The sequence below is a fragment of the Ixodes scapularis genome, unplaced genomic scaffold (genome assembly GCF_016920785.2).
Source record: "Ixodes scapularis isolate PalLabHiFi unplaced genomic scaffold, ASM1692078v2 PGA_scaffold8__174_contigs__length_109621045, whole genome shotgun sequence".
NCBI classification, from domain to species: Eukaryota; Metazoa; Arthropoda; class Arachnida; order Ixodida; family Ixodidae; genus Ixodes; species Ixodes scapularis.
The window spans coordinates 23,374,816-23,446,601 of record NW_024609883.1 but is presented as its reverse complement, the minus strand read 5'-3'; the positions used below and the strand labels follow the sequence as shown (position 1 = coordinate 23,446,601).

The 71,786-nt window shown below is 45.7% G+C and overlaps 3 protein-coding genes and 1 long non-coding RNA gene across 4 annotated transcripts in view; 3 read left to right on the top strand and 1 right to left on the bottom strand.

Annotated features, from left to right (window-relative positions):
* The first annotated feature begins 14,270 nt into the window (after positions 1-14,270).
* On the top strand, positions 14,271-15,272 carry LOC121833534. The gene has a single exon (XM_042286933.1). The coding sequence runs from the start codon at positions 14,271-14,273 to the stop codon at positions 15,270-15,272; it is 1,002 nt and encodes a 333-aa protein (XP_042142867.1).
* An 11,516-nt stretch (positions 15,273-26,788) lies between these two features.
* On the bottom strand, positions 26,789-49,170 carry LOC121833533. The gene is made up of 7 exons (XM_042286932.1): positions 49,137-49,170; positions 48,610-48,693; positions 46,159-46,206; positions 35,322-35,438; positions 33,777-33,779; positions 30,848-30,915; positions 26,789-26,938 (listed from the first exon to the last, which is right to left on the bottom strand). The coding sequence occupies exons 1-7, from the start codon at positions 49,168-49,170 to the stop codon at positions 26,789-26,791; spliced, it is 504 nt and encodes a 167-aa protein (XP_042142866.1).
* Positions 49,171-68,506: 19,336 nt separating this feature from the next.
* LOC121833457 lies at positions 68,507-68,895 on the top strand. The gene is made up of 3 exons (XR_006076721.1): positions 68,507-68,605; positions 68,692-68,811; positions 68,880-68,895. It is a non-coding gene; the product is annotated as an uncharacterized LOC121833457 (long non-coding RNA).
* Positions 68,896-69,010: 115 nt separating this feature from the next.
* The window catches only part of LOC115310797, a 3,967-nt gene continuing 1,191 nt past the window's right edge, over positions 69,011-71,786 (top strand). The window contains exons 1-3 of the mRNA XM_042286931.1: positions 69,011-69,168; positions 70,415-70,787; positions 70,871-71,035. Of these exons, the coding sequence (XP_042142865.1) occupies positions 69,011-69,168; positions 70,415-70,787; positions 70,871-71,035 (696 nt within the window). The remainder of the gene's footprint in view (positions 69,169-70,414; positions 70,788-70,870; positions 71,036-71,786) is intronic.

The following is a 71,786-nucleotide window of genomic DNA, read 5'->3' as shown; positions in this document are numbered from 1 at the left end:
TATATATATATATATATATATATATATATATGGGTGATTTCATCTCAAATTGGGCAGGCTAAAAGGGTCTAATTTTTCATTTTCACAAAAAAAAATATATGTATTTGGGGTATTTCTCAAATGAAGGAGGGCGCAAACCGCATGTTCTCCCGATTTTTTGTTATCGAGTTACGAGCCGTAGAAGCCGCAGTGGCAGAAACTAGTGTTTTTGCCTGCCGTCGCAGGTCGGGTGTTTGACACCCTCTGCTGATGTTATTATATTCTCTACACCCTTTAACTTTTCCCCATCATTTAAAAGGTACTATAAAAATACCTTGATGTATTCAAATATTTTTAGGAATTTGATTGTTTTCTAAAACACAGGTCAAACTCGTCACTCCGGTCGCTTTTCGGTTAAATTTAACAGGTCATTACTTTGTCTGTACTTAAAGTACATTTTCTTTCTTTGGCTCTACAGAAAGCCCAAAGCAAGCCCATTATAGATATAATAATATCATTATGATCTGTCGACTAGCCTCTCCGCTACCTTCACGTAAACGTTGTAAGAAATAACAAATGTTGAAAGTTTGAAGTCGATTTTCTCAAAAACCCCATTTTTGTAAATTTTTATTGTTTAAATTCTTTTAGACATATTAGTCGACTACAAGAAAAAATAGTCTAGAGATATAATATTTTGGTTGTATATCCTCTGTTTGAGCTGCAATCGCGTGAAATGTGTGAACATATGTTATTTTTCACAACGTTTACGTAAAAGTAGCGGAGGGGCTACTTGGCAGAAAATAATAATATTATTATATCTATAATTGGCTTTCTTTGGGCTTTCTGTAGAGCCAAATAAAGAAAATTTACCTTAAGTACAGACAAAGTAATGACCTGTCAAATTTGACCAAAGAGCGACCGGAGTGACGAGTTTGACATGTTTTTTTAGAAAACAATCAAATTCCTAAAACTATTTGAATACATCAAGGTATCTTTATAATAACTATTAAATGAGGTGGGAAAGTTAAATGTGTAGAGAAAACGATGGCGCCAGCAGAGAGAGAGAGAGAAAAAACTTTATTTATACGCCAAGGTCCGGCGCTCAGTTGTATTTAGTCACCTACCAGTCCTCACCCAACACGTTTTTCACGTGCTGAATGAGCGCCGGCAGGAGAATATGGGCATTGGTTGGTGGACTAAGCCAGTCCGTCCATGAGTGAGGTTGGAGACTGTGCGATAGGGAGGAAAGAAAGGATAGGAGGGTAGGTTGAATGTAGGAGCATTGCCAGCGCCAGCAGAGGGTGTCAAACACGCGACCTCCGACGGCAGGCAAAAACTCTAGTTTCTGCCACTGCGGCTTCTACGCTTCGTAACTGAAGAACAAGAAATCTGGAGAACATGCGGTTTGCGCCCTCATTTATTTGATAAATGATCCCAAAACATATATTTTTTTCGTGAAAATTAAAATTCATACTTTTTTATTCTGCCCGGTTTGAGATGAAATTTCCTATACGTCGAATTGAAGTTCTGGGGTGTATTATATGGGACAAAGGGTGTAAGAATACACCTTTTGACACCCTTTTTTCTTTAAAGTGTTGGTATCGCCGAAGCGTGGCTCACATTTGCAGGCCCTACAGTGCGCGGCCAAATGCGCCCCGTCATTTGTCTTTAAATTTTGCGCGTGCTCTCTAAAACGGTCATTCGTGCATCTTCCCGCTTGTCCAACGTAAAATTTTCCACACGTTAGGGGGATTTCACACACGACCCCTGTGACGCATTCGATGTATTGCCTGGCGTGCTTCGTGCCACATCCTCGCTCGTTCCTGACTTCTTTAGTAATTTGAGGGCAAAGTTAGCTGAGTTTCTTTTGCGCTGAAAACACGAGAGGTACTCCGTACCTGTTCGCAACCTTCTTGAGGTTGTGCGCCATTTTGTGTACATATTTTACAACCTCTGGCCTAATATTGCTCAGTGCCGACTGCGCCAATTTCCTGGTTGTGTGACCTTTTACTTTCTGTAGGGTGGCCTCTGCCACATTCATCAAGACCGTTTGACGGAAGCCCGCTGACAATAGTCTAGTCAATTGGTTGTGGAAACTGGCCTGCATGCGGTGAGCACACGACTTCTTGATCACTGAACACGACTTCTTGATAACTGACTCTAGGCAGAGCGTTGCAATTCCTCTCTTTACCACCTTAGAATGCGCGGAGTCATATTGCAGGAGCGCTTTTTGGTATCGTGGGGAATACATCCAACACACGTGTCCCTCCTGCAATTTCAAGCTCAGGTCTAAAAAGTGTAAGTGATCCTGGTTAGGGTTTTTTCGATAAATACATGTAAACGGGTTTATGCTCTTGTATCTCGCGCATGAGTAGCCTGGGTGACGATAAGTGTATCAGATATATATATATATATATATGTACTTCCATCTTCCTTTCCCAATATAGTTGTGAGTATAGAGCCCGTGTTTGTCTTCTATCTTGTGTACGTCTTTTTTTAGCGTTTTTAACCATGGTTCAGTACTGTGCAGGAATGCCGGCGCTATGGGGATGATCACGCAACTCTAGCTCCCGTAGGCAGCCCACACAGGTAATCTAGGGCAGCACAGAGTCATGTATTTGAGAGTTTGGCCGTTCGTTAGTTTGGATAGGCAAGCCTGTTGTTGTGTTTTTAGCGGAATACGTCGGTCAAGACCGTTCGACGGTAACATACCACTTATTTACTGAGCGAGATATTTACATATGTACAATACAGTCAAGGAAAGCACTGATCATGCAGCTCAACAGCCGAGCTCCGTCTCGCGCCACCGACCCGTTCCTCTCGTCTCTCTGCCGATCTCGGATCTTCCTTTTTTTCTTCCTTGCACTACCAGTGGTCTTTTGCAATTCACAACACTCTCTCCCCGAAATGAGCGGATTCAGAAACGCTCATTCATCTTACGAGTTCTATGGGGTATAAAAGTTGCACAGGTCGCTTGGGCATTGTCCATTCGGTAAATTCACAAAGCATGATCTTACGATTTTATCCGTGCCGTAAAAGAGTTCTTTCACAGTTCCAGTTCGCCACATGAGTAGCGGAGTCTTGCATTCTTCAACAAGCACCAAGTCTCCTCCTCGTAGTGTGCTCAGCTGGCGGCTTAGATACTCGTGCGCCCATCGCAACTCGAATAGGCATTCGTGACGCCACCTTTTTAAATGTGTTCAAGATGCAATTGATGATGTTTCCACAGGCACGTGACATCCTCTTTGGTACGGACCTGTGAACTCGATTCATGTGACATATGAAGTGAAGTGAGGCTGTTCCTTTTCAGCAAGTGTGTATGAGCGGCCTTCCAGACGAGCAGCTGTAGGAAGTGGTCTGTGAAGGGACAGGCGCGGAGTCCGGGGTCAGTCTGAAGCTCTGCCAGCGTGTCCCCGCAATGTTCTACAATCGCATCTTTCTGAATACTTTCCTTGTAGAATTTCCGCGCCGTAATCAGCTCCGGCCCCCGGGTATCTTTCTTCTGATTTGATGACAGAAACGAGCCCTTCTATCAGGTCGTCTTGAAATTTAGTCGCCCGGCAGACCGGTAACTTGAGATGCTTGCCGACAAACTTGTAGAAATTGCGGCACGCGCGACGGAAGTAGTTCCGTCCGAGAATTTTTAGAAACATTCGCCCTCTGATCAAGCAACGTGCGTCCCTGCATCTCGTGGGTGTAGCATGCCGAAAGCTGGGGTCTTCTTTCATAGCCTTCAGGTTAGAATGGTTGAAGACGAGATGGTGTTCCATTCCTGACCCATGTATCTCTCGACTGCTCAGGGCGACGACCAGCATAAGTGAGACGACGGCAACTACCACCACCACGGAGTAAGCGAAGATCTCTTTGTCGGTCATTCTTTGGCTTGTTCCCTTTCTTTTGAGCAACTTCCTCGTCGACGCCTGATTGTAATGCATCATGACGGACTGCAAAATGCGCTCGTCGTTGTTTTCTGCTTCGCCGACACTCGCCTTCTCGAAATCATTGTGAGCGTACGACACAATCATGTTCGGAGCCTGCCACGCGTCGGATACTCTCGACTTTAGTTTCGAGCCGCTCCTGGACGTCTGATCCAGTCGGGTTTCAACCTCGGGCCCGACACTGTCAGATTCGCCTGCAACATCCAGCCTCTGGCCCCCATTGATTACTTCAGAGCGTTTTGACGAAGACAGCTAATACTGCCGGTCGTTCTTCTGATCGGTTAATTTCGGGGAATGCTGCGAATGCGGCGAGTGACTAAACTCGGGGCTGCCTCTTATATGCTTGTAAGTGTACTTTTTGTCGGAAGTGATGTCTCCTTGCATTTGTTCTTCGTACTCGTGTTCGTTCTCTTGCCACTGCAGGTTTACGGAGATCGGGGTTCCGACGGAACGTTTATGCTTCGCCTTTTCGGTGGTTTTCTCGGTGTCGTCGTCTTTTATAATAGAACCCCCCTTGGCTGTACTGCAGGTTAAGGAACTCTGAAGTGATGTAGGACATTGAAAAGTCCACCCAAAAGTTGTGTTGAGTGCTATCATTCTTTCGTGGTTGGGGCATCGATGTACCTGGTCTTTTGTGATCTTCCAAAGTTGGTCAGACCCGAGAAGCATACCTATGCCAGGTACTGACGGTGCACCTGGGAACCATAACTCGTCTGCTACATGCCCTCCCTTTTCTTTGACGCTAATTGGAAATTCGCTGTCGGTTGGTACTTGAGGAATATCCTTGCAAATAAAGGGAATTTCAACTGCTTCAAGTGAGCACTCTGTGCTGTCAAACTGACTGCGAAGGCGCACTTGGACCAGCCGTAGCCGCTAAGGTTGGGCATTTGCGTTCCCGAACGTGTTCAAACGGAGGTTGATCTCTCCAAGAAGTTGCAGATTGAGTAGGCGGTACATATCTGCGCGAATAAATGTCCGCTGGCTCCCTCCGTCGATGATGGCTCGGAAGTAGCAGCTTTGGTCCTGTGAGACAGCCCAGGCCCGGAAAGTTTGGAGGAGGACCTCGTTGTCAAGGCTACATCTTTCCAGACTTCCGGAGCTGGCGTTCTGTACACAGGTAATCACGGTTTCTTGACCAGGACTCTTTGAACTCGGCTTCCAGTTCGGGTCACACATTGATGCGACGTGTCTTCCTGAGCACGTTGACCATAAAACCTTTCCTCTAGTCTTTTGCTTGATGTCCTTTCCTAGCGCATCGAAAACACCGCATGTCACCCGACAGTCGCTTTCTTTTTTCCTCATGTGGTAAGTCATTAGAGCAGGTGTCAGTTGAGTGCCTACTCGATTTGCAAAAGAAGCAACCGGGTTCTGTGTTTGTCTGTAACACTGCAGCTGCAGAGTTCGCCGATCGTCGTGTGTGGTCGGTCTGATTTTTTCTAGCTTTTGTGCTCGTTGTCTCAGCAATCCCAGCTCTTTTTCTATTTTCCACCTCGGCTCGAAGGAAGCTCAGGATCCGCGAAAGTTCCCCATCAACAAGCGGATGGACGGCTTCAGTCGACGTTGTTGGGTATGTGGAGCTAGTTCGTTGGTAGTAATCGACGACTCGGTCTTTCGGTAGTGCTCTCAGTATAATGTCAGCCATCATCGTGGAATACGTGTCTGACCCAAACCCGAGAGCCTTCAGTCCGCGGATGTTTATCTGCAGGTGGTCGTACATCCGTCGTAGACCTCTGGCGTCGTTTGATGAACTGACGGAGGGCAACGTCCGCAGTTTTGCCAGATGGTCTTGTTCGATCCGTCATCTGTCTCCGAATCGACCAGAAAGAATATCTATGGCGTCATCGTAGCAGGCGTCAGTGGCTTATAGCCCTGCGATCGCTGCCGCCGCTGATCCGGTGACAAGAGTCCGCAGATAGTGAAACTTCTGGCAGCGCGGAACTCTCTCGTTATCATGGATTGCACTAGAGAACTGCTCCCAGAAGCTCTGCCACTCACCAATGTCGCCGTTGAACGTCTGTAGCTGTAGCTTTGGAAGCTTGATGCCAGTACGGTTATTTTGGGCTCTTTCTCGGTCCGATGTTGTTGACTGCGATGACACCGGTGGTGGTGGCGGTTGGACTTCGTTTCGCTGGAGGGATGACGCTTTGCTACTCAGCAAAGAGATCATTTTGTTAGCCAAGTCGTCGTACTCGACTACGGTGGTGTATTCTGCAACGAGGTCACCATCGGTAACGCATTCTTCCATCTCGGAGTTTATTTGACGTATCTCGCTCTTGCTTGTCGTCAGTCGTTCCAGCAGCGATGTTAGCGTTGCCGAATCTGCAGTTTCGAGAATTGCAGTGGCCTCGTTGATGATGCGGGTGTTCTGCGATCTTCGGACGGCTCGCTTCCCCTTCAGACGCTCCATGTATCGGTCTGGTATCCCGCAGCAGTAGTCTGGGCCTTAGGTAACGATCTGAATTCCGCTTACGTTCTGCTGTCTTCAGTTCCCGGGTTTCGGCACCATGTTGTGTTTTTAGCGGAATACGTCGTTCAAGACCGTTCGACGGTAACAAACCACCTATTTACTGAGCGAGATATTTACATATGTACAATACAGTCAAGGGAAGCACTGATCATGCAGTTCAACAGCCGAGCTCCGCCTCGCGCCACCGACACGTTCCTCTCGTGCCTCTGCCAATCTCGGATCTTCTTTTTTTTCTTCCTTGCACTACCAGTGGTTTTTGGCAATTCACAACACCCCCTCTCGTGGCCAACCACAGCCTTTAGCAGTGTTCCCGAGCTCTAAAAAGGCGACTCAACTAATTTAAAGTCATTTTAGCGTCGCTAGTGTAAAAAGGTATAACTTTTGGTGACTGAAAACTTGGCGCATGTGAGGTTTTCGTCTCGTCCATATTGAACGGTAGAATAAACGAACAATGTGGGCGCCAAACCTGAGCAAATTGCATAATTCCGATCTGCAAGGTGGAAGGCTTCTGTTCCACGTTGAGGTCTGCTGATTGGTCGATGCTGTTTCGCACTTTAAGTTTACGCTCTAACCACGGGGGGAGGGGGGGGGGGCGGATATTCAGCGCCGTCGGCGGCCTTTGCCCCGCCCATTGGCCAAACTCTCCCAATTACGGGTCTGAGGCAGCATTCACCACCTTCGATCTGTGTGGTACTCAGTTTGGCGTTACTTTGAGAGCTCTATTTGAAAACATACACAGTGGCTGTACCTGCAGACGAGCGCTTTTGAGAAGCTCGAGTTTGGCTAACCTTGGATTGTCATGTTGCTACCCTACTTGTCAGATTCTTGGGTGAAATATGTTAAAGTAGACTGCATGTTTTATTGCATATTGCATTTATGGAGCATGCACTTTGTCACACTGCAGCACCAATTAGGTGTTGAAGTGTTAAAGGTTCAAAAACGCGAAAGTGTCTCCTTGTGCTTCCATGCACGTCGTCCCACACACCTGTGAGTGTGTGACATAACATGAGATGCTTGGTTAGATCACGCGTCCTAATGACATGAATGTCTAGCGCACAGGAGAGAAGCCTTGTTTGTAGCACAGATGCAGTCATTGTCCCACTGTCTGGCAAGGTAAGCTATCAACTATCTTGATGATATTTTTTTTCATGTCAGATTGTTAAGCATATATTATTAAATTAGACTGGGTGCCTGCTTAGATCACTCGTACTAACGACTCTAATCTCTGACAGTGAGAGGCTCTGCTTGTAGCACAGACACTGCCATAGTTTCGATGTTCTGTCAGGGAAGGTAAACACCACACTATCCTGCAGGCTGTTTTTTTTTGTTGTTTTGTTTTTTCAAGTTGTTATGCATATATTGTTAAATTAGGCTTGGTTCTTTGTTATTTCACGTTTACTAATGTCTAATTTGATGCACAGTTCAGGAGCTGTGCACCTATCACTGATGCCGCGAAAGACCCGAGGCACCTTCTGGCAAGGTGAGCAATGGACTATCCCCCGGACCACGTTTTTCTTGTTTTTTTTTCCTTGTCAGGCTGCTAAGCATATATTGTGTGACTACGCTAGGTGCGTGGTTAGATCACACGTACTAATAACTCTAATCTCTAACGCACAGGTGAGAAGCTCTGCTTGTAGCACAGATGCTACCATATTTCCGAGGCTCTGTCTGGCAAGGTAAGCAATCAACTATCCTGCAGACTGTTTTTCTTTTCATAGTTTATTAAGCGTATATTTCGAAATTAGGCTTGGTGCTTAGTTAGATCATGTTTACTAATGACTAATCTCTGACGCACAGGCCAGACGTTCTGCACCTAGCACAGATGCTGCCATAGTCCTCGGCACCGTCTGGCAAGGTGAGTAATTGGCTATCCTGCGGACTCTGTTTTCTTTCCTTCCTTCCCTTTCAGACTGCAGACTGCTAAACTTATATTGTGTGATTAGGCTTTGTACTATCGGGGAAAAATGAAATGCGAACAGAGGAGCGCGTGGCTCGCGGTACAGGCTGCGCCGCCTGGAAGTGAACCTAGGTGCGAGGGTGCGTGGCCTACTTCGATGTGTTCACGCCCCTCGATTGGCGCTCCCCCAGCTTCGGCAGTGCGCCTCTTAGTGCGCTGAAGGCTGTCACCGCTATCTTTGCCTGCTCGGCGAGTGCGGCGAGCTTCTTTGCACCGCACGCGCTGAGCCAGCAAAGATAGCGGTGATAGCTTTCAGCGCACTAAGAGGCGCACTGCTGAAACTTGGGAAGCGCAGAGGGAGGGGCGTGAACACGTCGGAGTAGGCCACGCACCCTCGCTCCTAGGCTCACTTCCAGGCGGCGCAGCCTGTACCGCGAGCCACGCGCTCCTCTGTTCGCATTTCATTTTTCCCCGATAGTACTTGGTTAGATCCCAGGTACTAATGACTCTAATCTCTGACACACGGGCCAGAAGGTATGCATGTAGCACAGACACCACCGTACTCCCGAGACACCGTCTAGCAAGGTAAGCAGTCAACTATACTGCGCGCCGTGTCTTTATTTATTCATTATTTGCTTGTCAGACTGATGAGCATTTATTGTGAAATTAGACTAGCTTCTTTGTTAGATCACGGGTACTAATGACTAATCTCTGATGCAAATGCTAGAAGATCTGCAGGTTGCACAGACGTCACAGCCCTGATGCACCGTATGGCAGAGTATGTAATCAACTATCCCGCAGACACTGATTCCATTTGTTTGTTTTTTCTTGTTGTCACACTCCTAAGAATAGTTTTTTAAATTGGTCTAGGTACTTCTTTTAGTCTTTTGATAATTTGTAACGCACGGACGAGAATCACTCCGGACGTCGCACGCACATTGCCGCACAGTTGGCTCAGGTACACCCTTCTGCACTTGATGTTCCTGTGGAAGCTACTGTATTGTTATATTTGTTTGTCATGCTTGCCAGACCCTTTTGCATAACTTGTGAATATGTAAAAAAACAAAAAGAAATGCTTCAGATATTCACAATGTGAACATTTCATGTGAACCAAAACTGTATTAAAAAATTCACAACATTTAATGGCTCACGAGTTCACGTTTCTCATAGTCATGCTCAGGATATTGTTGATTTTTCAACTTGGGACAATGTAGATTCTTCAACCTTTACTGGAGCCAATTTACCTTGTGGTAGGGTTGCATTGCTGCGTGCCCATCCGGGAGGAACAACACGAAGCCGGGGTTTCCAAACAAGAAACTACATTTATTAAAGTAACGGCAAAAGGTTGTTAGTATTGAAGTATAACATGGCCGTAGAGTTCGATCAACAAGCCTCCGTGACCTCGGTCCGTCTCCTCCCTTCTGTGGGCGTGTCCCTTCTTTTGTAAGCTCCTGCGCCTGTACTACGTGCGCTGTTGCGCGCCTCGGACGTTGTCCGCCTTAGGCGGTCGGCAGCGGCACCTGAGCGTGGTGGCAGATCCTTGCTCCCACAACCTGTACCCACACATTTTGTAAAGCTCGATTCCTTCCGAGAAAAGATGTTGTCCAGGCATGTGAAGCAACATATTTCTCCTGGAATAGCTAAATTGTGTTGTTCTTAACCTTTCTCTTTATTGCCAATGTTCTAAAAAAACACTCAATAACTGTTTCCTATTCTTGTAAAGGGGTTTGGTGCAAGTTGCTTTGTAATTTATAATATGAACCCGCCCTATAACAAAATCCATCTCAGTCACCAACATTAAACACAAAAAACTGGTTTAGAAAAGCTTACGGGCAAGAATAACAAATTCAGCCCGCCTCACAAAGCCCTCCACTCTTTCCAATTTAGCAGAGAGAACGCTGTAAAGAAGTTGAGTGAAGAAAAAGTATGACCATCTTCAATCTCCCTATACTATGGGCGACTCAGAAGCTTATAATGCGACAGTTTGAGGTGCGCCCCCACGGCAAAACAGGGTTCATTTTGGGCACACGCCTTTTGTCAAGCATTGAAAGCAGTCTTTACGGTTCTGTAACTATGTGGTTCAACGGGACTGACATGTTTTCTTTAGCGGCAATAATGATAAATGAATAGTTCGAGGTACGGGGAACAGCTTAAAATGGCAGAAAATGGCACAAGCTTAAATTACCATTCATATGCACCACAAACTACACCCTCTCCATCTAGCACCATTCGGGAACAAATGTATTTCTGTAACTATCTGTATTCCTTAATACTTCTTCGTAGGTTTTGCAGAAGTATCTCGGGGATATCGCATTACATAAAAGACAAATATATCTCAGTGTCTGTATTTTGCGCCTTAAAACACGTCTATCTCAGTATTTGTAGTCCCGAGTACTATTCGGAGTATCACTGCCCAGCCCTGGTTTATAGAACGTTGATTTATTCTATCATTCTTATTATTTTCCAGGTACATCAGGCAAATCCACCCATCTGAAGGGCGAGACAAAACTGCCAGCAGTGGCATAGCACCGAAGTTGCGAACTCTTCTTTAAGTGCTTTGACGTACCTGTGAGTGTACCGTCCTTTCCTCAAATATACTCCTTGTCACTAGTTGTGTGCAGTGAAGCCGCAGGCAACGCGAGGCGAACAGAGAAAAGACGAGTACTACGGGAGAGATTGAAATCAGTATGATCGTTAAATAGGAGAGGAGGTTACTTTTCTCACCCGCCTTTCTAGTGCTCGCCCTTTCCCCTCGCCAGCCATTGCCTTCGCCTGTACTGCACGCAACTAGTAACTCGGAATATAGTCATTATTATGCAGATTATGATGCTCTGGCAGGTAATAGATAACTGTGGATAACATTAATCTCTTCAGTGCTTGGACACGCAGCCAGCGACTTGCTTAGACACGGCCCACAGGAAACCGGCTGCAAGCCCCCGTTCTCATTACGAGCATTACAAATGGCATGCATTATAATGATCTCATGTCGCCAATTCCGTTACGATCAAAATATCTTGAAAATTCTTAATGGAGATAAGTGCGAGCAACACGGAGTAGGAATGTGCGAACTGTCGATTGGGTGATTTGCTCTGGATGTGTTGTTCATCTTTAGAGAGATATAGACCAAAACCTGTTCGAGTGTTGTTCAATCGCCATATTATTGCGTACATTGAGTATATTTAAAACGGTGTCTTCGGCGGAACGTATGGATGGATGTCGACGGAACCATTGGGAAGGTGCTCCTTGATCCAGTTCTGACGGTTATAACAAACGCCGTTGACGCAAAACTGCAAATAGAGTAGCACGCGTTAAGAGCTGCACTAGAGTTCCTGTATAGGCTCCGTAAGGGAGCCAGAGTTGCGCGTTCATCTCCGTAGCGCCGTCTTTCCTGCACGCCATGTTTATTCCCACTCGTCAAGTAACTGAATTCGGCAAATAGCGGCGCCGCGCGTCCGAGGCCCGCGGCGCGCTCAAAAGCAGAGGAACGTACGTCGAGGCGCGTGCGACGTCTGCTTTCCTGCACGGCACTTCATCCGGCTGCTCACGTGATCGGATCTCGGCGAATAGCGGCGCGGCGGCACGTGGAAAACAGACGCGCAACTCTGGCTCTTGTACGGAGCATATACAGGAACTTTAGGCTGAACAAACAGGCCGCGCTTTCTGGCGTGCACGGCAAAAAGAGCGTGCAGGCTTCCCAAGAAACGAGAACGTTGCGGAGCGCGCGTTCGTTTTGAGTAAGGACATCAACCGTGCAAACAGAACGGCTTCCTCCTCGCCTCGTCGCTGTCGTTCTCTCCCCTTGCTTCTTTTCGGGATGCTGGCGACAGACAAGAACAGCTGAGGCCTTGATGACGGCATGCAGAGCTTCAGAGTGGCTACGTCCTAGTTCTTAAGAAGCTGACCTCCCAAAAATATTGTAAGAGCCCCCCCCCCCCCCCCCCGAATAAATGACCCCGTTCAATTTTTATACCCCCGTAAACAATTACATAACTTAATTACTAAATGACGACTTACGAAAGTGAAGCGTTCAACTTCTCCAAACTGAATTGATCCTATTCAGTTTATTTCTTACGCATTTCCCAAGCAAACCGTCCTCCCAATTTGGGGCCATTCTGAAAAGTTTCAGAACACCATTTTCATTTATATATCGTATACTAGACGTCGGAAATAATGAACGTGATTTAGCACCGTCTCTGAAACTTCACTAAAATAGATGAATGTCCAGGAGTATATATATATATATATATATATATATATATATATATATATATATATATAATTCTTAACACTGTTTACTGCAGGTAAGCGTAGTTAGATATTTGATTTGATTTTCTTATTTGCATTTGGGCACTTGAAATGATCCTTTTGATATTTATTCCTTCTTTGTGCGTTGTTAAGTAGTGGAACCACTGACCTGCACTGCAGACCACAAGACCCAGGCACTTACCATCCGCAAGCATGCCACGGCGCGAGACTACTTCTTCATAAACTACCATCGAGAGACTCGCGCCATCCTGAACAACTGGCTGCAGCCAAATTGCTGTCGCTACCACCTCCCGCTCTACCAATCAACCGGAGCGAAGGCGGCGCAAGCCGTGACGTACATCAACGGACCGCATATAAAAAGGGGAGCGCGGGACCAGGCGCGGCGCGCGACCAGAGGAACACTCGGTCTGGTTGAGCCGAGAGCTACCATTCATCTTCTCATCTTTTTAATTATATCATCTAAAACCCTACCCTGGCTTGACGTTCCTGCGTTCTCGTCCCTCCCTCCGGAACCTAACAACTGGTGGCAGCGGTGGGATCTTCTCGGCGGCACTTTTCCGGCCAGATATAGGACTTCGAGCTCCTGCTGGGGACATCGAGGCTGAGCAGCAACCCAGAGGCTGCTAGCGCGGCTTGCCACACGACTGGTCCTCGCGTGTTCAGCCGAAGAGTCAGTTCCACGGACACAAGCGTCACAGGCAGTGGAGGTGCTTGGCCCAGGCTGGACTCTAGATCGCCGTGGAGATCAAGGTGGGCTGGGGCGGACGGCGGTAGATCGGTCAGCGGGGTGAGCGGAGGATTGATTATTTTGGGCGTCAACGTCTCTTTGTGTGCGAATTAATGTTAGTTTTAAAACCCTACTACTACTCAGGTTTTATGAGCATTCACAGGGCTATGTCCGACGGGCTTATCTAGGTTATTGTGGCGCCCTGGACTTTTTCGAGTCCTTTGTAAGAGAAGCTCAGGGTTGTTGTAAAGGAAGGGTACCTTGATTCAGCAGCCTGATTATTGCGGAACTTATTTCTTTTCCTATACGATTCCTTTGAGCAAAGTTTGCGCTCAATATTGTAAAAGGTTTCTGGGAAAAGAAAGTGGTCGTGTTATATGGTAAACGCATTAACCAGAAAAGTCAAATTTTTTCAAGCACGAATTCCGTGTAGTTAGAAATCTTGTAATAACTTTGAGTCCGGTAAACTATCCTCACACTGTCATGGATCTGCTGAAACTAAGAAAGGAAGAGCTATTGGACTTGAGCAGAGCACTAGAAATTGATATTCCCAAAGCAGTCAGAAAAGCTGATCTAATCGCGGAGATAGCGAAAACGACCCCTGACGATGAAATCCAGGATGTCTGGAATAGCATTGTGGAGAAAAAAGAGAAGGAAGCGGCTTGAGAGGCTGACGAGCAAGAACAACGAAGACAAAACGAACGGCAGGCGGCTCGTGAGGCCGCCGAGCAGGAAAGGCAGGCTGATCTTAAACGGGAGGAACTGGCTCTCAGAAGGCTAGGACTAGAGCGCGGAGCGGCTGGCTTTAACGTTACTGGCTATGGTGAAGGAAGGGAATCCTTTAAGATGAGCAAATATATGCAACCATTTAAGGTAGAAGATGAAATTGGGCTATATTTAGTTAATTTCGAAAGAACGTGCGAGAGAATGTCGTTTCATCGCAACACGTGGCCGCAGAGACTATTGACATTACTTCCAGGGGAGGCGGCGGAAGTAATGGCTCGCCTCAGTACCAGTGAAGCTGCTAATTATGATGTAGTTAAGATTAGTTTGCTCCGCAAGTACCGGTTGTCTGCCGAGGCGTTTCGTTTAAAATTTAGAAATGCCACAAAGAAGCCCGGAGAGGCTTTCACGGAGTTTGAGTACTCTTTAAGAGCGAACTTAGAAGAATGGCTAAAGAGCGAAGGGGTGTTCGGGGATCACGATAAGGTGATTGAGCGGTTCTGTCTAGAGCAGTTTCTGCGAAGTATTCCACCATTCGTTCGGAACTGGTTTTTGGACCGCGAGAAACTGACCTCGGTTAGGAAAGCGGCAGAGTTAGCGGAAGAGTTCGTGACGCGCCGAGAACTCAGTCGCGAGGACAGATTTGTAACTGGTCGAAAAGACAACGAAGTTCCAAATTATGGATATCGTAAATCCGCCTTTGAAAAAGATCGACAAGGCGACCAAAGTTCAACCTCAAGGAAAGAGAAGGATATATGTGGTGACGGAGATAACGTAAAAGATAAAGAAAAGAGAGCCTTCGAAAAACGCAAGGAAATAATTTGTTTCGATTGCCAAAAACCAGGTCACATTGCATCAATGTGCAGAAAAGAGAAGGTTGCATTCTCATACGTCGTTGACACAGACGAAAACCTGGAGTTGCTCAGACCTTACTTGTACGATCTAAAGGTGAATGGCAGGGAATGTAAGGTACTAAGGGACAGTGCTGCTACCATGGACGTAGTGCACCCGTCATTCGTGAACCAGGGAGATTACACCGGTGAGTGCGCTTGGATAAAGCAAGTCGTCGAAGAGCAAAGTGTATGTCTGCCTATGGCCAAAATTAAAATTCAAGGGGCGTTTGGCGAGCTGACCACAGAGGCAGCTGTCTCACGAAATCTACCAGAACAATATCCGTACCTGTTCTCCAACAAATCAGCGAAACTTCTAGCGGATCAAGGTATAGTATTTGGTGAAGGTGTCGTTCAAGCTCTGACAAGAGCGCAAGCTCGTTAGCTTTCGCGTCACTTAACTTACGGTAAAACAGACAGGGAAGACACAACGGCAATGCCTAGCGTTTGTAGCAATGACTCGAATAAAGAAATCAATAGAACAGAGCCGGTAGAGAGTAATGGCGACGAAGTGAGCGAAGTAGAAGGTGATCGAGTCTCCCCGCAAAGAGACGGACAAGTTTTATTAGAAGCTAATCGAAAAGAGGGAGTCTTAACGTCCAAGGCTGATAGTCTGGAAGTTCTGTTGACCATAAACCGCGCAGAGCTAATTCGAGAGCAGGAAACAGACGACTCGCTGAGCCATTGCCGGGACGCTGTTTCCCTGGGAATCGCTCGAAAGAAGATAGCCTTCTTAAAAAAGAATGGGATTTTGTATCGACGGTACAGTGATCGTGGCGGGGTCACATTGGAACAAGTCGTACTGCCACATAAGTTCCGTGCAGACTTATTGGCTGTATGTCATGGCAACACTTGGACAGGACATTTAGGTATCACTAAGACAAAAAAAAGGCTTCTCCAGGACTACTACTGGCCAAATTGTTTTAAAGATGCTGAAAACTTTGTAAGATATTGTGATATTTGCCAAAGAGTCGGCAAGCCAAATGAGAGGTGGAAGGCTCCTTTGAAACTGGTTCCGATAATCACAGAACCATTTCGAAGGCTTGTCGTCGATATTGTGGGGCCATTACCCCCCACAAAAAGAGGGTTTAAATATGTTCTAACAATGCTCTGCCCAGCAACAAAGTTTCCAGAGGCTGTTCCACTGAGGGAGGTTTCCTCAGCGGCAGTTGGGGATGCTTTGCTGTCCGTTTTTGCTCGGGTAGGATTTCCAAACGAGCTTCAGACAGATCAAGGTAGTGTGTTCGTGAGCGCGTTAACGACCTTTCTAGAAAAGCTCGGCATTAAGGTGATTCACAGCTCAGTGTACCACCCACAAACAAACAGTGTAAAGAAGTGCCATTCTGTGTTCAAGCGAATGCTACGCGCTGCTTGTCTCGAGCATGCTGAAGACTGGGATAGCTGTTTGCCTGGAACAATGTTCGCTTTAAGAACAGTGCCACAAGAAGCGACAGGGTTCAGTCCCGCGGAACTAGTTTACGGGAGAACGTTGAGATCGCCATTAAGAATGATCAAAGAAGTATGGGAGGGTTCAGAGCAGGACATCATAGTAGTTGAGTACGTGTTCCGCCTTATTAATAAGCTACATCAGATGCAGGGCATCGCGGCAGAAAACATGAAGACAGCGCAAATATCTGCTAAGAAATATTATGACTGCCACACCAGGCATCGGGAATTCCAGGTTGGACAGAAGGTGATGGTCCTAAAAACATCTAGGAAAAACAAGTTAGAAGTTCACTGGGAAGGACCTGCAACAGTTAAGGAGAAACTGTCGGACACAAATTATGTAATTTCAAGACAAGGAAAGAAAACTAATATCTATCATTGCAATTTGCTGAAACCCTATATCATGAGGGAGAGTACGGTCAACTTCTCTCTTGGGGAAGTGGAGGAAATACACTTACAAGAAATTCCGAAGCTTGAAGTGCCCTCTCAAGCACTTACTACAGAGGAAGTAATTGGGGTCTCTGTAAAACTGTCAGAACTAGACGGGAGCCAAGTTGCAGATCTAAGAAAGGTCTTAGGAGAATTTCAGGATTTATTTATAAACCGGCCGGGTCACACTACACTCGTCACTCATGATATAGAACTAACATCGGATGTGCCGGTTCGTTCAAGGCCATACAGAGTGTCACCGCGTCAGAAAGAGATCCTCAGATCTGAGATCCAGACAATGCTAGATTTGGGAGTCATTGAGCCCTGCGAAAGTGATTATATGTCACCTATGATCTTAGTAGAGGCACCGGGGAAAGATCCCAGACCATGCGTTGATTACCGTAGATTAAACCTCATAACAAGAGATCAAACTTATCCGATCCCGAATATCGAAGACCGAATTGAGCGGGTCAGTTCAGCCAAGTACATTTCGACTATAGACTTAGAGAGAAGCTATTGGCAGGTTCCGATGACGGAGCGTGCCAGTAGATATGCGGCATTTATTTCTCCGATCGGGACATTTCGTCCCCTCATGCTGAGTTTCGGACTGAAAAACACACCGTTTTGTTTTTCAAGATTAATGGATGTGGTTCTAAGGGGCACGGAAGAGTTTGCTTTGCCTTACTTAGATGATATAGCCATTTTCTCGGAATCTTGGGAAGAACATTTGGTCCACTTGCATACTGTCTTGGAGCGCATTCGCAATGCCGGTCTTACCATTAAGGCAAAAAAATGTCACTTCGCGATGGCAGAAGTGACCTACTTGGGACACATTGTCGGTCAGGGACTTCGCCGGCCCACAGAAATTAAGATGTTGGCCGTGAAGGAATTTCCTCGACCCAAGACACAGTCGGATATAAGAACGTTCCTGGGGTTAACAGGATACTATCAAAGATTTATCAAAAATTACTTACAAATGGCGAGTCCGCTCACGGATGCACTCCGAAAGACAGAACCAAAAGTGATTGTTTGGACGGATCAAATGGAGCAGTCATTTAGTGGCCTTAAAGAATCACTGACGACTAAACCAGTGTTAAGAGCCCCTGATTACACAAAACCCTTCATTGTTCAATGCGACACCAGCAACCGAGGTATTGGCGTGGTGCTGTGCCAAAAGGATGAGAACGGCAATGAGCACCCAATTTTATACGCCAGCCTAAAACTGACTTGTCGTGAGGAGGCCTACAGTGCCTCCGAGAAGGAATGCGCGTGTTTAGTATGGGCAGCTCAAAAACGTAGTTGTCATTTAGATGGAACTAGATTTGTATTTCAAACAGATCACTGCCCTTTAACTTGGCTTCAGCAGATGTCATCGAAAAGTGGAAGGTTGCTGAGGTGGAGTTTAGCTCTACAGCAATACAACTTTACAGTTGAATACAAAAAAGGTCGGGATAATACAAACGCGGATGCGTTGAGTCGTATGTAGACTAACACGCAACCACTTTCTATTTGCTAAATGCGAGTAACGACGTAAACTAATACGGAGCACCGACTACAAGGGAATTGTATAGGGATCAAACAAAATTTGTTTTATTTGGATCTGAACACATACATCACAGCGACTAATTCCTCCATGGGATTTGCAGATGACTAGAAAGAACAGAGCGCTACCCCAATACACTCTAATTTTGCTTTGTTTACATGAACGCCTTAGCATAGTCCCCATGCAAGTTTGCGAAACAGAATAGAGAGACACACAAGGTGACCTTGAGCGTGCGGGGGTCTGTCTTCGCTCGCTCCGCTGTCTCTGTCTCTGTCTGTCTGTTGCGGCCTGCTGCGTCTCGGCGGCGTTCTGGAGGTCTCTCGACCGGCCAGTTGCAAGCTGGCAAAGTCCGACAGACCACTTTGCCGGCGCGGAAGTTGTTAAGTAGTGGAACCACTGACCTGCACTGCAGACCACAGGACCCGGGCACTTACCATCCGCAAGCATGCCACGGCGCGAGACTACTTCTTCATAAACTACCATCGAGAGACTCGCGCCATCCTGAACAACTGGCTGCAGCCAAATTGCTGTCGCTACCACCTCCCGCTCTACCAATCAACCGAAGCGAAGGCGGCGCAAGCCGTGACGTACATCAACGGACCGCATATAAAAAGGGGAGCGCGGGACCAGGCGCGGCGCGCGACCAGAGGAACACTCGGTCTGGTTGAGCCGAGAGCTACCATTCATCTTCTCATCTTTTTAATTATATCATCTAAAACCCTACCCTGGCTTGACGTTCCTGCGTTCTTGTCCCTCCCTCCGGAACCTAACGGCGTGTGGTGTTCCTCTATTTTCCAGAGAAAATCGAGGGTATACTTCCAGTAGATAAATTATAGTAGGACACACAATTTGGCGCTTGAGTGGGTCTTTATAGCTGTGTATTTTTACTGTGTTTTCGTCCTTGTGTGTTGTTATTCTCGAGTCTAAATAAAACATACATTCAATCTTAATCTGGAAAATCATTTTGGCAAAAAAAATATTCACATATTTTCCGAAGTTCGGCAGTAAGGGTTGGCGGTGATGGGAGTCGGCTGTGGTGCTGAGTACCTACTAACCTGCTACAGTAGTTGTACCCCTTTGACTAAGATTTGTTAGTCACCGAAAAAAATCGGGGTAACAAATTTAAACATGACCGGTGAATACAAAGTGCTTACTTATTTACGATTACCACCTGCCATGTGGTAATTTTAGTCAAAGGTGGTTAGTCAACAGTTAAACTGGTCACATTTGGTAAGTATGATTGATGATTTTCAATGCTGGAATCAGTGGCCCATCAAGTGCTCCATATGCCTCTTAGAAAATCAAATATTTATTTACAGTGTCTTTAAATTGGGGATGATAGGTTTCAATTTCATATCACATGATTTCCACATTTGTTTGTTCCAGGCCGGCAGCGCAACCCACCCGGTGGTTTTCAGCTCAAGCCTAATTAATCCTGAGGTGCCCAGCTATGTGGCAGTGGAGGGAGACCTCGAAGCCGCGTCGCCTGCTGAGGAAGTCCTAGTTGCATTCTGCCTCTACTTCATCTTTAACTTTGAGTAGCATCACCAGTTCAGGCGCAGATTCATTGCATTGGAGTACTTAATTGCTCTAAAACACCCAAAAGCGGAGTCACGTACACCGCATTGCTTTCAAACCTAAAAGAAATGTCAAGAAGTATTTTCTTTTTTTAATGCCTTTTTATGCAGGATTAGGCATTTTTTATGTCGACTGTTTAATACTTTTTTCTCTCTCTCACATAAGGCATGATGGTTGATTCTCGTAGTTACAGAAGGGCAATACTATTGCTTTATTGTCACATTTTCGCAACTTCCAAAATCACTGCTTTTTGCTTTGTGCAGCATTGGCATACGTAATTTATTTCGGTCTACTTCATACACGGTGCCTGAAAGCATTTGAGGGTTGTGGTTTCATGTCCACAGTGATTTGTGCTTGCAAAGTTTATTTATTTATTTATTTATTTATTTATTCCCTCAGGGCCCGAAGGCATTATAGAGGGGAGTGGACACGCACATCTAATGGCACACAAAGAGAAACAGTAATTAGGCAGGTAAGCATAAAAAACCCAAAACAGAACATTGTTAAAATAAAATACTGTCAACCGAAATCCAAACAAAAAATACTCGCAAAGTGCAGCTTTGAATCCGGCAATCCGGCACTCTCGGCTATGCTGGCAAGAGGTGCGAGAAGGCGATTCCAGTCCAGTGATGCCATGGGTACGAAAGACTGATGAAAGCTTGAGGTGCGACACTAAGGGATGCCAACTTGATTTTGATGGTCGAAACGTAATGAGACGTATGATGGTTGTGTTAAAACATGCTGACGAAGATTTGCATTATTGTGGTAAATTTTATGAATAAACAGACGAGATATTTTTCTACGGAGGCAGTTTACATAGAAGATGTTTTTTGATGGCTTGCAATGTTTACATACAAGATAGTCAAAAATGATTTTTGCAATTCATTCGAAGTGGGGTTAGATCCATTTGGCCTTCGCGGTAGTTGGTTGGATTAGCAGCAGGAGATACTAGCCCTTTCTTCTTTCGACACTTTCGACATTAGAAGAGCAAATCCCAGAGTCTGCTTTCCTCCACTCTAGCATTCATTCCACTACTGTGGATAGGACGGGCACAGTGTACGGCTGTCCTTGAGTCGCAACGCACTAGTCATTGCTAGTCATGTCTGGGTTTGTATTGCTTTTTGTAATACCTGTGATACTGAATCTATGTCATATCACAGTGCGTTTATTTCGATTCTGGTTTGTACAAGACTCAGTCATTTGAATTCACCTCGATGAAGCTTCGCTATTCCAAGCAGTGTTCCAAGCATTCACTGATATTTGCCGGGTAGATACTGATTGTTTATGCACTTTTTTGTGATAATTTTATTGACTGTCGCAAACTAGAGCCTCGAAAGTGTTGTTCCAAGTGCCTTTATTCCGCTCAGTGGCTTCATCTTAGAACTTTTATAAGATGTCTAGTCATGCCATTGATTTTTATTTCATACTGCTTGACAGCCACAATAAAACATCGTCATTTACTTTCAGGAATAGTGCCGTCTTCATATATTATAAGGCCCGCCCTTGAAGCATGTACTACCACACCCACAAACGGCCATAGTACCTTCCTTGAGGGGGTAAAAGTGATTCCATGAAGTGCACACTTAATCTGTAATAAGGCGGTGAACTGCGCTAGTTGGTTGATGTTATACATGATGAGGAAAACAGCTCATAAAGCACGGACTACGAACAAACACGACAGGACAGCACTGTTCTGTCGTGTTTGTTCTTCGTAGTCCGCGTTTTCTGAGCTGTTTTCCCCATCATGCACATTTAACCCCAAAGTGGATAATAGATCCCTCCATAAGAGAGTAAAGGTTGAAACTATGGGCGTATACTATTGCCCCCAAAATGGGGCAACTGTTTCCTTTATATAGAGCTAGAACCAGCTCCCTATAGCAGGTGCTGGTGCCTCTAAAAAGGTCGAGGTGAAAGCAGAACCCTCAGATATGTCGTCTTACCTCTCAAGGGAGTTGAAGTTTCCCCCTGAAGGAGGTAAAAGCTAACCCTGAAAGGGTGCACTTTTACCCCCAAAAGGAAGTAAGGTTCCCTTTTCTCCAAAAGGAGGAAATGTTGCACCCTAAACCGGGGGGTAAGTTTGCACCCTCGTTGCAGGGGGTAACACTACCTCCAAAAGGGGTTGCCCGATGTGCACGTCGGTTATCCCCTTAAGGAGTAACCTTTTGTAAGAGTGATGCGTACCGAGAATACCCCGACCGTGTTGTGAACTTGTGTGAACGCTCCACAAAACATTTCACACGGGCGTGGAGAAAATAATCGATGTCGAAATTCGCAAGTATTTAAATTATTTTTCGATGCAAAGCGCATTTTTCAAGCTATATGAAGTTGCACACAACATTAAAACGAGGGTCTTCACTTGCATGATGGTAACGCAGAGTAAAGAAAAACAACTTCTTTAATGTATTGTTACACGACCAAATAAAAGGCAGCAGGCGCAGTCAGCTGCCGCAACGATGAACAAAACCGCAGTGGAACCTAATGCCACTCAGTTCGTAGACGGAACCATGTACCATTTTGTGGTCACATGTGGTTCATGTTCGAAAGGGAAATTGGCGAGGAGGTTGAGGAAGAGGCGAGCGACACGAAAAAATGGCTTGGGAAGGCTACGTGGCTGACGTCATGCCCTCGCTGTGGTTCTAGAAACGTTGCTGAGTGGAGACGTCTGTAGGCAAGCTGCCTGCTTGCCGCCATGTCTCTACTCGTGCAAGCAAGTACGTGATTTTTGCGAGCCTCTCTAAGTCACCTTCATGCGCACGCTGCACGCGAGGGATTTAACTTGCGTGTTAACATGTTTTTGCACCGGTCTTAAACGAACTCTGCCATCAAGCTGCTGAATATGCCTATTGCTAAATTACACAAACATCGAGGAGAATGCAGCGGATGCAAGTCTACGCGCTGCACATGCTGATGTCTGCAGCAGTAACTGCTCTAAAGTAGTCGATTCCGGCTATAACGAAGTCACTGGGAATCGGAAATCACTTCGCTACATTCGCTATTTCGTTATAACCAACTTCGGTTATAAAGAAGTGCAAAAGGGAATAGGAAATCCTGATCGCTTCTCTGTATCCGCTATTTCGTTATAACCAACTTCGGTTATAACGAAGTGCAAAAAGGAATGGGAAATCCTGATCGCTTCACTGTAGCCGCTATTTCGTTATAATGACTGACATCGGTTATAGCGAAATGCAAAAGGGAATGGGAAATTGTGATCGCTTCGCTGTAGCCGTTATTTCGTTATAACCGACTTTGGCTATAACAAAGTGCGAAATGGCGGGAAATCGCGATCGCTTCGCGGTAGCCGCTATTTCGTTATAACCGACTTCGGTTACGCCGAAGTGCAAAAGGGAATGGGATATCCTGATCGCTTCGCTGTAGCCGCTATTTCGTTATAACCGACTTTGGTTATAACAAAGTGCGAAATCGAAAGGGAAATTGTGATCGCTTCGCTGTAGCCGCTATTTCGCTATAACCGACTTCGGTTTTGACGAAGTGCAAAAGGGAATGAGGAATCGTGATCGCTTCCCTGTAGCCGCTATTTCGTTATAATTACCGATATCGGTTATAGCGAAATGCAAAAGGGAATGGGAAATTGTGATCGCTTCGCTGTAGCCGTTATTTCGTTATAACCGACTTCGGTTACACCGAAGTCCAAAAGGGAATGGGTAATCGTGTGATCGCTTAACTGTAGCCATGTTTTTCGTTATAAGCGACTTCGGTTATAGCGAAGTGCAAAAGGGAATGGGAAATCGTGATCGCTTTGCTGTAGCCGCTATTTCGTTATAACCAAAGTCGGTTATAACGAAGTGCAAATGGGAATGGGAAATCATGATTGCTTCGCTGTAGCCGTTATTTCGTTATAACCGACTTCGGTTATAACAAAGTGCAAAAGGGAATGGGAAATCGTGATCACTTCGGTGTAGCCGCTATTTCGTCATAACCGAAGTCGGTTATAACGAAGCGCAAAAGGGAATGGGAAATCGTGATCGCTTCGCTGTAGCCGCTATTTAGTTATAACCGACATCGGTTATAACAAAGTGCGAAATAGAATGGGAAACCGTGATCGCTTCGCTCTAGCCGCTATTTCATTATAACCGACATTGGTTATAGTGAAGTGCAAAAGGGAATGGGAAATCGCGATCGTTTCGCTGTAGCCGCTATTTCGTGCAGCCTCTAAGGGAACGCGGGCAGCGGTTTGGGCAGCTCGGTTAAGGTAGAGCCAGTAAACGAGCTACGCTTAGGGTATAGGTACTCCGTTCCCCTACATTGCTGTGGGCGCCACCATTTTGGTGCTTGTGCAGAGCAGACGCCACTGCCGATCGCCATGATTCAAAAGTGTGACTTTCTCATCATGAGGTTCGGTGTGAGGAAGCTGTTGTAATATTGTTTTGCTTTGTCGCGAACTGTTTAAACATTTGCGGAGGACGGAAAAGCGTTTCTTGTGATTTCAGATAAAGCTTCAGATACCTTGCAACCATTATATAAGCCACAATATGGCCAAGTGTTTTTACTCTGATGTGTAGCTTGTTTAATGACACTAGGTTAAGGCTTGCGGATAGCGCGAAAATGTTTAAATCTCTGTATAACATGTCATGATTCCCTCACACCGAACAATACGGGTAGGAGGGGCTTCAGCACTATTTTGAGAGCGCTGTTGTGGCTACTTGGCGCATCAATCTAAAATGTAATTTCGTTATTCGCGGTCATGGACGCCAAACAGAAACAATTTAAGTTTTTTTTTTGTTTTTTTTTCGCGCCAAACCGTTTTAGCTTTCTTTTTTTTTAGAAATCAAACGGTGTAGTAGTTTCATCGCAGGTGCGGACGGAATGTTTACACCTACATTCTTAAGATGTTTCCGCCAGGTCTTCTTGACTGCGGTACATTGCGTGTGGATCGCTGATGAGTGCTACTTGACCTATACTGCAGAATTCAGTAAAGAAGGAGTAGCCTGAAAGGAATTGAAGTGTAGCAGTTCAATCACAGGGCTTTCGCTCACAGGTATATATAAACGCGCAAGCAGTCAGACACTGAGCCTAAGAAAGAAGCCCGACGTTATGAGTCGTAATACCGAAGGTTCACTTGCTGCCAGATGATGGGATATACGCTTTGTTAAGTGTTCATATACCTTTAAGAATGCGTTACAAATAAAGCATAATGGTATTCACTTCTGTTCAGCGCGAGCTGTTGATAAATAAACTTATCGTACGCATTTAACGACAGTGATGTCGGAGCGAGAGAATTCCGGCGAACGCTCGTCTTCAGTCCGCCGCCTAACAACTCCATATAGGATTCACGGTTATTGGCGAAGAAACACTGGTACTGACAGATGGCGGCGACTTTGATTGGTCCAGCTGCATTTGAGTGCCATTAAAGTACGTAGCCGGTTGCAGCTGGTATGAACAGTGGAAAACTAATCGTACAACTTTAACCTCACCCTACCGAAAAATCCGGTATAACTTTTCACTATCCGGATTACGGAGCCGGAAACTTGTTTCTGGAAACCCGATATCCAGATTTCAGACAAAGGAATAATTTCTGAAAACCATAATTCCACATAGAGTCCAGTTAGAATCTAGATAGATTTACGGTTCCATAATCCGGACAGCAAAAAGTTATACCGGATTTTTTGGTAGGGCAGGCACGCAGTACGCGTTTTGTTTTTTGTTTTTTTTTCTCCGCAATTTGCTAAATCCAGGGCGTATTATTTATGCCCATTCCGAATTAGCAAGACCTCGCCCTTCAGCTCGCTCCAAGTGTCAAACCGAAGGTATGAATTCAAGATATAAAACGAAAAAACCTTGTATCGGCAAGGCAGAGGATCTCGCTGTGGAACAGGTACCTGAGCCTTCTTTTTCGGCACACGCTCTTCGCTAGACTGAGTCGACATGAAAGTCGACCGAAACACCGATGCCTCCGAAACCAACACCGGGGAAACGCGCCTCTCGCGCATAAAAGAGTGCGCAAAAAAAAAAAATAATCTTTGAGCCTTTTCACACTGGGGAAGAAGGAAGAGCAGCGGAGCTGTATTATGTGCCGCCATCTATGAGCGACGGCAGCAACCAGACAACCAGCAAGCCGATTGTCTGGTTGCCACAGTCGCTAATAGATGGCAGTAGCTCTTCAGACGGTCGTGTCGAACGTTATTTGTCCACGGACACGAAACTGGGCAAACTAGTCCTTGACAACTCCGCTGTAAAAGTCAGGGAGATGGATCGCATGTGCTGTCAAGCTCAACCCAGCATTGCTGCGTGCTGATGTTCGATGTCACCCGCTTGAGGCCGTCGCTTAGTGCAGATTACACACGAATGCCGCCTCAGCGTTCATCTGGAACTTCCTGTCTTGTCTGCTTAAACGCGAGCTCCGGCCGCATGCTGCCGCAGCACTCGCGTTCAACCTGAGTCCCGCCACGCAGGCCTGACGTAGAAACTCAAGCAGTATAGGCCTTGTTATTCAGGAGGTGTATACCCCGCGCAACATGAAGGTTCCCAGATAGGTGATAAAGTGAGTAGGACGCGCCTCCGACTGGCGTGCTTAGCCTCCAATTCCGTTCACGCATCGAAAGAGGTTCCGAAGTGGCAACAAATGACGTCGCAAAAGCCGGAGTGTCATACCGCTGGACGTCGCGATCCCGGAGGTCGGGCGTAAAAGTTCTGGCAGATAGTACGAGTCCGTTTTCCCCCGCTCCTGGGTTACCATGTCAGTATTGGACCAACTCGCCTCTACAGTTTCTTAGTTGAAATCATTATATTTAAGACTATATATAAATACGTTAATCAGTAACTGAATTACGTCACCAGTTTTAGATCCCCCCTAAAAATAGTACCTGCAAAAAAAAAAAAAAAAAAAACGCGCGTTGCAAATTTATTTTTAGACAGACCCGCGGTGGTGACAACTATTTCTGAATTATTTACGCCGTTAGCATAGCGATGACCGTAGCATTTTCAAACTCCGTCTTGTTTTGCGATGCAAATAGCTTTAAACCCCACAGAGCAGTATTTTCATCCAACTTGCCACCTTTATCGATGCTGGTTTCATATATCCTGTCCTGCTCAAACTTCTGAAAAATGTCACATCGTCGCAAGATCACGTTTATACTTTTCATGTCAAGTTTTTCTTTTTTATTCTTTTTTAGACTCTACACGCTCTGAGTACATAGCAAGCGACAGTTATCAAGGCACGATGGGTGGAAGTTACATTCTTGGCAGAACAGAAGACGACATGTCACTTTCAAGCCGCCCTAACACTTATATACACTCTTAACACTCACATACATAAGACTTTCTGCAGACATGTTTGAAGCGCACATTTTTATGAAACAAAAATACTTCAAACATTCCTGAGTCGCGCCCGCAGATAATTATGTCATCGTGTATTTTGTATGATGTACGAGCTGTGTGAATGCGGCTTTATGGTCGTCGCCACTAAAGTTATACACTTGTGGAACCGGTTTCGTCTGTGTCTAACAATCTCGAGCTCGCCTCGGACGCGTTGTTCCATCAATAGCTACCTGAGAAGACCGTCAGCAGATACCATCGATCACGCAGAGTCAAGACGCACTGAAGTGTTCCCTTTTTTTAACGCTTTCCAAATATTCACAACTCGAAGTTTACGAAGGTATACCTCGAGGCGCCGATGTTTGCACGTTTGCGAGTACATTTATTTCACTCGCTTGCGCGATTACAGCGCTCAGATTTCGAAAGTATGCCCAAATACCGTAGAGACTAGTACAGGAAACTCCGGTGTAAAACGGGAGACGGAAGTAAAAAGCGATCCTGGCGGTATGGAGTGGATGACTCGCCACTTTCCCTGGAAATCAATCAAGTGGGTCTGACTCACTAGAGAAATTGATAGTCTACGAAATATTTCCTTTTCTTGATGGAGCATAAGGAGCGTAAGCTCGTGATATTGGACCTCTTGGTATTTTGATGTCAAAATGCAGAGTGTTGTATAGACCAGTCAGGATTTGTATAGCGATTTTGTACAATCTAAATGATTACTAACCTTTTCTGAGCTTGTTGATTTATTTGTTTTATTCCTACCGAAACATGTCTTATTAAATGCCCTGGGCTCCAAATGACCATAATTGGCTATAGGCATCAATTTTTATGAGACCGACGTGAAATGACTCCAAGTGGCCAGAAGTGATTATTATTGATAATTATGTGACTTTTTTGTTTGCTTACTCTTATGAACGGCTCCAAGTAGCTTTTGTTAGCTGTTAGCATCTTCTTTGACCAGATTGACCTTAAAGAGCTGCCAATTGGCGAGATAATTGACAATTTGCTGCGTTGGTGAATGCATATGGCTTCAACTGGCTAATATTGTCTATCAGCCTCCACTTTTATATATATTTGGTAGATATGGCTACAAATATTAATAATGAGTAATGAAAAATGAGCTATTTCCGTTTATAAACTGGAATGACTTCAAGTAGCTGTTGTTGGCTATTAGAATATATTTGTGACCAGATTGGCTCAATGGCTACTAATCACTGTTAGTCAGTGTAATAGCAATTATGTGCTGTCTGAGTGTTTATGAATGAGAATGACTTCAAATGGCTATTATTGGCTATAAGCACCTATTTTCGAATAGATTGACTGTAAATGGCTACAAACCACTATTAGTAGATATCTATTGCTTGAGCTATTTTTATATTTACAAAATGGAATGGCTTCAAGTGGATAATGTTGGCTATTCAATACGTCATGAATACTATGTCACTATTTGTCACTAATATTCATTATGAAGCGATTTAAGGTAGTATTATTAAGATGATACGCTATTGCCAACTATAGACACTTGCAGCCATTTTCATTCATAAGTATAGAAACAGCAGGATATGCCAGAATATTTTTGGCAATTCGAGCCAACCAGGTAAATAACAGATGCCTATACCTAATAATACCCAGATGAAGTAAGCAAATCTACGAACATGCCAATTGCATAAAATGTAAATAATAACGACTGAGATTTATGTATAGCCATTTCAAGCCAACATATTCCAATAGCCATTATATCCACTTGTAGTTAATCTTACTTCTGGGGCACCAATGCCTTAGAAGTGTGAATAATAGTCGCTAATAGTTATGCATAACCAAATCAAACTGATCTGGTCAACAATAGTTCCCAAAAACCAATATAAGCCACTCGAAGCCAATCTCACCTTTAAGAGCATGAGTTTCCCAGTATATTTCAGTTTTAGCTAATAATAACGACTTGAGGTTGCCCTAACATATAAATAGTCGAATAACTAGAAATAATGACTAATAGCCTAAATGAAATAGGCATTTACCTACACAGGGTCGATATGAAAACAAGTTTACTGATTTGCATGTGAACTTTCTGGAATTCATCAATTAATACAAAGGTGCCATAACCGAGTGTTTCTCAATATTAATCGGTAGATGTGTATTATTTACCGACAGTGTAGGGGGGGGGGGGAAGACAGTAGAGCACACGACCGATATCAATTTAATTTTCGGCACCGAGTTGCCCACTCCACGCCAGGAGATGGCACCACTTCTGTGTCTCCCGCCAATCCTATGCATATTTGGTTGAGCTTCCTGCATTGGCCTCAACGGCATTTGTTCCAGTATTGGCAGTCAATGGTATTTGGTATGCCATTGCACGTGACGTATACTTGCGGTTTAAACTCTCACCGGAATTCACGCTGTGACGCTTCGCCCTGTAAATTTCTATGCGTATTTTTTTTTTTTTTTTACCTTGCTCAAGGTTTTTTTTTTGCGTTGTATTTGTCTGTAGCGGTGGAAATAGTCGCGGTTTCCTTATCTCCATTAATAAAAGTACAGTTCACCATACCCATGACGTCACATTGCGCGTTTGGCCAATCCTCGAAGACCCACCAGGAGCGACGCTTTCGGTCACGTCCGTCGCCAATTCACGAACAAAACACATTTCGTCAAGAAGGCAGAAAGAAAACTTTCCAGCACTGCAACTCTTGATAGAGGGAAACAAGCATTTTCGGGGATGCACACACACCAGTTTGATTACTAACATAATTCTAAGGAAAACTAGAAAAAAAGTCCGAGAACACTTATGCACTTCTTATGAGTTCTGAATGCGAAAGTATGAATGTCCAATTGAATGCTGCTGAGTTCTCGGAGTTTTGCGGTCCGCCGGCGATATAGACGACTCAGGCAACGCCATGTTCATCGGCGCCATGTTCCTCGGCGCCGAGAGGAGCAGAAGCAGCCGCAGCGCCGGCAGGGAATGCGGTGCTGTGCCTAGCGTACGGAGCGGGAATTTCCACCTCCCAATTCTCCCTCCCCCCCTCTGGGCCGCCATCGCCGAACGCCGGCCACCCTCCCTTTAGTTGTTAATTTCTCGCGGCCACAAACAACACCGGGTGCGCGGGAATTGAGGAGCCGTTTTTCGCGGTCACATCCAATGCCGGCAGTGCTCAATCAAAAAATTAATGCAGTATCATAAAAAAAAAAAAAAAATTAACGCAGCTTGCTTTTTGAGGGTTAAAAACCTGCGTGGTATCTAGAGAGGAGCTTTGACTGGCAGTCAAAGTTTTATAGTTAACGGTCTTTCTTCTGCTTTAAAACGAGCGAGTTCTCAAGAAGCCTACCTGTCGGCGGCCAAAATGACTAGTGATTTCAAAAGGAACCAAAGAACATAGTAAGTACGCGTTGATGCGGCCCAAATACGTCCCTGCTCGTACTTATTGAGTTCTGTCATCGACGGTGCCACTCGCCACGCTTCCGCAATTCATCGACCTCACAAAACGATGTTAAGAACTAATCGCCTGCGTGCGAACTAACGGGGAAATAGCGTTTCTTGAAACCCACCCCCCATACCGCCGAGGCTGCAACATCTCTGATGCCGGTGTCGATCGCCATGTGTCATGGTGCGGCAAGCACGCTCGGGAATTTCTGAGCGTGTAGAACCCCTACGCGTGTACTCCACTCGGGCTGATCCGTGAGTGAAAAGAATATCTTACACTTAGGCAGCTGATTCCAACCAGCCTCACAACGAGTCTCAAATCGTGTGGCAGTCCGCTGTAAGTTGCTCTCACATACAAAAAAAAACAAAAAAAAAACACGAGACATGTTAATTACATCGACGAGTGAGAACTTTGGTCATGTCTAGACGGGGAAAAAATTAAATTCTGCCATAATCAAAACAATTAATTACAAAATGAAAAGTAATTGAATGGTTGTTTTATTGATTGATTGATTAATTGGGGTTCCATTGCGCAAGGGCAACTCAGGCCAGAATGGACCAAGAGTGCAAAAATGAAAAATGAAAGACGTTTACAATTCCCGGTAATGACGAATTAGATGAGTTTGAGGGAAGGGTACGGTGGGGAGGGTATGCCCCTCCTCCGCCTCCGTACCCTCCCCTCCCATGTCCTATCTACTCCCATTTAGCTGGAAACGTCTATGCTAGGTCTAGCGGAAAAATTTTCCCGTTACCTTCAGCGGGGAAACGTCTCATAATGCAACGCGCGGCTACGCCGACGGCGACACGACGTCAACGGCGACGTTCCTTGAGCTGGAAACAAGCTTAAGAGCTGCGCTCTAAAAATAACTTTCACGTTGCGGAAGGCTATATCTCCGCCAAAATGTAGCACTCGAGGTCTGGACCAGATAGCATAGTTTCCGGAGTAGAGTCACTAAATAAAGCTACGCTTTCAGAGTACCGAAACTCCCCAACTACGCGTCTGAAGCGCGGCAGGCGCCGCTATCTTGGGTCCGCGAGCTGATAGAGGAGTGACTCTAGCTGAGCCAAGAAGAGCTGTAGCCGTCGCCTGCGCCAGTTGCCGCGGCCGCAACTGTGGCAGCGAATCAAAGTCGTGTTGTTCGTATCTCGACGTAACACGGAAAACGCGCGTGCTGAGCGACGGACTTCAGCGTGCGCGCGAAGTAAACAGCAAACACCAGCAGGCAGAGGATCGCTGGACCCAAGATGGTAACGTTGAAAAAACGCGATGATGATGATAGCGACTCACGTGACTGCCGCTGTCCAATGATGACGCAGCGAACCAGAATATTGTTGAATAGAGCGACTGTATTGTCGGCAAAATGCCAAAGAAAAGGAATGCGGTACTCTGAAAGCGTAGCTTATTTAGTGACTCTATTCCGGCCTAACCGTTACCTGATTCAAAAAGTTATAAGCGATTTTCTTAACTTTTTATGAGAAAATGGCTGCTGGCAAAACCCACGAATACATGGGGGTAAATGGCGCGAAAACTTTCGCAAACTGACCCTATTTTCACATTGAAACTTTTTGAAATTAAGTTTTAACTTTTCGATAAGTGAAGTGTTATTTCTGAAACTTTAATATCTGGTCCGACCACGAGCGTTGCTTACATTGGGGAAGCGGAGAATAAACGAACGGCGATGCGGAGTTAATTTTTTCAACAAAGCATAACAGTGCTTGTGCGTGTGTGGGTGGGGGGGGGGGGGGGGGGGCGGGGGGGGGCACGCTGTAGGTTTTTTTAAGGAAACCCTAGGTTAGCTGTCCAGGTTGGTCCCCGTGGGCCGCTCTTAGAGCCCACTTTCTGTTACTTTACAAGAGAGGCCATAATCTACAACGTACCAAAAGGGACGAGAGGGGGGGAGGGGGCGAGAGCGGGAAACAGGGGAGCATGGCCGAAAAATAAAAACAAGCTCTGCTACTAGTGAGTTCACTTTACAAACGCTAATTTTTCCGAAGTTCTTGGTTTAGGTGAGTACGCAAGCACCATTCTTCTCTATTTTTATGCAAAATCAGGGATGGGCAGTATATCAAATACGTGTATTTGAAATGCGTATTTCAAATACTTTGTGTATTTTGTATATGTATTTAATTACAAATTGGATAATGTATTTGACGTGTGTATTTAAATTCTAAAACGTGGGTATTTCAATTACAATTGTAATTAAATACAATTTTGTGGGCCAAAAAATACATATTGTTTTTATGCATGTGGTTGTAAGATATAGTCTCCACCCTTTATTCGGCCATGGGGCTTTTTTCTTTTTCTCCTCCGGCTTTATTTTAAAGGCGCTGTCCACAGCAGGAAGGAAACTACTTTCTGCACCGAATGCAGTGTTTCTCAATCAAGCACAAGCGTTTAGTGACTTTGTGATTACGGTGCTAGTCCGGGGCAAGAATAGTGACGAAATCGACGTTCACAGCCAGACTGGCTAAATAAGTGCCTGTGACAACTTGTGATGCTATCCAGCCTGATTTCCATCCATATTTTTGCCTGGAACACTCTAAATGCGCGGGTCGTCCAGATTTTCGTAACTGGTGCGTAGGGTTGTGCGAATATCCGAAATTTCGAATAGTAGTTCCGAATAATACACTGTTCGATATTCGCTTCGAGGAAAACTGCACCATTCGCCTTTTTTGAAGTGCTGATTGCGGCGGGTTAGCCCCGTTGAGTGCGCTTCTCACCAAAAACCGGTGCGCTGTGGAGAAGCAATACCAGCGGAAGTGAGCTCCGCGGGTGTTGCTTCTCCACAGCGCATCGGTGATTGGTAAGAAGCGCACTCAATGGGGTAGCCCGCCACGGTAAACACTTGGATAAGTACGAATATCGTAATTGCGTGCTTGGAAGTAAAGCGTACTTTCAAAGTGGGATGGTGCACCTATGCCGATTGTATTCGAAAATAAATGAAAAGTTTGTTAATGTGTATATCTACATTATAGTAAAAGTTTCAAAATTAAACTGTTATGGAATAGTATACTTTGTTAGGCAGTGATGGCCTTACAACTTGCGTTCATCATGCACGATTCATTCGTTTTAAATTCCAGATTAAAGAAAGAATATTTTATATAGCAAGATTTGTAAATTCGCTCCTTTGGGTATAGTTGGCCATCTCTACAGGATTCATTTTATGTCAAGTCCGTCGTTTGCTTCCCATCCCAAGACACTAGACCTTCTAAGGTTACAGTTTATAAATATGGATAGATTAAACTTATTTTAGAAATGAACAAGTAGAACAACCTTCAGAAGTTTAGCTGGGTTTTCGTCTAAGTATTATGCAATGGTAGTGAAAGGCGTGGGAAAACTATTCGATACTCGAATCGAAAATATTGGTGCAAAACCACTATTCGCTTCGAATTCGCTTCGAACTCAATACCTACTATTCGCAAAAGACTACTGGTGCGAGTTACAATAATAAAGAATTCTCTTGCTAGTGCTGCGCGTCTTGATCGTCTCGGTTCTTTGTTGGTCTATACCAAAATGTAATCAACAAAAAAAGTGCTTGAAGCTCTGTACTTTTTTCACGTATTGCGTCCAAGCAGATTACTTTTTTTTTTCTGATTATATTTCTATTACGTTACTAGAGCCTCGCACACTAACTCCCGAGTGATCGATGCAAAATAAAAATGAGATACCCAGAAACCCGTTGCAGGTGCCCTGAAGTCGTTGACGCCAATTTTGAGGAATGCATTTGGAAAAGTACTTGGAGGAGACTAAATACAATTGGTTGTATTTGTATCTTGTACTTAAATGCTTTTTTGGAAATATAATTAGATTTGTAATTAAATACATTTTTGACGAAGTATTTTGTATTAGTGTTTCGATACATATTTGCATGTATTTTACCCATCCCTGTGCAAAACCTAAGCATGTCAAATTAGTAACTTGGAGAATTGCTGTGTGCGAACAGAACGTATAGGCAGATGGAACTGCAGAAACAGCTATAAATTTTGTTTACGGGAGAAGACATTTCTATAGTATGTTTATTCTTACAAAGTTTAATATGTATTCTTTCAGAATTCTTCCACTCGTTTTAAACTCGTGTGGCAACAATGAGCGCAAGTTCCCACAAAAACGAGACGTGAGGCTTTATTGGGAAAAAAACGACGAGAGGGCAGAAATACACCGCTAAAATGGGACTGTCCCGGCCAAAAACGAGACGTCTGGTCACCCTTTACTTGGGAGATGTCTGTTCTTCGCACGATAGTTTAACTCCATTTCTCCTAGAGTAGTCTTTCTGTATCTAATGTCAGGCAAGTGCGCTGACCCTCAAATGTTGCGGAGTCTCTATGATTCACAAGTAGCAAAACCGAAACCAATTTTTTGCGGTCTTCAAAAAAAAAAAAAAAAAATTCCAGGAAGAGAGGAAGCCATAATGATCAAATCATAAGTGCATAAATAAAAAGCGATTCAAAGCTCCAGCAGGCCAAATAATTTAAGCATGTATTTTCGGCAGTTCGGAAATGGCGTAATGAGCGTTAATTTGGCCCTGTTCGTCAAACAGAAGCGAACAAAAAAAAAAGCGGAAAATCTAAACTAAAATAAACGCGTGCCTTTCGTTGTGTGTGACTTTTTATGCGACCAATCGGGGCATTAAAAAAGTACAATTCGGTTATCAGTGCCCAAAGTTTACCTATCACTGAAAATACATTAAACGACGCGCATTTTCCCTTTGTTGTTCTATATTTTGAAACTTCGGAACAAATGCTTTTTCTACTTACTCCGTTCGTCAGAACCATCATGTAAAGGCGCTGATCCCCAGAACTGTTAAACAATCGGCAGTGTGAGTGGTCCGACAGCAGAAATAAGTTAATGTGACGTGTCTGCGAAGGAACTGCATAGAAAGAGAAAGTAACTGTTAACTTGGTCGGCATCGAACAAAGACTACACGGAGCCCGAGTTCGTCTGCTTCTTTCCTCGTGGCTGTGGTGGCGTGAGAACGCCGAGCTCTGATTGGCTCTGATTAGGGGATAGTGGGTAGACCTCAAGGCAAGCTGCCTTGAGGTATATCCACTATCTTTCCAGTCAGAACCAATAAGAGCTCGGCGTTCTCACGCCACCACAGCCACGAGGAAAGAAGCAGACGAACTCGGGCTCCGCATTGTTTGATATTTCCGAGTCAATTACAAAGGAGACCATAAAAACAATTATGGGTTATAGTTTATATTATCTGCATATTGCGTGTCGTCGCTGGTTGGATGAGAGTGGCAGAGACGCATTTCAGTTGTTATCCCACCTCGAACGCGGGCTTTTTGGCTTTGATAACACTTAGGAGGCTCGTGAGCCTCGACCGTGCTCGCGCAACCAATACACGGTGGAAGGCAACGGAGTGTGCTGAAGGCCGCGGACATTCGAAGGAGGCGCCATGCCGTCCTCATTCTGCCAGTGATTCTGGTAGGACATAAGTAAAATGTTTTATTGCACGTGAGAGTAAAGCTCCTGAAAGGCGATTTTTGCTTTGATATGTCAAGAATAAAGACTGGAACGCAAGTGCAAAAAAATTCCGGCCGAAAAACGCACGCAATTTAAAAGATGCAAAAGTCGTCCATCCCAAGCCATTCTCGAGAAACGAGATTATATTTACTGCGCGTAACTAGCCAGCAGGGCTTTTGTTGAAAGTATATCCGCCATTTCTGTAGAATAAAAATGCAATAATAATGTCACTGTTTTTTTGTGTTTTTTTTTTTTTTTTTTAAATGGTGTAGAGTTGTTATGCGATGGTTTTTTTTGCACGTGTATTCGAGCCTTGAAGGCTAAAACACGTGCAAGAGAAACAAATCCAAAAACGCGCGAAATTCGGAAAGCGCTTAAGTTCGTACCACGCTATACTATCGAAGAAGTGCCAAGTTCGAAATGTTGGATATCAACAAAAGCGGAGAAGCGCTGTTGATTGGAGGCCGTCACAAAAGGCAATGAGAATATCTGCTACCCTAAATAATTTTTATTTTCTTTTTTTTTTACCTTCCACTTTAAGGCTCACATATGTGATTCCAACGCGTGTTTGTTAATTTTACCTTCTAAAAAAGCTGAAGAAAAGTCACGTTCTGAATTCCGTGCCATTTTCGGTTGGTTTTTCTCACATATGCTCCCACCTATAGATCGTACAATTTTGTTCCCATTTCTCTCCTTAGGAAAAGCTTTTTTGACTTCATCGTTCCACAAGAGCTGGAAGTCCAATCCCCGAGCTCTTATAACATTCTCAGTACAAAGAACAGAGGAGTGTGGCTGTGGAAAACATTCTGGGCACGAGCCGCCGGGACAACTCCCAAGCACTTGTTGAGCCCATCGAGCATTTTTGGGTAAATGTTATTTCGGAAATATAGTTTAGTTACAATTACAACTGCTTTCCAACTAGTTAATTATAAATAAAATTGTTACCTCACAAATAGGTATTAATTACATCGACAGATTAATTTTACAGGGTTAACACTTTACAAATGCTTTACTTCCAAAGGTATAGCAGAGTTAAGTGCCGTATAGTAATATATTTTATGTCCCAGTTTTAGAGATATTATTCACCATTTTACATGAGTTACATGGTGCGCCTTTATTTGACCTCGTCATTACTCGTGCAAATGTGGTGCGGGCCAGTTGTTTTTCTTCCAACATTATATTGTAGTTTCCTTTCTATCGAGGCATTTCAAATAAAATAAGGTATTCCTAGTATTCTACGATCCGGAATAACCGAATGGACGTTAAAACTCGTCTTTTATTCTAAAACTGACAAGAGTCGCAGTAAGATATTCAATGTACAGCAGGTGTTCCAAGAAAATTTACAAGGTTTTATTTGACCGCAAATGTAAGCTAAGCATCGCCGAACGCTCGTTTTCCGCTGAGATGTAGCACCAGAGGTCCGAACCAGATGCCATAGTTTCAAGACAAACCGTTATCTTATTAAAAAGTTATGAGTGATGTTTTGAAAATTCTAATGGGAAATTGAAGACCGACAGTGCTCTCGAATACCTGCAGCCGAACGGCGCCAATTAGCGAAAACGGGCAAAAACGGGCCCCATTTTCTTGTTGAAAGTTTCAGCAAATCAATGATAACTTTCGATTGAGGCAACGGTTAGTGCTGAAACTTTGGAATCTGGTTCGAACCGACAGCGCTACATTTAGGCGGAGAATGAGCGTTAGGCGAGGCATAGTTTATTTTTGTGGCAAAAAAAACAAATAAAGAAAAACGTTGTAATTGATTTACATCGTTTTTTGCACATTACTCTTACATTGTTTTACAATTTTTTCATGCTTTCTTTTCATCTTGACAAGGGTAAAATATTTCACCTGTGGGGCATGTTTTGGGCCAACCTGCAGGTGTTGTCAAGTTTACAGTGGCTCGGCTCTACGCCGTTGGTTCATACACTGGTGCAGTTTCGTCGCTTTTATAAGCCCCACAAGATGTCAAAGAGTATACTAAGAAAAGTTTGTCAGTGTCTCCGTAGAAAATAGGCTCCATCGTGAAAAGAATCGCGGGTAAGGTAGTAGAAATCGTAATTCGACTTCTGAACTTACCGAGGATAAAAATAATTAAATTGCAGCTACAATTTCTTTTCGGTCAACAATAATTATTTCAAGTTACAAATTACAAAAAGTCGTTGCAGTAATTCAGTTCATGCAAATAAATGGCTACCTAAGTATTCCAGGAAATAAGAGTTAACTGTGCTTGATTTTCTACTGTGTTTTCTGAGACCCTTTTCGCTAGTTCTGCATTTTGCGTCCCAAGCAACTTCCGCTCAATTGAGACGACAAACAATGGCCACCACATTACTGTTACTCGCAACGTCCATGAAATAGGTTCTCCGAAATAGGATCGGATAGCGATAGATTTCTTGAACATTTTTAATACTCCACTAACATGCATAGCAGAAGGACGTTGCTAAATGTCAGACTTGGTTTCTGCTGCACTTTAGCGTCCGACCAGTCGTGGCATAAACATATGTAGACCTCGCAATTGGGCTAGTGGGTGAACGTTAAGAAACATGGTGTAAGGCAGAACAAAAAAAGACACAAAGAAGTTCCGTGTGTGTCTTCTCCCATGTGCCCGTTATTTTTTGCGCCTTACACCATGCTTCCTAACATAAGCATATGCTTGGAGAAGGTCAAAAGAAACTAGGGGTGTCGCGAACCACCCCAGGTTCGATTTCGAAAGGTTTCAATATTTGCGAAGCGAACTGAGATTCGATTTCGAAAAAAATCGATATTTTCGTATCGACCGAGATTCGAATTCGAAAAATTCGCAACTTTCAATCACAGTGGAGTTTCGAATTTGAGAGGTTCGAAGTTTTTACTGTTTCTAAAATTTCGGATTTAAATATTTCGAATATATTTTTACGTCAGGTTCGATAAATTCGAAGATTTCGATTTTCTTTGGAAATAAAATTCGAAAACTTCGAACGCTTCGAATTTTCAGAGACATGAAGTTCGAACAAATCGAAGATTACGAATTTCTTTCTGCATAAAGTTCGAAAAGTTCGAAGGTTTCTGTGGTGTATTTACAAGAAAAACAGGTTACAGAAATCAGCCCGGTTAGAACACGGCTGCATGCTGTCGCTCGGGTAGGCAGTCAGTCAGTTCACGCGATAGTCTCGCGCGCACGCTGCACGTCAAGGCACGAGCACTGCCACACATATAACATTTCCCCCGGCGTAATTGAAGAAACCAAAGGAAAACACACACTGCACACAATGCCGAAAACGTTATGCGTCGTATCTGTCTGGAGGACGACGATGTCTTGTGGGGTAGCGCTGTTGCACAGCGGGGTTGTCGGTTGCCCTCTGTGGGGTGGTTGCAAACTCACTTACCACAGGCTCGTCGACGCAGTTGTCTGGATCCCTCAGGTCGGGCAGGAATCCGTCTGATGTGGCTTGCATCGAGTTTTCACGATGATGAAACATCTGGTCTTGGTGACGGCGCCAGATATATATGCCCCGAGCAGTCGTGACTCGAACCTGGAACGACACTGGGCCAGATTGCTTCAGAATTGTGCCGGGAATCCACTTCTGGGAGCCTCTATAGTTCCTCACGAGAACATTGTCGTTTACACTAAAAATCCTTGCTCGTGCCTTTCGCTGCGAGGTCTGGACGAACTGTTGATGTCCTACTCTTCCCCCAACGGAAGGCTTAATGGCATCGAGTATTGTGCGAAGTCTTCTGCCTAAGAACAAACTGGCAGGTGTTTCTTTTGTCGTCGTGTGAGGGGTATTGCGGTACGTCAGAAGAAACGTTTGTACCGTCAACTCCAGGAAGTCTTGCGGTCGTCCTTTTCGGAGAGCAGACTTCAATGTCTGGAAAAACCTCTCCGCGAGGCCATTAGTACTCGGGTGATAGGCCGCGCACAAGATGTGACGACCTCCTAGATTCTTAATAAAAACCTTGAATTCTGTTGAGACGAACTGAGGACCGTTGTCCGTAACAATGGCCTCAGGTACACCAAAACGACAAAACAAGTCCTGAAGATGTTGGACCGTGTGCTGTGATGTCGTCTTCTTCATCACATAGACCTCGGGCCACTTTGAGTGTGCATCTACGGCTACCAAAAGCATCTTCCCCTTGACTGGACCCGCGAAATCCAAATGCACCCTTTGCCAGGGCGATGTCGGCCATGCCCAAGGGTGGAGGGGCGCGGGGACTGGCTCGTTCCGCTGTTGATAGCATTCGTGACATGCTTTCACTTGCTCTTCCAGGTCATTGTCAATTGAAGGCCACCAGATGTAGCTCCTGGCTAATTTCTTGCTTCTGACAATACCTGGATGACCGAGATGTATCTCTTCAAGCAGGAGATTGCGCAGTTTTGGTGGTACAACCCGCATGCCATACATCAGACACCCTTGATGCACAGTGAGCTCCAGACGTCTGTCAAGGAAAGGCTTCATTTTCTTGTCAGTGATGGACGATGGCCAACCCACGTGTGTCAAGTCGAGTACTTTGCTTAACAAAGGGTCGTGGCGTGTGGCACGAGCAATGTCACGGCTGGTGACAGGTGGCGTATCTAGACGCAGAGAATAGAAAGTTTCGTTTCCTTTGGTAGATTCATCTGCCACAATGTCAAGTGGCAATCTTGACAAGCAGTCTGCTTCAGCGTTGTCACTTGATTTCTTGAACTGGAGCGAGTAGCTGTACGTAGACAGCGTCACTGCCCAGCGCTGCATCCGTGCAGCAGCCATTGCTGGAATGCCTGTTTTCGGGCCGAAAATGGTTTGCAAAGGCTTATGGTCCGTAATCAAGGTGAAGAAACGGCCGTAAATATACACGTGGAATTTTTTAACTCCAAATATCAGGGCCAGTGCTTCTTTCTCAATCTGACTGTAGTTCTTTTTAGCCTCCGATAAGGTACGAGACGCGTAAGCCACAGGTTGAAGTTTTCCGTCCGGAGAAACTTGAGAAAGAACGGCGCCTATGCCGTATTGCGATGCGTCACAGGCGAGCTGCAGGGGTCTTTTGGGATCACAATGAACTAAGATCGGTGGGGAAGTCATCGCAGCTTTGATTTTCTGAAAAGCGGAATGGCAAACGTCGTCCCACGTCCATTCTTCTCCTTGTCTCGGCATCTTGTACAAGGGGTGTGCCAGCGTAGAACGTTGCGGAACGAACTTTCCGTAGTAGTTCACCATCCCAAGGAACGACTGCAGTTGCTGCTTCTTTTTCGGAGCAGGAGCATTCAGTAGTGCAGACACTTTCTCAGGGGATGCGCAAACACCTTCGGCGTTGATGACGTGGCCTAGATGACGTAGTTCGTGCTGAAAAAACGAGCACTTGTCACGCCGCACTCGCACACCACGTTCTTGTAATCTCGGCAAGACGGCTTCGAGATTGCTGAGGTGTTCTTGCTTCGACTTTCCGGTGATCAGGATGTCATCGAGATAGCAGCCGACACCCTTCAGGCCCTTCAGCATATTATCCATTATCCTCTGGAAGATGCCTGGTGCTGATGAGATGCCAAAAGCAAGACGGTTCATGGTGTACAGCCCTTTGTGCGTGTTCAGCGTTAGCAACTTTTTTTAGTTGTCCGCCATAACCACCTGTTGGTAAGCCCTGCTGAGGTCGATCTTTGAGAATTCTTGTCCGCCAGCTAAGGCCGCCAACAGCTCATCAATACTTGGTATGGGGTACCTGTCCACCTCCAGGCAGGGATTGAGCGTAGCCTTGAAATCTCCGCAGAGGCGTATACTGCCATCCTTTTTTACTACAGGCACAAGGGGTGTCGCATACTCGCTGCTGGCCACGGGCGTGATGACTCCCAACTTTTCCATTTTCGCCAATTCTGTCTCGACTGCTGCTTGCAGTGCGAATGAAATGCTCCTAGCCTTCAGAAACTTCGGCTGTGAACCTTCACGAAGAAAAAGTTCGGCTTGTTCTCCAGAAATGGTGCCAAGCTCATCTTTGAACAGGTCGCTGTGGTTCTCCAACAAGGCGTCCAACTTTTGTTTAAGACTCTCCGACGTGTCGAGCCTGTTGACAGGGACCAAGTTCTTCCAGTCTAGCCGAATTTCTCGCAGCCATTCTCTGCCAAGCAATGCCGGTCCCTTGGTTTCCACGACGTACAGTGGAAGCTCCTTACTTTGGTCGTTGTGCTGCGCAAAGACCAAGGCCAGACCCTTCGGCTTCACAAAGTCTCCGGTATACGTGCGAAGTGTCAGCGTTGTAGGTTGTAGCTGCTTTCTTGGGAACAGCTTCCGAAATTCAGTCAAGGAGACAACGGACACAGCTGCGCCTGTGTCAAGTTCCATTGTAAGCTTCACACCGTCAACGTTCATGGGTACGGTGATCGGTTCCAAGCCCGCAGCCTTGACCGCTTGCAGAGATACCGCGTCGTGAACGGACGTCAGCGCTTTCACCTGCCTTTGTCGTTTCGATTTTGTCGGCTTCTTGTTACCCGAACGGCAGGCGCGCTGAATGTGCCCTTTCCGGTTGCACTTGAAACATGTGTCACCGACGTGGGGGCACGCATCACTGCGATGGTTGGTCCAGCCACAACGGAAACAACTTGACTGCTCTGGTACTTGCCTGTCGATCCGCACTTTGTGGTCGACCCGAACCTGGTGGACATCAGGGACCGATGCACCGCTGATGTGCGTTAACGCTGCACTTTTAGTTGCTATTTCCATCGCAAGAGCCCTCTCTACCGCTTTCTGGAAAGTCAGCTTTTTGTCTTCTGTGAAGAGGACGCGCTGTACATTTTCTCGGCGAAGGCCGCACACAAAACGGTCGCGTAGCGCCTCATCAAGAAAGCCTCCAAAATCGCAGCTGTGTGCTAGATCTCGAAGTACCGCTACAAATTCGGCGATGGACTCACTTTCTTTTTGCGAACGCTTGTAGAACTTCGCCCTTTCCGCTATGACGGATGGCTGCGGCGCAAGATGATCGCCCAGAAGCTTGAGTAACGCGGTAAACGACTTTTCGGACGGTGACTGCGGGGCCGTAAGCGACTTCAACAAAGCGTACGTCTTCGGACCGATGAGACTCAAGAAGGCATGGACCTTCTTACCTTCGGGAACCTCGTTTACCAGGAGGTATGACGCCAGTCTTTCTTCATAGGAGCGCCAGTCACTCGTCGTATCGTCGAAAGACTCGATGTGCCCGATGCGACTCATGGTCTTCGCTGAGGTGGTTGCCGCTTGATGGCCGCTCCAGGATTCCGAGGCTGGACAATCCTTGGCTCCAGTCAAGCCCCAGCAGTCAGACAATTATCCAACCCGTGGACCCGAACATCCTCGTCGCCAATAAATGTGGTGTATTTACAAGAAAAACGGGTTACAGAAATCAGCCCGTTTAGAACACGGCTGCATGCTGTCGCTCGGGTAGGCAGTCAGTCAGTTCACGCGATAGTCTCGCGCGTACGCTGCACGTCAAGGCACGAGCACTGCCACACATATAACAGTTTATATTTTCTTTTAACGCTAAATTCGAAAAAGAAACTGAAGATTTTGAATTCCTTTCTAGTCCAAGTTTTCAAAGTTCGAAGTCCGGTTTTCAAGTTCCTCCACAGTTTGTTTCAAATAACGTTTTCATGACTCACTGGTTTTCATAAAATCAAGTTTAGAAAAGTTAGGGTGTGTTACCTAGACTCTGCGAAGTTGTTCAGGCAATTAAATGAGACGACGAGTGTCCCGGATGTGATGAAATATTTTCCAGTGCAGAGTGACGCGTGACCATAGATCAGTAATTGTGACCGCCAGCCCGGGGGGGGGGGGGGGGGGGGGGGGGTGTCTTTATTTGCATCACGCAGTAGCGATCACACGAACACACTGTTTTACGAGATTCATCCAGTTCGAAACGGCCAGGGGCAGGCAGGTGGTTGAGGCTCAGAAAAACCTTGAAGCGACCTGGCAAACTACCTCGCCACCCCCTTACACGCTGGTAGTAATCCGATCGAACGCCGCCCGAGTGACGCTGGCATATAGTAAGTTAAGTTTGTAATCGTCCTGGAGTTTTATTTTCCGGGACGGAGGAAACGCCGAGCAAAAAGCACAGAAGTCTACACAACTCGAGGTCGAGGAACGTTCTACCATACCAGTGGCGTCGGAAGAGGAAAAGCATGGGGGAGAGGGCGGGGCTCCAGCCCCCCCCCCCCCCCCCCCCCTTTCCAGATAGTTCGGACTGTTAAAGAAAAGAATACGGGGAAAGAGGGCGTGTTTAGGGGTTAAAAGCGCTAAAAACGACGGACGAGTAGGAGAGACACACACCACAGAGCGCTACTTGCAACTGGTTTATTATTGAAAAAACCACACGTACCGCGAAACCAACAAGACACACATCCGATTCAGTTCCAACCGTCGCTAATCACATTTCTTACTCTGACACCAAACGATCATGCCTGGTGTCAGAGTAAGAAATGTGATTAGCGACGGTTGGAACTGAATCGGATGTGTGTCCTGTTGGTTTCGCGGTACGTGTGGTTTTTCCAATAATAAACCAGTTGCAAGTAGCGCTCTGTGGTGTGTGTCTCTCCTACTCGTCCGTCGTGTTTAGCGCTTTTAACCCCTAAACATGTTCAACCAACTAGCCCAAATCCAAACCCTTCTGCAAAGAGGGCGTGGTCAAGCTTATTTTAATCTGAAATTATTTATGCATATGTATAGCTACTGTCGCTCTGCACTGCATAAAAGATTTCGAAGATGGTCATTGTTAGAAACTCGTTGTCAGAAGGCACTACTCGTCACGTGTTTAGTGGTTCGAAGTTCAAAGCTATATCTTTTCGACCTAAATACCTGTGCCAAAATTAAAAAAAAAAAAAAAAAAATGCGGGATTAAAAGCTGGAGAAAAAAAAACTATCAAGACTTCGCCGGAAGTCTTGTATTCTTGTCTATTCAGAGGTTCAGAACTTCGAAACAAGTTTCTTTTACCAAAATGTGTACAGGCTAAAAGAAACACGTCCCAGGAACCTGAAGCGAAAAACAAAATGTTTTCTTTTAATGACTTGCTGAACTTGAACATTATTAGAAATCTTCTCCCATGGGTTAATTTATTCCTTAACGTGAAAAAACAATAAATACATTATTTTGTATTCTGCAGTAGGCAATGATATGTACTGTCTGTGGTGTTAATTTAAATTCGATACCTCAAACAACTTAGATGAAAATAAATATCATGTTTATGGCATAATTGCATGTAGATACATGTTTAGACATTTCTTCGAAACTCACGTTGAATAACAATAATCATATCTTAAAACGGCACTTACCTAGGCTATACATAGATCATTCTTAAAAAAAGTATAACATCTCTACCATAAATAGTTTCGGCTACAGCGCGCTTCAAATCTGGCACGAACGATAATCGTCAAAAACCCGTCCTCCTTCCTCGCCCCTTCGGGAATTTATTTCTTTAAAACTAAGCATGCCAGAACATTGAAACAAACGGCTTTGTCTTTCGTAAGGAACGCAGCACCGCGCGTAAAAGTTCGAGAAAAAAAATTACGAATGTACCTCACTACTTGAATTCAAACGAAACCGTCCGCCAATCTTTCGAAGTTCGTCGAACTTCTGACTTTTTAGGATTCGAAAGTTCAAAACTTTTCGAATTCTCGTGATAAATAAGTTCAAAAGTTCGAAATTCATCGATTTTTTGGTCAGTCAAGTTCCGAAGTTCGACAAGCATCGAACTTGGCAGCGCAATAATTTCGAAAGTTCGAAAAAGATCGAATTTTTAAGCGTAATAAGTTCGACGGTTCGAAAAGCGTCGAACTTCTTAGCTTAACAAGCTAAGAAGCATCGTAAAATTCGACTTCCGTCGAATTTTACGATGTAGACAATTCGAAAAATCTAAATCTTTCGAACCTTTCGAACCGCTTGATTCCATCATCGAAACTTCGATTCGAAAAGAGTTCGCGGCATCACAAGCTGAAACGAAGCGACCGGAAGGCCCTTGGGAGGCAAGAGACGGTTCGTGTTTGTAAACGCAAAACAAGCGAATATATCTCAAATATTACGAACACCAGACTGAACAAGGTTAAAGGGGAAAAGAAAACACTCTATAGTCTCTAATTATTTCAAGTCCAGCCCACATCCCCAGTCGTTAAGTCGCGTATCTCATGTAGCCGGTGTCCAAAGTAATATACCTGATGGAGGCTTCGTAGGTACTGGTGGCGTGTGGCTTTGACACATCTCTGAAAAAAAGGAGACATTCGAAATTAAACTTTTTCCGTCAGCAGAAACGCCAAAGAAGACAAAGTATACGACATTGTTTCGTACGCAATTCACTGTCATCCGCAAAACGACTTAACTGCAAGCTAAAAAAATATTGCCGCTTTTTAATATATTTTTATGATATATTATATTTATTGTAGATACGCTATAAACACTCGTCGGTAAAGATAAACACTCGTCGGTAAAGATAAAACATATTATGGTTAATGATCTATCTGGGAAGAAAGTACAATATCGAAAAAGAGCACAACTAATGTATTTCTCTGTTCTAAATCAAGAGTTTCATAAGCAATAAATAGATCGACGTTCGACCGTCAAACATCAAGGGAATGTCGGAATGTTTTCAGTGTTGCCAGTAGAGCATCCAGCCTCTCAGATCAAAATTGAAACTTCAATAACTTAAAAAAAATTAATTTTGTGATTGTTTTTTTTTTTTTGTTATCTTTGTGCTTACTAGTTCCGATTTTTTTTTTTTTTGAAGGGGGGGGGGGGGAGGGAGGGTGCGTGCTTACTGGTTCCGATGTGTCTATTGATGTGTCGAGTCAATTTTAAGGCAAGGCGGTGACGATCGAAATTTCGCCGCAGTTTACCGCAGTTGAACAACTCACGTGGTTGTGGCGTGACATAGAGCCATTGAATATTCCCAGAGTACCAAAACTCCCAAGCTTTATTTCAGAACCGAGTCGCGGCACAGCAGTCGCGCTCCAACATAATCCCCAATATGGCACTGCCCTGTGCGGTCGAAGCAAAGCACGCACGGTGTAGCGTTCGTTCTCATGCGAACTTTTCAATAAGCCTTGCTGGTCTGTGACGAAGATGGTTCTTTTATTATTGAAGTTCCTTCGTTCTGAGTGGTGCATGACTTGCTCCTTGCTGTTTCGCCTTTTGTTCTCGCCTCGAAACAGATCGAAGTCGAGTGCTAGGCTTAGCGCCTGAGGCCTATAGATTTTGAAACGCAGCACCAACGCAACCGGAGCGAGCAAAGGGGCCGGCAATCTTCTTTGGCGAACGCGATTAGCAGCTGCTTGATATAAAAAATCTAAAGAAAATCAACGCACTTTCCCTTCCGTCTTAACTCATCGATGCCCAGAGCTCCCACCCGCGCGTACGCGCCCGACTCGTGGTAACGCAAACACGTTTTATATACGTTTTTTTTTTGTTGTTTTGGGCTCATCCATAAACTGCATGACTGCTAACTTCCACCGCAGGCTAAACCAGCCAATCAGAACTGGAATCTGCGGGATTTACTTTCGGTAAGTGGACTGAATGGAATTCGATATTCTGTGAACATTCAGTGGCTCTATACAACGCGGCATATGGTTCGCCCGAAACCCCAAACGAATGTTCTTCGATGGCATGAGTTATCAGTGGTAAAAAGGGTGGACTACTTGAGATACCGGAGCATGGTACTAGTCGGCATTCTCATTGGCTAACCTAATTTAAAGCAGACCGACGACCAGTCGTGTTGCGGTGCTTTGTTGGGTAGTAAACATGCTAAGCGTCCCGGGAGGCTTCGGTTGACAAATCACGAAAAGATATGTGCCAGAAGCATCATAATTTCCGGAGAAATCGAGAGTCCGCTCGCGGCGCATAATCCCTATATCCAGTGCATAATCCGCCGATAAAACATTCTGATACACAGCATACGCTCTATAAAAAAGTCCGTTCTTGAAAGGCTCTTTGACGCCCCCAGAAGTCTTTCAGCTCGTGAAGAACGGTTTCGCCTCAAGCACTGTCGCCCCCTCGCGAAGTAGAAAGGCACCTGTGCGATGAAGCGCTCTTTCGCATCATAAAAGAAGCTATACAGCAAGTTTGTCTGCTTCTTGAGCACAGGTTGAAGTAATGTCAGAACGCCGAGCTCTGATTGGTTCTGATTGGAAGGATAATGGGTAGACCTCAATGCTAGCTGCGTTGAGATCTATCCGCTGTCCTTCCCATCGGAGCCAATCAGAGCTCGGCTTTCTGACGTCACCGCAACCCCTGCAAAAGAAGCAGACGAACTTGCGCTCCGCATGGGACTTTACGAAAAACCCTTTAGGGAGTACTTGAAATAACTTCTTAGGGTGCAAATTACGGACAAGCGAAAGAACCCCTCAGAGTTTTTTTACTACCAGATTTTTTTAGAGTGTACCTTGCAAAACGCGTGCTTTATAATTCTAGCTTTTATTATACAGAAGTCATCATTAACACAATCTGTCATTGTCGAAATTCTTCACACCTGAACGATATTGAAAAAAGAAGTATTAGTATTATAGTTTCAACAGCATAAACTTTTAAAATTTTAAAAGATTGTAGTTGGCGGAGCGAACAAGTACGCTACACCTCATATATGGGAGAAATATCTATCGAAATAAACCACTCACCTGCGTTTGGAATCCTCAGGAGAAAAATGAACAGCAGCAGCAGCTGCTGCGGTCGAGAGCTCCGTAGCGACGAGAGATATGTGCCTGGGCCCAAAAAAAAAATACGTTCACACACTTGTGTCCGAGAGCAGCTTAGTGCGCTCTGCCAACGCCAGCTAGACGATAAGGCCTGTGCCGCCCTCGGCCTTCCAGGCGTCATCATTAGTGAATCCAAGCAGCGTCGTCGACAGCGCGACTCGCGTGCAGCGTCTCACAGCGAGTGCGACGCTAACACGAGGCGACGCCAAGAAGGAAGCTCATCGAGAGTGCATTGGCCGCTTGGGGAGGGTCGGAGATCCACAAACGATGACGTCATGAGTAGGCCTTGTTTTCAACTGACTGTTTTCAACCCGTTTGTCGTCCCCCCCCCCCCCCCCCCCCCCCCCCCCGCCTTGGTGTTTTCTCAACACAAGGCCTGTTGGCATGTCACGTCATCAGGTTTACGTCACCTTCTTCAATAAAGCGTGGTGCACAGTGTAGCCAAATACCATGCAAGCCAATACGCCTCGCAAATGGGCTCATTTTCGTCTTCTGCGCATAAGAAAGAAAGTAGCGGTGACGTCAGAACGCCGAACTCTGATTGGCTTATCGCGACCCCCTATCTCAGCGTCGTCTGCTCCTTTGCAACGTCGTCTGCTTGCAACGTCGTCTGCGTCTGTCTTACCTTTCCTGCGACTTTCGGAGCGAACTCGACCTCGCCTTTAAGAGAGGGCAGACGAAATAACTCGAGCGGAACGTTGTTTTTGTCTAACAACTAGCAGACGCGCATCAAGGAGGGAAGTCAAAGGACTCCCTGGCGAGGTGTCCCGGGCGCCGAGGTTTTTTTGCTTAGAACCGAGGCAAGTTCCCTCCCAAATACTTTTTCTCTCCATTCGTGTGCGGCGAGACCCCTCACTCTTTAACGGCGTCGGCGGGTTGGCGCAGTTAACGTCGTCTGCTTTACGTCTGCTAGTCAAAGCGGTCAAAGCGATGGCTGCTTTACCTTTGCTGCGTCTGTCGGAGATTCACCGCTTTTTCATCTGCGAGAGTCACCGTTGCTTCGGGAAACAAGGAGATAACAAGAGGAAGAAATTGACATTTTAATCTAAAACTGAGGTCAGCAATCAAAATATTATACGGGAGCGGTTCACAAGGGTCGCGCGGGCATGTTCCACTCAGCACGCCAGCCGGTCGTGGGCAGACGGTCGCCGAGTCGCGGAGAGCCTGCTAGGCCTAACTGCCCAGCTCGTTTGGTCGCGTTCGGTGGGATCGTGTCCGTGGGAGCTTTTCCCGGGTGTTTGTGGATCCAGCGTTCTTGTTCGTCGTGGTCTGTTTCAAGTACTTTTTACTTTTTTCTTGCTGCTTGAAGTCGGGACGCGTCAGAACCGCACGTAAAAAAATAAACGTCCGTGAGTCGTCGCGACCGCGACGTTGTCGGCCATGCTGATTTGATCGTAAAAAGTGCGTAAGACAGCTTCGGAGCTGTCGTAGGATTTTGTCGTAGCCTGCGCAAAACATACGAAAATTTCGTTTCGTGAATACGAATTTGTTCTTAAGTTTTGTCTTACGCACATTTTTGGCGTAAGATCGTTTCGTGAATCTGGCCTCTGCACTTCCGAAAGTTGCAGGAAAGGTAAGACAGACGCAGACGACGTTGCGAGCAGACGACGTTGCAAAGGAGCAGACGACGCTCAGATAGGGGGGGCGTGATCAGCCAATCAGGGCTCGGCGTTCTGACGTCACCGCTACCCCCTGCGCGAGAAGCAGACGAACTTGCCCTCCGCATACTGGCAACTTCCGCGGACCGCGGGCGAAAAGTGATCGCAGCGACCCTGGCGAGCTCGGAGTATTCGCAAGCAGACGAATGCTCCACAACGCATTGGATTTGCCTATCTCCGTGCTAGGTGACACATGAAAAATATTTTCATGTGTATTTGCTGCTTTGACTGTTAAAAAGTAGGTTCCACTTCATGAGTGGAGGATATTTTCTTCGCGTATGAGAGATGTCATAGCTTTCAGGGTGCAATTTTAGGGCTCTCCTGGAAAAAAACACTCTGTCAGAGCATATCTAAGCCCGAAAAACACGAATGTGCCTTCGCCCGGTTTCTTGAACAGGTCAATGTACAAAAAAGATTTCAGAACATAGCTTCGTTTCAAATTTACTGTTCTTGCCGATCAATTCGTTTTTTTTATTGCAATTCCCATTTCTCATGACTGTAATGCTTATAACCGTTTTCTCGAATAGGCGAGCTGGCTAATCCCGTTAAGACCGTCTCCGGGTGAAGAAGCAGAAGGCATTTCGAACCACTTGCGTTACTGCAATGTCAATATGCTCTGGAATATGTCGATTGTGCACATGCAAATATGACGCTAATACTGAACCTAAAGAAACAAAAAGCGAATTTACAAAAAAAAAGAAAAGAAGAAAGGGAGCAGACTTCTCACGACAAGACAAAAAAGAAGAGAGCGTCGTAGCGCAAATGAAGGTGATTTCGGTCACGTTATATACGGTGCACAACGTGCACAAATTGCGATTGTTAGTGGCGGGATGACTAACGTCTTCAGCAACTTCTACGATAAAGACCGGCGCCCGTGGTACGGTCCTGAAACTCCTTCCATTTTTCAGTCTACATTAGTTTTATGATTCAGGCGACGCTACGCCGTCGCGATCTTTCTTCCTCCTGCTTTTATGGTGTTGTTTTTGCTTTTTTCTTTCTTTTGTTTACTTAACATTGGAACCATCGCGTCTTTTGCTTTGACTTTTTTGGCTTAGTTTATACTTTCTTTTCTTCGCTACTCCAGCCGGTTCATGTGCTATTCTATGCCCGGAAATGTTGAGGGCCGTCTGCAACTTTGTTGTTAATGTTGTTAATCTTTTTTTTTTTTTTTTTTTTGCGATTGTTTGCGATAATTTTTTATTTTCGCCTTCGATTGAGTTTCTAATCCGAAATCTTCTTCCGTGCTTTTTGATACTTAATAAATATATTAAAAAGTGTAAGCCCGGATTTTACTTGAGTATGCGATCAAGTATACTATGGTTCATCGTTTGTTGATTATACGGCCGCCTTCGGGCATACACCAGCGCATACTTGGAGGCGGCAGGCATGCCACGTGCTGCCTATTACTACAAAAACAAGTTTTTGCGATGTGGTAGAAAGTCCTTCTTCCGCTTCCCGAAAACCGAACAAACGTGTGTAATTACATTACTGCAGCATTCAAATTAAACTAGAAGAGCTATTCACATCTGGCTTCAAAATTTCCACTGACGTCTCAACAGATGATTATGACCACTCCACGGAGAACGCGAAGAACTTTACGGACGACAGAACAGTTGCACAACTAAACACCCAGTCCTATGTAGCCGGGTGGGCAGCCAGTCAGATCTTTCATCATGCTTGCCAAGTCCAACAGCAATTAGAAACACAAAACAGCTCGAAAGACATTTTGTTAAAGAACCAGAAATATTCGCATGCGAAAATAACACCACCTTCCGACGGAGCTCGTCACCTAGCCGGTAACATTAGCCGTGCCTTCGACACAGATTTTACGGACATATTACACCAGACAAGAGTTCAGCTGAAGGCCGACTTGAGGTCACTGATCGAAACTCGGAAAAAGGCATGGTGTGCTAAGATTGTATGGACAAGTACGTCAACAAGTACTCGAATGTAGCTTTGAACTGCTTTGTCAAGCGAGCAAACGAAAAACCTGACAGAGTCACTGGGAAACGAAATCCGAAAGCAAAAACAGCCACACACTGCTTGCACGTACCATATTGCAACGTGCGACTCTTATTTACCGGGCAGTGTGAGTTGGACTATGTTATTCATTTCCCCTGTTTTGTTTTTAGTTCCCACCAACGCCGCGAAAGCAAATAAACAAACGTGTAACAAGCAGCTGAAAAAAAGGTGAAGCTCTTTACTTCTTCGATTAGTTCTGTCGTGTTGCTTCCCCTTCGTTTGTTGTGGACTCAACACCTGCGGCGACCACAACCTGAGCAATGATCGCCGTCGTTGAAGGAGTTTCTTTGCTGGGTGATTTCTATATTTTCATCGTCTGCTAACGTCTTTGTTTTTTGTTTCGCCGTTGTTCGCGTCTGTTTTCGATTTCTTTTGATCATCGTCTGGAATGGAGACCCCATCTTTCCTGCAAAGTTTGGGAAGTGTTTGCACGTTACATTTTCTCGTAACGCTTCGTTTTTGTTCTGCTGCAGCGGCTGGTACGCTTGCTCTGGTAATCTTAACATGTTGTTTGCGCACCTTTTAATGATCACCTATTCAGGTAAGAAATTGTGAAAACTCAGTTTGTAACGGATCAACAGTAACCTCTTACGACGTAGTTGGAGTATCTAGACGTCTTTTTTTCCCCTTCCCAGACGAGCTTCAAACGCGTGTGATCCCCTGAGTGGCAATTGAAACCGCTAAATAAACTGCTCTATCTTTGATTCTGCGCGCATTGTTATTTGATTGTCGTTGCAGTTGCGATCAGTGGATTCCGCTTTGCAAGTGGGCTGACCGCAATGAATTGTTTCAGCTGTCGGAGTGCCGAAACGGGGCTCGCAAAGCTCGAGGACGTCGCGGAGCCTCTACTTTTCCATTGCGTCCTCTGCTTCAGTAAACTCCGAGTCCGCTAGAGACGCCACTGTCGCGCTCGCAGCCGCTCTCATGGGTTTTCGGAGGATTTTCTAGTATTGGCGAAGCTATATCGTATTAAGTGTAACGTAACAAAGACTAACAATAAACAAGGTGACGTTCATTGTTAGTGCCCGATCTCTCCCAAAAGCAGTCGTCAGAGAGTGCAAGCTTGACCCAAATTCGGCTTTTGTGCTGACATGACCGTGAGCACCGTGCATGCTGCATTGTTCATGCAGGCCCGAGTGGTAAGAAAAGAGCCCCTCCTCCCCCTTGGGCGACCGGAGCGCATGATCTCCGGCCGAAATCTGAGGAAGCGTTCGGTTATGTCGGTCGAGTGCTGAGTCATTATTTGTTGTCCCCATCTGTGTAGTTGTAAAGTAAGCCGCTTGGTGCGCCACGCTCTGATATCCTCCCCAATACTCGTGTTCACCTCAAAAACCTTTGTAAAGAAAAATCCAGCTCTTTGTGGTGTATTACTAGTTCTAGCTTTTGTGTAAAGAATTAAGATATATGTAGGTGCATTGTAGATTAGATTCTTGATTTCTTATCAAGCCGTAAACGTTTCAAACGCCAAAAGCATCGCGTCGTCCTCAGACAACCAAATATTATAAGAACTACTTCGCGCGGCGTATGAACAATGCGCAAAACTTCCTTTTTTCTTCCAACAATCCAACAGCAGATGAATCAACAAATACAGCAAACACAACAACAAATGCAGCAACAAAAGCGACGAACACAGCAAGAAATGCATCGGTTCCAGCAAACAATCCTCCAGAAGCTCACGTCAGCACCTGCGGCAAGCCAGGCCATGCTTGAATATATCTGGTGACCTCAATCAGACAGGCTTCTTGCGCATCTTACGATGGAATTGCCGCAGCCTCCCACGACGCAAGGCCGCACTACTCGCGCACATCAAAGATTCAATTTTTTATATCTTCCCGCCAAAGAGACTAGAACAAACGACATCGAATTATCAGTGTACGTTAAATTTTCAAGTCTCTCCATTTAACAACAGGATCTCGCAACTGCTCGTATCAGACTCGGGGAATGAGAATTCAGGGCACAAATTAACCTGTTTGTGGGCAAAAACCTGCCGTGCCTACAGCTGGATACATCCCAGTGGTTTTTAGACTCCCGAGAAATTACTGCAGTAAGGATCGCTTTCCACGCAACCAAGAAACGACTCGTTGGAGCGTCAGAATGTGCATGCCCTAACAGTCATTGGAACTTTGAATGAATCACTCACTTAAAGAACGAATACCCGAGTGACTACCTCATTCCAGGGTGGAGACCTTAACACAAAACTCAGACTGAAACGTTAACCAGCTTAACCAGAAAACCAGAAGGCTCCTTGAAATATTAGAGCATAATAAACTCCAACTCGTAAATGACACTACCAAACCAACGAGGCATGCTACAGCAACCAATCAAGCTGACTCCATCATCGACGTCACTTTTGTAACTCCAGCCGCAGTTCGCAAGCTCAGCTGGGACACGATGCGGGATGCGTGGGGTATTGATCACTTGCCGATAATTATTGACGCGGCAATCGGAAGCAACAACTTTAAATCAAAACATTCCACTCAAACCATATTCTGGGACAAGAGCAAAGGGACCGGAGCAAAGGGACGACTTGCAGCCACAAAAGGTCACCGCACTGCTAACGGCAGCCACCAACCTGGCTATTGATGTGAGAGAAGTCAGGAAACACACACCGGAACCAGGCTAACACTTCTTGGTTTTTGTTGTTGTTGTTTACGGGTTTTATCACGCAAGAGCTCCGACGGCCGTACTGCGCCAAACTAGGTAAGCTAAAAAACATTGGTAAAAGTACACTCACTAGACTAGAACTTGGCTATAGTTTATGTAAGATACCTGTAGTTTTGAGGAAAGCTAAAAAACGTTCAAGTGATATGAGAGGCTGCTCCCCTAGAATTAAGACAGGGTGAAATGGGATGTACTTGAAAAACTCAGAGAAATAGGTCTTGTATTGTTGTAAAAGGCCACGGCAAAGAAAGAGAACATGCAGGACAGATAAAGCTTCTCTACAGTGCTCGCATATCGGCGGTTAATCACCTATAAGCAGGTATTGATGGGTTAGGAATGAGTGGCCGATTGTCAGCCGGCACAGGAGGACTTCGTGGAAACGATTTTTATTATATGAGGTTTCCCATGCACCAAGTTCTGGCTTGATGACATGAAGCTTATTGTTATCGGCTAACTTCCATTCAGATTGCCATAGTTGCGAGAGTGAAAATTTTACGGACGCTTTAAGATCTTGGTAAGATATGCAAACATTCGATCGCAAAAGATTCTGTGAAGAAGAAGCTAGTCTATCTGCAGCCTCGTTGCCTGCGATGCTCACATGGCTTGGGATCCAGCAAAACTCAATGTCCTTCCCACCAGCGAGTCCCTGTTGAGCTCTGGTCCGTACAAGTCGAGTCAACTTATTCGTAGTTGGTGTGACAGAACATACTGCAGTAAAAACACTTTGAGAGTCTACAAATATAATGGCTTTCATCAGTTTGCTCCTGATTATATAGTCAAGTGCTGCCAGAACACCATATAATTCGGTAGTAAAAATGCTGGCGACATTGTTAAGTCGAGTAACATGGGTAAACGAATTTGAATAAACAGCTGAGCCGGCATACACTGAGTACTTTGCACCGTCAGCATAAAACTGGCGGTAATGTCTGTATTTTTCTTGCAGAGCTAAGAATTCCTGTTGTAGAATGAGTTGAGAAACATTATGTTTATTAAATTTTGTAAAATACCAATTGCAAGTTATTTGTTTCATATCCCATGGGGCAGTATGATATGCTCTTTCTAGGAAATGAACACCCTCACGTGGCAGGTTAAGGGAGAGACGGAGGCTCTCAAAACGAAGGCTCAAGGGTTGAATAAGAGTTGGTTTATGCTCGAAAGTACGATAAAACTTAGACTCTCGAATACTATTGTGGGCTGGATGGCTGGGTTCTGATAACACCTTGTAGGCATAAACCAGACTTAGATACTGCCGCCTTTTTTCAAGTGACATTTCATTGGAGTCAGTATACAAGCTTAAAATAGGAGATGTTCTCAAAGCACCCGTCGCAAGACGCAACCCAAGGTGATGCACAGGGTCAAGCATTTTTAAGGCAGGCGGCCGAGCAGACGCGAACACAACAGACCCATAATCAAGGCGCGATCGTACAAGAGAGAAGTACAAATGCAGTAGACACCTCCCATCAGAACCCCGAGACTTGTGTGAGAGGACTTTAATCATGTTCACTGTCCGAATACATTTCTGCTTTAGCCATTTGAGATGGGAGACAAAACTAAGCTTACTGTCGAATATCACTCCCAGAAACTTATGCTCAGTTCTAACTTCGATGGCATTTCCATTTAACATAAGAGAGGGCTCTGACCAGAGACCCCGCCGCAAAGAAAATGGAACACAAATAGTTTTTTCTGGGGAGAACTTAAAACAATTCTTGTTAGCCCATATAGTCATTTTATTTATGGCTAGTTGTAGCTGCCTTTCAGAGCTAGACATATTACATGATGCTACAGAAATTTGAATGTCATCTACGTATAATGAATATGATACTGAGGAAGGTATGACACGACAAAGAGAGTTAATTTTTATGGCGAAGAGGGTGACACTCGGTACTCCACCCTGAGGAACACCATTCTTATGGAGAAAGCTGTTGAATACTGTCGCGCCTAACCGTACACGGAAGAAACGTCCACTAAAATAGTTTTTTATACAATGAAGTAATCTGCCGCGTACTCCATACATGAACAAGTCACATAGGATGCCATGCCTCCAAGTGGTATCGTAAGCCTTTTCCAAATCAAAAAAGACAGATACGCAATGCTGCCTATTCACAAACGCCTCTCGTACAACAGGCTCCAGCCGGACTAAACGGTCTATGGTGGAACGTCCTGATCGACACCCACATTGATTTACATTCCAAATATTGTGTTGCTCCAGGAAATAAACAAGACGCTTATTAATCATCCTTCCGAACGTTTTCCCCAAGCAACTAGTCAGTGCGATCGGCCTGTAACTTGTAGGAGGTGAAGGATCCTTTCCAGGCTTCAGCAACGGAATTACTTTTGCCTGCTTCCAATCGGCGGGGAAGTGTGCATCGTTCCATAGTTCATTGAAATATGTCAGGAGGGCTGAGAGTGACTCCTCCGATAAATGGCGGATCATCTCGTAATGTATTTGATCAGGACTGGGGGATGAATGCTTCCGGATTTTGAGAGCCATTTGAAGCTCAACCATTGTAAACGGCTAATTATATGGTGCAGAGGCTCCTCCTGCCAAGCTGACTTTCGTTCTTTCTGCATCTGCTTTAAACTTCAGAAACGCTGGAGAGTAATGCTATGAGTTTGAAACGGCTGCAAAATGCGCACCCAACACATTTGCCTGGTCATGCAAAAGAGCTTACAGAGGGAAAAAGAGGGACTGTAAAGCAGCGGTATTTGCCTTCAACCTTGTGCAGTCGGTCCCACACTTCCTTTGCTGGGACATAACAGCTTATAGTGGACAGATAGCCTCTCCAGGACTTCCTCTTGGCCTGTTTCCTGGTCCAACGAGCTTGGGCCCTATTTCGCTGAAACTCTATCAAATTCATGAATGTCGGATGTCTACGAAATATCTGCCTTGTCCTGTTTTTTCTTAGTATTAGAACAATCATCATTCCACCATGGTTTACACTTTTTGGGGATGCTAGAGGGGTTTGAGGGAAGGAGCGAAAAGCGGCATTAGTGATCTGTTGTGTAATGTATGTGGTGGCTTCATCGTGTGTTAAGGACAAGAACATGCAAGGCTTAAGCTCTGCATTTAGGTTGAATAGACTCCAGTCTGCCTTGTCAAGTTTCCAACGAGGGGTACGTTTCATTAGGCTTCGAACTGAAACCAGACTCTCCAAAATGACCGGAAAGTGGTCACTTCCAAAAGGATTATCCAAGATTTTCCATGTAAATGAAGAAAACACTGAAGGGGATGAGATGGAAAGATCGATAGATGTAAATGAATTGTGAGCTGCACTGAAAAAGGTTGACTTTCTCGTATTCATAAGGCACAGCCCAGATGTTAATAAAACCGCTCAAGGACTCCATCACATGAGTCTTGGCGGGCGCTACCCCATAAGGAGTGGTGAGCATTAAAACCTCCTAAAAGTAAAAAAGGGTGAGGAAGCTGCGCAACAAGTCTTTGGAGATCATGAAGATGCAGTGGAATGTTTGGTGGAATATAAATAGAGACAACAGTGATGAGGCGATTCAAAAGAAGGCGCACAGCCACTGCCAAAAGAGGTGTGCAAAGAGGAACCTGCGAGCATGCGACTCCACTTTGAACAGCCACAGCTACTCCACCTGATGCATTTGATAAAGGGCGACCTTTTCTAAAAAACTGATGGCGACGTAGCACTGAAATATGATGATCATTAAGGTGCGTTTCTTGTAGGGAGATAGCTATAGGATGTAATTCGTCCATAAAAAAATTAACATAATCAATATTTCGTAAAAGACTGCGGCAGTTCCACTGCATAAGGTAAATTTAGGCATTATTCTAAAACACAGTTAAAAGATTAGTAAATCAGTAAAAGTAGTAAAGAACAAGTAAAAGTAAAACCTTGACTTTGCCGCGCAGGGCAAAAAAGAATGTCCTACGTCACTTTGGAGGGGTTACGTGTTTTTTGCTCTTATGCTTAGATTTAGCTGTCTGCCAGTCCATGTCGTCTTGATCAGACGCTGGCACAGACACCTCACTGCTGTCATCCATCGCCTCCGCCTCTTGGAACGGGGCTTTGGCTAAAGCTTTGGGTAGGCTCGGGGCGCGGGGCTGCCCCGGCCACGACCTGACCCAGCAGAAGAGGCCGCAGGTGTGTTGGGCGGGGCACTGCCCGACTCCACCCGTTCCTGCCCTTTTGTCGATGTAGGAACGATAGAAGAGACATGCCGCTCCTTGGAAGAGGATGCTCTCTCTGACGAGTGCGGACGCGAGCGTCGACTTCTTTCCCTGGAAAGGTACCGCGGAGTGCGGACGGGTACGAAAGCTGCAGTTGCCGGCCCATCCTGAGAAGGGGGGGGGGGGGGGGGGCAGCCTGTGCACACTCTCCGCCAGAACGGAGAGGCTGCTGTCCTGAAGGTACAGGGCAGTTAGCACTCTGGCTGGAGTGGTCGGGAGACCGACCTGCTGAAAGTGCATGCCCAGGGAGCTGAATCTACAGCTTGGGCGTGGAGGACTGCAGTGGCTTCCCATTGTCTGGAAAAGACGTCTGGGTTGCCACTGCCACTTTCAGTGGTGCAGTCCCCCGCTGTACCACTCCTGCAAAGCAGCCTTTTTGCAAGAACGCAAAGCGACGGCGTGCCTCTGGATAAGAGATATTTTCCTTCACTTTTAAGGTAAGAATAGCTTCTTCATCTTTCTATGTTTTACAAGAGCGGGAATACGCGGGATGGGGACTGTTGCAGTTGACACAGTTGGCGTCGTTAGAGCATGTATCTGCTTGATGGTTAGCCTGACCGCACTTCGCACAAGTGGCTTTGCCTTGGCAGTTCAGGGATCCATGACAAAATCTCTGACAGTTAAAACACCTGCGAGGATTTGGCACGTAGGGCCGCACACTACAGTGAAGGTACCCAGCCTTCACAACCTCTGGCAATGTAGTGGATTCAAAGGTAAGAACTATGTGCTTCGTTTTCCGTTCTTGCCGTCGCGGCGCAAGGAGATACGCCTTGCCGCTACAACACCTTGGTCGGAAAGTCCCTCAACTATTTCACTGTCTGAGAAGTCAAGAAGGTCATCCTCAGAAATTACCCCCTGGATGGTATTTAGGGTGCGGTGAGGTGTAACTGTGATTTTCTGGTCAGATATGGAACTTAAAGCAACAAGGGCAGCACTCTGCTGACTTGATTCGATTTCAACAAGCAGATCGCCAGAGGGTAATTTCTTGTCCTTGAATTGCTTTCCGACAGTAGATTCAAGTACCTTGGCTACAAGGAAGGGAGAAAACTTTGATAGTGATTTTTCAGTTTCAGAGTGCAGGACCAAGAACTTTGGGAACCTAGCAGGAGTAGATGGCGTGTTGAATGTGGTTGGAACTTTGGTTGGACCCTTTTCGGGGGCCTATCGAGGAAGGTTTTTGCACGAGAACCCATGACATGGGGAGGAACATTCAGTGCCCGGGTGCACCGCCCACCACGGAGCCCAGCAGGGGGGTAGGTAATGTGCCGTAGCAAGAAATGCTTGGCTGACACAATTACACTCCCAGTGCGTCCCGGGCCCTATACCCTAGTGTGGTTGCAGGGACAGGACCTGTTACCACTCAAGGTTGACCCTTACCGCCTAAGAAGGTGAAAAAGGAAGGAAGCGAATGTAGAAGAAAAGAGAAAGAGGTGAGAAGAGAAGTGATAGACGGAAGAAGAGGGTAGAAGAGGCGACTGACTGAATCATCCTGGTCGGGCCAAGCCAGGACACCAGTCTACGAGAAGCAGGGGTCGAAGCGGTGCATTGCCTTGCCCGAGGGGCCCCGAAGGGTCCAAACAAACCCCGAGCTCAGCTCAACCGCCAGGGTCCCCTTTTCCCCGGACACGGGTTAAGCCACGCACAGCCAGACGTGGGTGGCCGAACCCACATGGCTCGGGGTTCGTAGTGACGCCACTCACCAAGCACCTACTCTAAAGTAGGTGCCCCCTGCGTGCGGGTATGGTGGCCCACGTGGCTGGGGTCCGTGGTCACGCTACTCACCAAGCACCTAGCACCTAAGGTGCAGGCGCCCCCTGCGGGGCTCGGGGTCCGTGGAGACGCCACTCTCCAAACACCTGCTTTCACAGGTGCCCCCTGCGGGGTAACACTTCCTGGCTCTTCGAGACAAGAGAACCAGAGCTCTGAAACACCATCGTAAAGGAAAGCGAAAGAAGCATCCCGACAAAGTTAACCGACTAACCGAGAAGGCAGACAAGTCTCCACGACAACTAGCCACCGAACGATGGTTGGATTATTGCAAAACTTTCAACAAGAGAACCAGCATTGGGGATCTATGGAGAACGCTACATTCTATGCTTCTGGGCAAAGGTAATGGAGTCAGCCCCATCCCAGTGACGGCCCTTCTTTCAAACGAAGTAATAGAGGACATCCTACACAAATTGGGGGAAACGTTCTTCGCGCAACCCACCACCAAACCAAAAGCCGAGATATATCTGCCCAAGCATGCAGGACCATCGGACAAACCCCAAGATCTCCCCTTTACGGAGTGGGAAATCGAAGCTGCGATTCCACCAATGCCGACCCAAAAGTGCACCAGACCACCATAGCATCACGGTCTCAATGCCTTAGAAATACACCCCATACCAACAAACTCGTTATCCTAAAATGGTTCAACGACATATGTGAATCAAGGCAGTTGCCCGAGGACCCCAAAAAAGTACGACCAATTTCGCTTACATTAATTATTGGTAGACTCCTTGAGCGCATGGTGTTTTCCAGAATCCAATACAACGCAGAACATCTAGGCATCTTCCATCCCACGCCAACAGGTTTTGGGCAAACCTTAGCACAGATGACAGCTTATCTATGGTCTATAAAGATGTCGTCGACATGCATCCAGCGAAGAAATAAATGCGGGTGGTTGCATTCATAGATATCAAAAAGGCCTTTTACACCTCCCTACCCAATACTGTTGCGCGGCCGCTTAAACTGATACACTTAAAGGGAAACTCCACTTCATTTTCTGCTGTGAGAAAACAATGCAACTCTCTTTATTATCATCTAGAGAGACCGCGTGTCAAGTATTAGAAAGTAATACAATCTAAAAGACCGTTAAACCGGCCAACAAAGACTATGATGCCCGAAGACACCAAAATCCGCTAATTTAGCGGGCAACATGCAGCGCAGCAAACAATGCATTTCCGTTTCCGTTGCTGACGTCTGTTACATACGTTTTGTTTTCTTGGTATTTTCTTTTCTAAGGAGCGCCGCCGCCGCTACCGGCGCGCTGCGCTGCCTCGGCTCTGGCTTCGGCCCACTGTCTCGCTCTGGCTCCTCTGGCTCGGCGCAGGCAGGCGGGCAGGCCGGCAGGCAGAGAACAGAGAGCCGCGTGCCTTTTTACAGTTTGCGCCGTGGTGTGTGCGGTTTTGACTGTCTCCGATGCCTGGTGCCTAGGTGTGATGGCCGGTAAAGGGCGGAAAGGCAGGGGCACGCGATGTTGTGTCGCCGCCTGTTCTCGCTGCCAGCTGAGCAGCCCGGGAGTTATTTCCCATTCGCTTCCTGCCGACACTGAACGTCGGAAACTGTGGACGGACGCCGTGTACCGATCGGGTTGTGAGAAGCCCCTGTCGCCGACGGCCCGGTTATTAATCTGCTCCGATCATTTCTTGCCGGAGTGCTATGAGCGAGATTTGCGTTTATTAGCGGACACTGGCTTCTCGACAAAGTACGCGAAGTTGAAGACAGACGCCGTGCCGTCCATCTTCCCTGGCAGAGCACCTTCCGAAGACAGCTCATGCGTGAAACGTCGTCGGACCCGAGTACGTACATTCGTCCGTTACTTAGAGCGTACTCAGTGCTCTCGAAAGCGCCAACACGTTGCATCGTTTCAGCAGAGTGCGAGAGATGACTGCGCGCATTGCCGCACTGCGCGCATTGCCGGCAAGATTGGAAGCGCAGCTCGCTTTTCATCTCTGGCTTCGCTCGCACTTCCGCTGAAACCGCACCGTCTGGCATGCGTTTTTACCTGTTCTATAAAAACCATGCGCGCTATAATCAAGAAACACAGTGAATATCCTCTTGTGAAACAGCTGTGGAGTTTCAAAATGAGCTATATGGAGAAACTAAAACGGCCAAGTTTTGCTAAAACTGATTGTTTTTAAATGTAAGGAAACTAAAGTGGGTAGGTTATACCAGCAATACCACTGTAGTACATGAGGCAACAGGCCCAAGGCTAATCTGTTGAGCAAACAATCGCTTTTGCCTTGTTTTCTCTTGAGGTACATTTGAGTCATGAAAACAACAAAAATAACTCCGCACTTGAAACCAAACAAAATATGGTTTTCAAGATCCAGTTTTACGAAATTTCTTTTATCAAATAAGGGATCTACAGGAATTCTCAATAGTTTTATGGCTAAAAAGTTCACACAGAAAATGCATTGAATTAGTACTGCCTATGTTGAAGTTTATTTGAACTGCTTCTGCACTTCCTATAAAGCAGGCTTTTATAGGATTTTGAGTTTCATGGCCAAATGAAGAGTACTAAATATTGTTTGATTGCGTTCACAGAGTGGAGACCAAGATACAGCTAGGCAACTCAGCAGCACAACCTTGGCACATGATGGTTTGCTGGCAGGCACTACACTGGACGACGCCTCTGACAGAGGCCCAGAAGCGCTGTCGTCGCAAAGTGAACCTGCTAGCCTCCACCTGGATCCACTTGGTGTAGAATGCCCAATCCCAGTATGTATTTTGGCCTACATTGTTAGTGGTGTTTGGTGTGCCTGCAGATGCTATCACTTGGTTCACCACTCTTACAGGAAAGAGACCGAGCATGCAAGAGCAGCGCATTGGCCACGGCAAGGGAAACTCTGCATTTGGATGTGTCGCCCAATGATGCCTCCGAAAAAGACCGAGACCATGAGGCATCACATACTGGACCTTCTGTCATCCAAGTGGATCCAGCTAGTGCAGAAAGCCCAATCTCAGTATGTATTTTGACCTACATTGTAACGTGCTGTTTGGTGTGCCTGCTATCACTTGGTTCACCACTCTTACAGGAAAGGGACCGCACATGGAAGAACAGCACGTTATCCACAGCAAGGGAAACTTTGCATTTGGATGCGTCGCCCAGTGATGCCTCCGAAAAAGACGGAGCCCACGAGGCGTTGCATAGTGGACCTTCTGTCGTCCGAGTGGATCCAGCTAGAGCAGAATGCCCACTCCCAGTATGTATTTCTGCCTACATTGTTACGTGCTGTGTTTGGTGTGCCTGCAGATGCTATCACTTGGTGCACCACTCTTACAGGAAAGGGACCGAGCCACTTCAGTGGCGTCGCAGGTTGCAAGCTCGAGTGAACTTACGTGCGTGTAGGTCATCCGGCCACCCACATGCAGTACATGGAGCCAGACATGTTCAAAAAGGCTAATAAAAGGTGCCTGCACAGTAAGAATTTTGAAGAATGTATCCTAAATATCACGATTTTCATGTTCCAGGTCTCCCAAAAACCGCCCCACCATGCGGCTCTTTCTACAATTGTTTTCCACCTAATCCTGTGATTTGCAAAGTAGGTCTGCGCTTCCTCTCCTTGTATTGCTTCAAACATTTGTCTGATATCTTTAGCGGCTCGTTTGAACGTTGAGGCGTTATCCGAATAAATCGGTTTTGCGATGCCTCGGCGTGCAACGAAGCGTTTGAACGCCAACAAAAATGCTGCTTGCTGATACGTCTCTCAACAACGACGAATGTGAAAACGGTATCAGCCTACTAATCGGAGCCGACCACTATTGGGACGTGGTAAGTGGAAGCTTGAGACGCCTGAAAACAGGATTGATGGCCGTCGACACCATCCTCGGTTGGACTCTACAAGGGCCCATGTCCTCAAGATCATCTACTGCTATCTACTCATCAATTACTGGAGTGATGAAGGTTACGACAGCTGACGCAACTGAGATATCAACACAATTGCGATCGTTCTGGGAACTGGAGCATATCGGAATTAAGGAACAAGAAACGTCAACCAACGAAATTGCTCAATTTGAAGACTTTAAAAAGAGCGTAAAATATGAAGACGGACGATACCAAGTTTTCCTCCCATGGAATGATAAAGTTGATATGCTCAAAGACAACAAAGAGAATGCAGAACGATGGCTCCGATCACTGACTGGACGCCTCATGAAAAACAAAGCGCTCATGAGAGACTACGACACAGCAATACGGGAATATTTTGGCAATGGGTTTGCAGAAAAGGTTCAAAGTAATGAAAAAAGCGGAAATCCTGTATATTACATGCCACACCAAGCGGTTGTGCGACAGGAACGACTGACAACAAAATTGCGGGTGGTATTCGACGCGTCCTCCAGCGCTGCAGGGGAACTTTCACTGAATGACACCTTATCCAGTGGAACGAACTTAAATCCTGAATTAATAGACCTGCTGATCGAGTTTCGTACTCACAATGTCGTCGTAATAGCAGACATCGAAAAGGCTTTTTTACAAGTGATGTTGGCGGAGCAAGACAGAGATGCCTTACGTTTTTTATGGTACGAAACTACTGCACAGCAAGGACATCACCTTCCGCCTATAACAACATGGAGAATGACCAGAGTTCCATTTGGGGCAACATCAAGTCCGTTTCTCCTGGCAGCAACGTTGAGACACCATTTCGACTTAATGAACGAAGAATTTCCCGATACCTCGAATACTCTAAAACAGCACATGTATGTTGACGACCTGGTAACTGGCGCCGATGATTTGGAAGGAGCCCAGGTACTGTGCAGAGAAGCAACAAAGATACTAGAAAAGGCGGGAATGCATCTTAGAAAGTGGAAATCAAATGAACCAAGGTTGTTATTGAATTAAGAGAAGAAGGATCCGGCCAAGTACCACTAACCGAACAAATTGGCCGAACAAAGGTTCTAGGCATTGGTTGGGAAGCACAAGCAGACATCATCAATTTCGACATAGAACCTCTAATTGACTTTCTGTGCTCACGTGAAGACAGCAAACGCTTCGTACTTCAAGCAACAGCTCGCATATTTGACCCTATGGGTTTTCTTGCTCCCACCGTGACAACCATAAAAATGCTATTTCAACGACTTTGGGAGCGAGGAGTTGAGTGGGATGAGGTGTTACCTTCAGACTTATACGAAGCATGGGACAAGTGGTGTACAGACCTCACTGCCTTGAAGGACGTCGCTATTCCAAGACTCATCGTTCGCGACTTCAACAAAGACAAAACAGAAAAGGCATTGCATGTCTTCTGCGATGCTAGCACAAAAGCGTACGGAGCTGTAGCGTACGTGGCATCGAAAGAGGAAGAGGGAAGAAAGTGTGTGGCCATTGTAATGGCGAAATCGAGAGTGGCACCCCTCAAGCGGTTGACCCTTCCGCGACTAGAGCTTATGGGAGCATTAATTGGCGCTCGTTTGGCGCATTCTCTAACAAAGAAGTTGAAGATGGAAGGACTCCCAGTGTATTTGTGGACTGACTCCATGATCGTCTTTTATTGGATTCGTAGTTCTGCAAACCGGTGGAAGCAGTTTATTGCAAATCGCGTCTCAGAGATCCAAGGTCTGACGGAACCAATCAACTGGAGACATTGCCCTGGTTCAGAAAACCCAGCAGATCTTTTAACGCGTGGACTCATGCCAAGTGCTCTGGTTGAGAACAACACATGGTGGAATGGACCCATCTGGCTTCAATTCTCGGAATCATCCTGGCCAAGTCAAGTTGAGGAAAGACCAGAATGCGAAGAATACAAGGCTGAAGAAAAGAAAGATATTGTTGTTCAACTCACAATACCCGATGAAATTCATCTGATGAACTTAGAGAACTACAGTTCATTTAATAAGTTGGTTCGAGTGACGGCCTGGATTAAACGCTTCGTAAACAACATAAAACAACAAGGACAACGCAGGGGAGCGCTAACAACCGATGAAATCATAGACGCAGAAAAATACTGGATAGCGGCTACACAAATGCAGGCTTTCCCGATGGAAATCGTACACCTGAAAGATCAGCAGCAAGTTGACAAAAATTCAAAAATCAAGTCGTTCAACCCAATTATTGACAGTGATGATATTGTGAGAGTTGGTGGTCGATTACAATTTAGTAACAACGAGGAAAGCGTAAAACACCCAATAATTTTACCTGCAAATCACCGGTTCACTACCCTTCTGATTGAGAAAGAACATCGTCGACTGCTACACGCCGGAGTTCAAGACACTGTGACGCAGCTACGGGAAACTTACTGGATTATAAAGGCAAGACAAGTCATACAGAAAGTAATACGTCGCTGTTTAACTTGCCAAAGGCAAAGCTGTGCACCTGCGTCAGAGCCGGTAGCTCCACTACCAGCCGACAGAGTTTCAAGATGCGAACCATTCGGAACTACTGGTGTGGATTTCGCGGGACCTTTGATATGTCGACATCACTACGGAAGTAGCAAGGTTTACATTGCACTTTTCACTTGTGCCGTAACACGTGCCGTGCACCTCGAACTTGTGAGCGACCTATCGACAACAGCATTTTTGTTGGCGTTCAAACGCTTCGTTGCACGCCGAGGCATCGCAAAAACGATTTATTCGGATAACGCCTCAACGTTCAAACGAGCCGCTAAAGATATCAGACAAATGTTTGAAGCAATACAAGGAGAGGAAGCGCAGACCTACTTTGCAAATCACAGGATTAGGTGGAAAACAATTGTAGAAAGAGCCGCATGGTGGGGCGGTTTTTGGGAGAGACTAGTGAGGTCGGTCAAAGTCTCACTACGCAAGGTTCTGGGCCGTAGTAGTTTAAATTTCGAAGAACTGGCCACGGTCCTCACTGAGGTAGAAGCTGTAGTCAACTCCCGTCCAGTGACGTACATTTATAACAACCCTAAAGAACCAGAGGCTCTATCTCCAGCACACTTTTTATTGGGACGTAAACTGACCACCCTTCCCCCACATCACTTACCAGCAAAAGATGAAGCAAGTTCTGGACACTTAGCGCGACATTGGAAATATCGATCCACTATCATAGAGCAATTTTGGAGAAGATGGAGATCTGAATATTTGCTAGAACTGAGGTCAGCTCACATCACCAAACCCAACAGTTCAAGTGGTTTACAAACCGATGACATCGTCCTTCTCAAGGACGACCGACTCCCACGGCAGATGTGGAAAATCTGCAGAGTTAAAGAGACTTTCCCAGGAAAGGACGGCAAGGTTCGAGCATGCAGGATTGTGCTGCCCAGTGGGGGAGAGCTCCGCCGTCCGATACAGTTATTATACCCGCTGGAATTGCAAGAATGAGCATCCGCTCATTTCGGGGGGAGTTTGTTGAAAATTATCGTCTATAGAAGAAGAGGAAAAGGAGAACTACGACGAAAAAGAAGGGACGGTGACAGCTACGGCGCTCCAAAAGCAAACGGAACCATCATGTAAATATTGTATATAAATCCTTACTTGTTCAACTAACTCGACGCAGTTGTTCCCCTAATGTAGCGCAAAATCATTGACGTTACATTAGGGGAACAACTGCGTCGAGTTAGTTGAACAAGTACACAGACGCCAAAGTCTTGGTATGTCAGCAAAGGCATACAAACAGAAAAACCTTCGCAAACATCGGTTGAAATTCAGGCGTCGACCACATCCTCCGGTATGTGATGCAGTGTCTTTACATAGGCTTACATTTGAGAGAAGAGATCATAACTGAATTTCATTTGCAATGCACTTTTGTTGCAGATGCATTGCACAGCTGTGTTCGTCCCGAGGACGAGTCCGTTTCGGAGGTGGCAGGCCCAAGTCCCCTGGGAGATGAGACCGGTGCCCCAGGACATCTACAAGCAGCAGAAGGAACTCAGGGTGAGCACTTACATGAAATTGGAACAAAACAATGAATAACTGTCTCTATGCTTATTCCTACTGTGTAGCAGAAGCAACCTTCGCACAGCACGAGCAGCCACTTCAGCGGTGCTCTACGCCTATTAGTGGCACAGTCCCCAGCTCTTTGGACTTGGACGGCACTCCTCAGACTTCGCAGCCCGACACCGATCCTGTGGACATGAGCGATGAGGAGAGCGACTCTGAGGACATGTACAGCGATGCCCTGGACACCAGCTATCGGCCGAAGGATTCGATCGACTCGGATGAGGAACTGGATTCTCCAGACACCAGTCCCTGGAACGACTCCGAGACCTCGGATGAAGAAGGACCTGATGCGTATGTGCTCACTGTACCTTCTCGAAACCATAATTTTATGCTACAAATAGGATATAGCTTTGATGTTCTGGATTTCGAGTGTTAAGTCCTAAATGATCACCTAACACAGGGGCTTCAGAAGTATATCTGATGCGTGGGGGCAACATCCGGGGGCTCATGTTGCATCGTGTAGTTCACCTCTCTCTCTCTCTTTATATATATACCGGGTGATTCAAGGAGACGGCAGGCTCTTTAAATCGACCGGAAAATTCGGTTTCCTAACCTATCGCGCTACGACTTTGTGCAGCGTTGCCCACAGATGGTGCATTTTTTTTGTAAAATTTGCGAAGAGCGAACTTACCTGAGGAAAAAGTAAAGAAAGAAAAAGGCTTAGCTCCTATGGCAACGCAGCGACGCCACCGGTCTTCAAACAACACGGCGCCGTTTCGCACGGGACACAAGAGATGACGCAACGAACGAGCGTACGGCGCCAAGAGCCGGCCTCTTTAGCAGACAATCTTTTCGACTCAAAAGCGGCGCGCGTTCCGCGGGCGGCGACAGTCGCAAAAACAAAAACAGGTGCGGTAACAACAGGGAACTGCAGTTCCTTGTCTGCTAACGGCGCCCGCGGAACGGCGCCGTGTTGTTTGAAGACCGGTGGCGTCGCTGCGTTTCCAGCCTTTTTCTTTCTTTACTTTTTCCTCAGGTAAGTTCGCTCTTTGCAAATTTTACAAATGCAATGCACCATCTGTGGGCAACGCTCCACAAAGTCGTAGCGCGATAGGTTAGGAAACCGAATTTTCCGGTCGATTTAAAGAACCTGCCGTCTCCTTGAATCACCCGGTATATCAACAGCAACTGACGAAGCACAGTGCAGAAAAATGAAGGCTGCAGTCTGATAGAATCTTTGGAGATTGATTAGTGAGAACGCACATATTGGACAAACAATGAATGACAACTTCAAACGAACGGATTAACAAGGCTTCCAAAGAAAGAATACATGTCACCAACTACTGATTAGCTTGTGGCACCTCGTCGTCTATGGAGTGCAGCCTGCTTCAACAGCCTTACGGGTGGTGAGAGGGGGGGGGGGGGGTCGGAACAGCTTTTAGGGTGGGGGCATGCCCCCTGTGGTGTAGAACCTGTGGGGCAACTGCCCCCCTGGTTCCGGTGCCCCTGACCTAACAACGAGCGAAAGCGTAGAGGAAATGGAAAAAACACACCTTCTGAAGCAAGTTTTAAATGCACTGCTTGTTTTGTTTTGCAGAGAGTGCAGCACCTCTGCCACGACCACCAACCCCGTGAAAGAAAGGAAGTTCATCGTCTGCGCTTCAATGCTCCTGCAGTTGTTTTCGGTCTGTAGGGAATGCTTGGCTCCTACACATACAAGTTTGAAGGAGCGGGGGACCTTGCTGCATGCCGTGAATGTGTGTGTAAGGGGCCACAAGACTGTCTGGGAAAGCCAGCCCAGGATTAATGGGAAGGCATTGATGAATCTTCTCCTACCCGCCGCCATTACATTCTCTGGGGCCAGTCCTATACGAGTTATTCGTCTCCTGAGCTCTGTAGGTGTTGCCGTTCTTCAAAAGAGCCAACTCTTCCTGATTCAAGGCTGTCTGGTGTTTCCTGCCGCTGCAAAGGTGAGTACACCTGCCTAGAGAATTGTTGGTTAAACATGTATCTCTTTGTGTTGAGATTGATGTTATATTTCTGCATTTCAAAGGTATGGAAAGAAGAGCAGACCACCCTCCTTACAGCGATGCGTGGCAGCAAGCTTCACCTGGCAGGCGACGGCCGTGCCGATTCTCCCGGCTACTCGGCGAAGTATGGCACGTACACGCTGCTGGAAACAAACATCAACAAAATCCTACACTTCGAGGTTATCCAGGTAAGAACTGGCTCAGTAGAAAATTGCCTACTTCAATTGAGTTATTTATCTTGTTACCTTTCGTTTATAACTAAGTAGAATATTTGTTTGGGTATTGTTTTATGTAGAGTTGTGCGAATATTTGAATAGTAGTTTCGAAAGATACGATATTCGATATTCGCTTCGACATGAACTGGACTATTCGCGTTTTTCGAAGTCTTGATTGCGGCGGGTTAGCTCCGTTGAGTGCACTTCTTACCGAGCATCAGTGCACTAGCAATGCCCGCGGAAGCGAGCTCCGCAAGTAACGCTTCTCTGAATTGCATCTGTGCTCGGTAAGAAGCGCACTCAACGGGGTAACCTGCCGCAATAAAGACTTGGAAAAGTATAAATATCGCAATTGCGTGCTTGGAAGAAAAGCATACATCAAAGCGGGATGGTGCACGCGTGCCGGCTGTATTTGAAAATAAATGGAAAATTTGTGAATGTGTATATCTACATTGTAGAAAAATTTTAAAATTAAACAGACTGTTATGCAAGATTATAATATGTTAGGCAAAGATGCCCTTACAATCTGCATTCAGCATGCGCGATTCAGTATTTTTAACCCGAGATTAACGAAAGAACATTTTATATAGCAAGATTTGTAAATTCACTCAATTGGGTATAGTTGGCCATCTCTATAGGATTCATTTTATGTCAAATCCGTCGTTTACTTGTCATCCCAAGACATCAGACCTTCCGAGGTCACAGTTCATAAATATAGATAAAT

Coding starts and splice junctions, on each gene's coding strand:
- LOC121833534 (XM_042286933.1), top strand. CDS start 14,271: ATGGCTCGCCTCAGTACCAGTGAAGCTGCTAATTATGATGTAGTTAAG.
- LOC121833533 (XM_042286932.1), bottom strand. CDS start 49,170: ATGAGCCCATTTGCGAGGCGTATTGGCTTGCATG. Junction 35,439..46,158: donor ACCTACGAAGCCTCCATCAG/GTATATTACTTT, acceptor CTTTCTATGCAG/TTCCTTCGCAGACACGTCAC. Junction 26,939..30,847: donor TTGGAATCAGCTGCCTAAGT/GTAAGATATTCT, acceptor GACATTTTTCAG/AAGTTTGAGCAGGACAGGAT.